General features: G+C 47.4%; 3 protein-coding genes across 4 annotated transcripts in view; all 3 read left to right on the top strand.

Moving 5' to 3' along the window:
- TIMM17A (translocase of inner mitochondrial membrane 17A) overlaps nucleotides 1-3,871 on the top strand; it is a 19,531-nt gene extending 15,660 nt beyond the window's left edge. The window contains exons 5-6 of the mRNA XM_040462092.1: nucleotides 103-213; nucleotides 2,979-3,871. Of these exons, the coding sequence (XP_040318026.1) occupies nucleotides 103-213; nucleotides 2,979-3,064 (197 nt within the window). The 3' untranslated portion in view covers nucleotides 3,065-3,871. The remainder of the gene's footprint in view (nucleotides 1-102; nucleotides 214-2,978) is intronic.
- Nucleotides 3,872-17,871: 14,000 nt separating this feature from the next.
- On the top strand, nucleotides 17,872-36,510 carry RNPEP (arginyl aminopeptidase). 2 transcript variants are annotated; one of them, XM_040462306.1, is made up of 11 exons: nucleotides 17,872-18,378; nucleotides 22,517-22,657; nucleotides 22,974-23,122; nucleotides 27,616-27,732; nucleotides 28,354-28,589; nucleotides 31,197-31,310; nucleotides 32,183-32,295; nucleotides 32,474-32,582; nucleotides 33,732-33,956; nucleotides 34,765-34,907; nucleotides 35,903-36,510. In XM_040462306.1, the coding sequence occupies exons 1-11, from the start codon at nucleotides 17,932-17,934 to the stop codon at nucleotides 36,059-36,061; spliced, it is 1,953 nt and encodes a 650-aa protein (XP_040318240.1). In that variant the 5' UTR covers nucleotides 17,872-17,931; the 3' UTR covers nucleotides 36,062-36,510. The 2 variants fall into 2 exon arrangements, with proteins under 2 accessions (XP_040318240.1, XP_040318241.1); XM_040462307.1 differs by lacking the exon at nucleotides 35,903-36,510 and adding an exon at nucleotides 35,415-35,878 and having other exon boundaries at nucleotides 17,875-18,378.
- Nucleotides 36,511-39,877: 3,367 nt separating this feature from the next.
- Nucleotides 39,878-45,024, top strand: ELF3 (E74 like ETS transcription factor 3). The gene is made up of 9 exons (XM_040462308.1): nucleotides 39,878-40,071; nucleotides 40,500-40,670; nucleotides 41,019-41,240; nucleotides 41,446-41,532; nucleotides 41,731-41,850; nucleotides 42,048-42,137; nucleotides 42,307-42,423; nucleotides 43,329-43,524; nucleotides 44,212-45,024. Exons 2-9 carry the CDS (start codon nucleotides 40,508-40,510, stop codon nucleotides 44,324-44,326), a joined length of 1,110 nt encoding a protein of 369 aa, XP_040318242.1. The 5' UTR covers nucleotides 39,878-40,071; nucleotides 40,500-40,507; the 3' UTR covers nucleotides 44,327-45,024.
- The last annotated feature ends 17,839 nt before the right edge of the window (nucleotides 45,025-62,863 follow it).

A 62,863-nucleotide genomic window follows, 5' to 3' on the forward strand; every position in this document is an offset into this window, starting at 1 on the left:
GTTATTAATCTCTATTAATAATCTTTGTTATTAATCTCTATTAATAACAATCTCTTTGTTATTAATTTCTATTAAAGCAATCTCTTTGTTATTAATATTCAGATGGACCAGTGGCCATGGTTGGGTCAGCCGCGATGGGCGGCATTCTCCTAGCTTTAATTGAAGGAGCTGGTATCTTATTGACAAGATTTGCCTCTGCACAATTTCCCAATGGTGAGTCTTCTTTCTGCTTACTACCATAGCTCAAACACTGGAATGGTCTCCTGATGTTGAGAGAGAACCTATCTTGTCTGCTAAAATGTGTTAGTTTGTGATTTCTACATTTGCCATGGTTCACGAAGATTACGATACTAGGCCCTGGTTCCATTTGAAAAGGTAGATGTGGATATAGTTATTGTGTTTAACCACAGTCACCAAAATGCTTTACTGAGATGGTTTGCTGTTGATTTTTCTTACAGTTCTCAGTTTTTGTCAGTGTTCGTGTGCTTATTCTAAGAAATTGCCAAGTCGTTTTATGCTTGAAGAAATGTCCTTGCAGATGTATTAACAATAATGATAGTCGACAACCTCTTACTGTATGTGTATGTGCCATGCCCTGTTCTAGATGCTGGGATATAGTGATGAACAAGGACTTATATTCTGGAGGGAGAAGACACACACATTAACAGATAAATGAGATTTGATTGTGTTGCTTGCTGTGAAGAGAATGAAATATAGTGGTAGAAAGTGGCTGTGTTTGGGAGGGCCACTTGAGGGTTGGCAGGGAAATTTTTTTTGAAAAGTTGGTAAAATAATTTGTTGCTAATTGTTCTTACATGGTGTATGGGGAAAAGTTAAATTATGGGTTAAGTGATCATTACACGGTCACGGAATATCTGCTTAGCTGTTAAATTGTGCACTTTCTTACAACTGCAGAAAACTTCATTTGTCTGTAAAGGGGCAATATTCCTTGACATTGGAAGGAAGCAGAGAGATAATTGTGAGGATTTTAGTCGGAAAAATTTGACCTGGCATTTGGGGAAGGAAATATGCTGAAGAGCAACACATGTTGAAAATTATTTTTGGAGCTTGGAAAAGATTCAGCATAGAGTTAGGAATAGATCATAGCTCCCAGTTTGATTTGATTTCCCTCAGGCGCCTAGCAAGAGATTCAGTGTCTTTTTGGCACAAGTGTCAAGCACACTGCTCCGTAGATGCCAAGGATGATCTGGGGACCTCCTGGATCCTGTCACCTTCTGTTTCTGGTTTTTCATCATTACTTCTGAGTTAGTACTCTGTTAGGATAAGCACTTTCTAATTTTGCTTCGTAGTTTGTTTTTACCTACGTTAGTGTGAAAGGCTTCACATAAAACATCAGAAAATTTTCATTTTTTCAGAAATTCAGAGACTGATATAACAAAAACATTAGTTACACTGCCTTTTTTTTTTTTAAAAGTAGGTTCTTCACCCAACACGGGGCTTGAATTCATGACCCCGAGATCACGAGTCACATACTCTACCGACTGAACCAGCCAAGTGCCCCATGTTACATTGTCTTATAGGAATTAATCTTGGTTACTTTGCTTCAGGCTTTTTTCCTCAGAAGAGATCTTCAAAAGAAGTGCATTTTACTTGAGACAGGAGATGTGTTTCTGAAAAGCTGTGTTGGGGAGAGGAATCTCTGAAGGAAGAGTTAAGCATATTTTTCCAATTAACTTACATGAACAAGTTTTTAAAACAGTGACCAAAATTAGATAAAACTCTAATAATGGTTACCTTTGGTTTACCTGTTTCACCCAATATCTTCTCTAGTTCTCTGAAATGAACAGAGAATGCCTTTACAGTGAAAAATAAATATATATCATTGGATTGAAGCATTGAAAAGCTTCAGGGAATTTTACCACTGCCCTCTTTCTCTCTTCTTTGTAGTTACTTTTTGGTCTCAGTTTCCCTGAAAAAAATAATTGTAATTATTCCCATAAAAGTCTTTTTTTTTATTTTTTTATTTTTAAGAACCACATTTTTTTCTTAGTTCATAGGTCCCCTCCCATCCTTTGAAAACTAAAATATTACAAGACCTGGAGCACTTGGGTGGCTCGGTCGACTAATTGTATGACTTCGGCTCAGGTCATGATATCTTGGTTTGCAGATTCAAGCTCTGCATTGGGCTCTGTGCTGACAGAGCCTGGAGCCTGCTTCGGATTCTGTATCTCCCTCTGTCTCTGCCTCTCCCTTGCTCTCTCTCTTTCTCTCTCTCTCTCTCAGAAATAAAATATTACAAAACTTTGATCTACAACAAGCTAGGGAATGTCTTCCCATTCCAGAACTCATTCTCTATTTCATTGGGTATATAAATTGGATCACTGAGTTCTCTTAAAACATGACGAAGATACTTAAATTAGTGAAAATAATTTTAAATAGCTACTGAAAAGTATGTCAAGAGGTGTGAAATTCTTCCAATCTTTATAGCAGCTTGTTACAGCAATTGCTGTAAAAACTTGAATTTACCTTTTGGGGCGCCTGGGTAGCTCAGTTGGTTGAGCGTCCAACTTAGGCTCAGGTCATGATCTCGCAGTCCGTGGATTTGAGCCCCACATCGGGCTCTGTGCTGGCAATTCAGAGCCTGGAGCCTGCTTCGGATTCTGTGTCTCCCTCTCTCTCTGCCCCTCCCCCACTCACGCTCTGTCTCTCTCAAAAATAAATAAACACTAAAAAAAAAAAAAACTTGAATTCACTTCTTGCTATAATTAATCCATGTGACTTTCCTGGCATAGCAGTTGGGAGCTGTTCATTCTGGAACATAAGGGAAGCCAGTCTGTCATGTTATACCAAATTTGGAGGCACTCTCATGAGAATTAGGCAGCAGAAATTCAGATGACCGCTCTAAGGTAGCACCTTATTTTTATTGAGTTGAGCGATTTACTGTCTACAAACACTTGTTCTTTTTAATTGTGTAATATTCAGGTGGTTTTTAAGATTCTTTTCTTTCTTAATCGCAGGTCCTCAGTTTGCTGAAGACCCCTCTCAGTTGCCTTCAGCCCAGTTATCATCCTCACCTTTTGGAGACTATCGACAATATCAATAGGACTTCTTTCCCAGGATTTCTTTACCAGAATGAGCTGTAGTTCAAGAAGGAATTTCAGAAGATAAGTTACAGTCTGCTTTTAAAACCATAAGTGGGACAGCTATGGCCAAATAGGCTTTGAAGAGACACTTAGCTCTTTTTTCTATTTAAAGGAACATGGGGGGGGTGGGGGCAGATGTGAAAAGATAATACATTTATTTATTCACACTTGGATTGCATTTGTGATAAAATAAATGTCTAATATCTTTAAAAGAAAATATAACAAATGCTTAGAAGATGAAGGACCAAAGGGCAAACAACAATGAAGCATGACCATCATTTCCTTGGGGACCTCTCTGCCTGGTTTTGTGTGTTTTGTCAGTCAAACAATAAAAAAACTGCTGGAACTTGCTCGCTCTTTTAAGACGTAGAGTTCTACTTTCCATCCTCGAATACTTCAAATATTGAAAAGTACATTGAAAATTGCATGTTTTATAGTGAGGCTCTCATGTCACTTGAAGCAAATGATGTATGAGAAGAATTACACAGAGTTAACATGGATCATCTCACAGTAAATACTTTCTGCTTTGAAGGCTGAGGTAAAATATCCTCTACTTTGAAAGTGAAAATGTTATTTCTTGGTTTTGAGGATGTCGGATGTAAAACTCTTTTTACCTTTGAGGCTCCTGTGTCTTGATTTTTGATCATCAGCAACCTCACCAGAAACAACTTCCTTCCAATTCTGTATGAAAAGAATCCATGGGGGCTATAGTAGCACTGGAAAAATGTTTATTATGTGCTTGAAAATAAAATATATGCTGATTTTAATGTGTCTCAAGTCCCCTGAAGCCAGTCTTCATAAAGGGTATATTTTGGGGTCTGATTGGGTCTGGAAAATGGGTTAGCATTTCAGAATAGGCCATTTTACTGCTTGTATTGGAAATGACATGTGGCCTTACAGAAGGCATGAGGCTGTTCATCTGTGTGAAATGGGGAACAAATCCGTGTGGATGGAGTGAACACACATTTATCTTTTAGCCCAGTGCCATACGCATAGTAAGCATTTAATTGCTAATTGTAGTTTGATCTTTTTTATGTTTAGTAAGATATACATAAAATATTGTGTATCAGTTTAACCATTTGTAAGTGTAGAGTTCACGGGCTCACGGGCATTTAAATACAGTGCAGTATTGGTGTAATCATCACAATTATGTATATCCAAAGCTTTTTCATGATTACCAACACAAACTTTGTATCCATTGAACAATAACTTCCCATTTCCCCTCCCCAAACCCACCCCTAGGCCCTGATAACCACAATTCTACTTCCTGTCTCTGAATTTGCCTACCAGGTAGCTCTTATAAGTGGAATCCTACAGCATTTATCCTTTATCTTATTTCATTTAGCATAGTGTTTAAAGGTCTGTGTTGTAGCATGTACCGAAATTTCATTTCTTTTGATGGCTGATTAATATTCCATTGTAGGTATATGCCACATTTTATTTATTCCGCCATTGATGGACACTTGAGTGGCTTCTACCTTTTGACTCCTGTGAATAATGCTGCTATGAACAAGGGTTAGTCCCTGCTTAAAGTTCTTTAGGATATATACCTAGGAGTGGATTACTGGGGCATGTGGTAGTTCTAGGTTTAATTTTGTGAGGAACCACCAAACTTTTTCACAGCAGCTACACCATTTTGTGTTCCCACCAACAATGCACAAGGGTTCCAATTTCTCCACATCCTTGCCAACATTTATTTTTCTTTATTTTTTAATTTTTAAAAAGTTTATCCATTTACTTTTTGAGAGACAGCATGTGCACTTGAGCAGGGGAGGGGCAGAGAGGGGCAGAGAGAGGGAGAGAGAGAGAGAGAGAATCCCTAACAGGCTTTGCACTGTCAGCGCAGAGCCTGATTCAGGGCTTGAACCCCAGAAATGGTGAAATCATGACCTAATCCAAAATCAAGAGTCGGCTGCTTAACCAACTGATCCACCCAGGTGTCACTTATTTTCCTTTTTAAAAAATTATATCCTGTTTTGATTTACATACTCTTAATGACAAGTGGTAACGTGCTTGTTGGCCTTTTGTGTATCTTTTTGGAGATTTGTTTTTAAGTCTGTAGCTCTTAAGCTTAAAGTCATAAGTACAAGGAGATATCTATCAGAAGAGCAATTCAAAGCTGAGAACATGTTGAATTGTGTACAATTCTCAAGGTCTCCTAAATTCCTTAAATGGTCTATCAGTTTGGAAAGTAAGTTCCTTTCTTGAGAGTTCTTTTTCTTTGAAGATTGTGTATATGGGATGTTAGTATGTTTTTGCCATTTTATTGGTTAACACGGGTGTCTTCCGACTCAGCATATCTGAAGCAATCCTTGGTTACAAATGAATTTTCTGGAATTAGGAGTGGGGTAAAAGAAAAAATTTGAAAAAGATGGAAATCTGATTCCTTTTGAAGAACTTTAAATTTGATTCCACCATATGCAGGATCCTAGATAGAATAAAACCTTGCCAGTATGTTTCCCAGGCTTCCTGCCTCTCTCCTAGTTAGTTGATACCCTTCTTACTCTTTGTATCTTGCAGTTAGGAGAGGCTTTGCTCTTGTGCAAAGGCTTTCTACCCTTAATGGTTGAGCTTAGCTTTAGGGCAGTGGTTCAAACTTCTGTAGAGATGAGGCCTAGAGGAAGAAAGTGTAAAAGGGGGAAAACAAACTTTATTCCTTTTTTTTCTGCTTGAAACCCTACAGAGCATCTGTGGTGTTCCTGGCACAGGTTGTTTTATCACAACCCAAGAGCTTCTGTGCTGTTTCCTCTGCCTGCCTGCCTCTTATTTTGCTGGCTCATTCCTGGTAGTTTTTAAAGACTCAGCTCAGGTGCGTTCTCTGCAGCCTACTTGGAAAGTGCTTGGACTGAGCCAGGTCTCCTTTCCTTATCTGTTGTCACACCCAGTATAGCAGGAAGAGATTGTCAGGGGAGCTTTACCGGGAACACTCATATACCTACCACCTGGGTTCTATTAAGTTTTTTCAAGTTTAGCAAATAAAAAATTAAGTGGCTTAGATTTTAATAAATATCTTCTTAAAATACGGACTTGAAGTTTGTAATAAATATTCTAAAACTAATTTTGGTATACTAAAGTAGAGCACAGAATAAAAGTTAACCAAATCGTTTTAATTATCAGAATCAATAATTGGAGAAACAAACAGAGGGCGTTTTCCCTAGTCTTTTCCTAGAATAATGAGGTGAGTTCCTCAGTTTCAAGGTTAAAATGCCCATCCGAAAGATCCCGTCTGCTTCTCCCTTTTTCACTTAGTATCTGACACTTGGTGTGAAATTGGCATGTAATACTTTCTGAGTCAGAAACTATTGGATGGCGTGGGGGTACAGCTGCATCTACTATTGAAAGTACATCTGTTTTCATATATGAAATGTCTGCAAAGTATAAAAGCATGGTAATAGCTCCACCCTGTGGTATGTTAGTTTTAGTTAAAACTGTCCAAATTCTCTTCTAATCATAGATCAGCAAGCAACACACACAGCCTGTGTTTGTAAATAACTCACTGGAACGCAGCCACCTCCTTTCATACGTGTACTGTCTGTGGCTGCTTTCTTGCTACAATGGCAGAATAGAGTAATTATAAGAAAGACTGGTCTACAACACAGCACAGGAGAAGCCAGATTGAGTCCCTGTAGATGCTGATACTGAATTTCTTGAGGTCAAGAATATATTTTATAATAGGTATTCGATTAATAGAGTGAACGAATAAGTTATAAGTAGATACATCTATACCTAATTTAAAAGTCGTCTGAAACTTTTTTTTTTTAAAGTTTATTTTGAGAGAGAGAGAGAGAGAGAGAGAGAGGGAGTGCATGCAGGGGAGGGGCAGAGAGGGAGACCGAGAATCCCAAGCAGGCTCCGCACTGCCCCCCCTCAGTGTGGGGCCTGAGCTCATGCTATATGAGGCTCCAGCTCACGAATGTGAGATCATGACCTGAGCTGTACTTCTAACAGCAAGAAACCTGACTCTTGTTATCTACAATAATTTCTTATTAAATGCTAGTTACACATAAGGTAATTTCAGCATTGCTAAACCATCCCTCTGCGAGAAACAAATTGGACAACTAGAGTACGGTGTTCATACACCATTCGTTTCAGTGTCCAATATTTACTGAAGACATTTTCCAGAGCTATTTATGTACACTTCTTTCTTACCCACCCTCTTCACTGTGGTTATGTGATTCATTGGTAATACAGTGACACTCGTTAGCTGCATTATGCATTCCATCTTTCATATCCTGGTGGATTCTTTTAATTTACATTCATGGTATTCACCCTTTGTCATGAGCAGTTCTTTGGATTTTGACAAAGGTAGACAGACAGGTATCTACTGCCACAGTTTGACATACAACAGTTACATCAGCCCCCAAATTTTCTCATGCTGCTGTCGACCATTCCCTCCAACTTGTGGTAACTGCTGATATGTTTTCTGTCTCTGATTTATCTTCAAGAGTTTCAGAGAAATGGAACCATACAATATGTAGTCTTGAGTCTGGTTTCTTTCATTTACCAAGGTGCATTTAAGATCGATTCATCCTGGGGCTCCTGGGTGGCTCGGTCGGTTGAGTGTCCGACTTCGGCTCGGGTCATGATCTCGCAGTTCGTGGGTTCGAGCCTCTGTGCTGACGGCTAGGAGCCTGGAGCCTACTTCGGACTCTGTGTCTCCCTCTCTCTCTGCCCCTTCCCCGCTCATGCTCTGTCTCTGTCTCTCAAAAATGAATAAACATTAAAAAAAAAAATTTAAGATCGATTCATCTGTAATGTGTGAATCAATAGTCTGTTCCTTTTTATCACTGAGTAGTATTCCATTGTACCGATGTACCATTGTTCGTTCATTCACTAGCTGAAGGACTTTTTTTTTTCCCCATTATGGGGGGAATATTCACTTACTGATTTTTGTGTGAATATGTTTTCATTTCCATTTCTCTTGGGAAATATGTAGGATTACTGGGTCATAAGGTAGGTATATATTTAATATTGGAAGAAACTGCCAAAATGTTTTCGAAACTGGCTACCATTTTGCACTTCCACCAGGAACGTATGAGAGTTCTGAATGTTCTGCATCGTCTCCAGCACTTGGTGATGCCAATTTTTGTTCTTTTTTTTTTTTTAACTTTTTTTTTTTTCAACGTTTATTTATTTTTGGGACAGAGAGAGACAGAGCATGAACGGGCGAGGGGCAGAGAGAGAGGGAGACACAGATTCGGAAACAGGCTCCAGGCTCTGAGCCATCTGCCCAGAGCCCGACGCGGGGCTCGAACTCACGGAGCGCGAGATCGTGACCTGGCTGAAGTCGGACGCTTAACCGACTGCGCCACCCAGGCGCCCCCTTATTTTTTAAATTTAACAATTCAAAGTACATAGTGGTATCTTGTGGTTTTAATTTACAGTTTTCTCATGACTAATGATGTTGGGCATCTTTTCATATGCTTATTTGCAATCTATATCTTTTTGGAAAGTGACTCAAATCTTCACCTATTATTTTTCTTGTTTTTGAGAATTCTTTATATATTATGGATACAAGTCCTTTGTCAGACATTGTATGAAAACATTTTTTTAAATGTTTATTTATTTTTGAGACAAGGAGAGACAGAGTGTGAGCAGGGGAGGGGCAGAGAGAAAGGGAGTCACAGAATCTGAAGCAGACTCCAGGCTCTGAGCTGTCAGCACAAAGCCCGATACGGGGCTCGAACCCATGATCCGTGAGATCGTGACCTGATCCAAAGTCAGACACTTAACTGCTTAACCAACTGAGCCACCCAGGTACCCTGATATGTATGTATGTGTGTGTGTGTGTGTGTGTGTGTATACATATATATATATGTATATATGTATAAGTATATAATTTAATATAATATATATAATTTAATATATATTATACTTGTATATTTTTAATTTACATTCATAGTATTCACCCTATATATATTATATATATTTTTGATATATATATATATTTTTTTTTTTTTTTTGAGAGAGAGAGAGCGCACAAGTGAGTAAGGGGAAGAGAGAGAAGTGTGGGACTCACCCAGGGCTCGTGTTCACCTGAAGTGGGGCTCATGCTCACCCAAAACAGGGCTCAAGCTCATCCAGTGTGGGACCTGAACTCACAAACTGTGAGATCATGACCTGAGCTGAAGTCAAATGTTTAATGACTAAGCCACCCAGTCACCCTGTATTTGTAGTTTTTGCACATTTGCCAAAATTAGTTGTATGGATCTGTTTCTGGGCTCTCTATTCTGTTCCATTGCTCTATGTGTCTACCTTTCACTGGTATCACACTAAAGCTTTATGTTAGGTTTTGAAATTGGGTAGTGTAAGTCCAACTTTCTTCATCTTTCTCAAAATTGCTTTGGCTATTCTAGTTTTGCATATCCCTGTAAATTTTACAATGAACTTGTTGATATCTACCAAAAAGCCTGCTGGAAGGGATTGAGTTTCATCAGTGTTCTATAGTTTTTAGCGTATAGATCTTGCATGTATTTTGTTAGATTTAAACCTAATTCATTTTCCTAATTCATTTTGGGAATGAAAAAAATGGTATTTTAAAATTTCAAACTTCATTGTTCATTACTAGGAGATAGAAATACATTGGTTTTCATGTATTGATCTTGTATCCTATAAGCGTGATGAACTGTTCCTAGTTCTAGGAGGTTTTTGGAGATACTTTGGGATTTTCTCTGTAAACAATTATGTTGTCTGGAGTAGAAACAGTTCTGTATTTCCAATCTGTGTGGCTTTTTTCTCTTTTTCTTGCCTTACTGCACTGGAAATCCAATAGGAGTAAGAGAGGGCATCCTTTCCTTGTTCCCTATCCTGAAAGGGAAGTTTTCAGTCTTCACCATAACGTATGTTATCTGTACAATTTTTGTAGATTCTCCCTATAAGGTTAAGGAAGTTCCCTTCCATTCCTAGTTTGCTGAGAGCTTTTGTTTGCTTGCTTGTTTTGGTTATGAGTGGGTTTTGTCAAATGCTTTTTCTGCATTTACTGAGATCATCACATGGCTTTTCTTTAGTCTGTCATTATAGTGACTTACATTGATTAATTCTCAAATGTGAACCAGGCTTACACTACCAAGATATACCCCACTAAGCTGTGATGTATTATGCTTTTTATATATTTCTGGATTTGATTTGTTAATGTTTTGGTGATGATTTTTGCATCTATGTTCATGAAGAATGTTGGTCTGCTATTTTCTTTTGATGCTTTTGTCTGGTTTTGGCATTAGAGTAATGCTGATTTGAAAATGAGTTCAGAATTGTTTTTACCTTTTTTGTTTTTTGAAAGCGATTGTGTAGGATTAGTATTATTTCTTCCTTAAATGTTTGATAAAATTCCGACATTTGATAGAAACCATCTGGGCCTGGAGTTTTCTTTGTTGGAAGGTTTTTAAACTACAGATTAAATTTCTTTAATAGATACAGGACGTTTTAGATTATAAATTACTACAGTTTACTTTTCTACATCCTGTAGACAAACAACACATTGCTGCTGCTTTTGCTCTGTACAGTAGGCTGTTGGTCGGAGCAGAGGTCAGCAAAGCAAGGCCCATGGGCCAAACGTACCCTGCCACCTCTTTTGTATGGCCTGCAAATTAGGAATGGTTTTTAAATTTCTTAATGGTAGGAAAATATCAAAAGAAAAAAATTTCCTGATACATGAGAATTAAATGAAACTAAAATTTCCATGCCCATAAGTAAAGTTTTATTGGCATGTAGCTACCATCATTTCTTTATGTTTTGCCAATGGCTGCTTTCATACTATAAGGCAAAATTACATCGTTGCAACGAAGACCGTAAGGCCCACAAAGCCTAAAATATTTGCCTTGTAGAGAAAAAAAAAATTGCCAACCTCTTTTTTAGACCAATTAGACATAAGAAAAAGACTAACTTTATCTTATCTACATTTATTCTATTTCTAGCACTCTTTGTGTGAACCCAAGTTTCCGTCTGATTCCATATTCCTTCTGTCTGAAGAACTTCCCTTAGGGGTGCCTGGTGGCTCAGTTGGTTAAGCGTCTGACTCAGTTTCCGCTCAGGTCATGATCTCACGTTTTGTGACATCTCACAAACCAGCCTCGAGTGGAGCTCTGGGCTGACAGCGCAGAGCCTGCTTGGGACTTTTCCTCTCTGTGTCCCTCCCCTAGTCACAGGCACGTGTCCTCCCTCTCTCTCTCAAAATATGTAAAAACATTAAAAAAGAACTTTAGCTTTTTTTGTAGATTGGGTCTGCTAGTACTTAATTCTCTGGTTTTTGTCTAAGAAAGTCTTTATTTCCTCTTCATTTTTTTAACATTTATTTATTTTTTTAATGTTTTTTTTTTTTTTTAATTTTTTTTTTAGGGAGAGAGAGAGGGAGAGAGAGAGCGCGAGTGCACAAGCAGGGGAGAGGGGCAGAGAGAGAGGGAAACACAGAATCTGAAGCAGGCTCCAGGCTCTGAGCTGTCAGCACAGAGCCGGATGCGGGGCTCCAACGCATAAGTCGTGAGATCATGACATGAGCTGAAGTCAGATGCTCAACCGACTGAGCCACCCAGGCACCCCACCCCTGTATGTCTTTTATTCTCTGGCTGTCTTCAAGATTTTTTCTTTGTGTTTTTAAAAATATGATATGCTAAAGTGTTCTTTATTTGTCTGGCATGTATCCTTCTTGGTGGTTTCTCAGCTTCTTTGTGGTTTCATGTCTGTTGTTACTTTTGGAAAATTCTTGGGGTTTTTTCTTCATATTCCACTCTCTTTCTGGGATTCCAATTATGGATGGGTTAGACTGATATTGTCCAGCAGCTCTTGGATGTCATAATGTTTTTCCTTTGTATTTAAGTTGGGTAATTTCTACTGACTTACCCAAATTTCTTCTTTGGCTGTGTTGAGTCTATTGATGAGCTTGGTAAAGGCATTTCTCATCTCTGGTATTGTGTTTTGCATTTCTAACATTTTCACTTGATTTAAAAAAAAATTTTTTTTTAATGTTTATATATTTTAGAGAGAGAGAGACAGAGTGAGAGCGGGGGAGGGTCAGAGAGAGAAGGAGACACAGAATCTGAAGCAGGCTCCAGGCTCTAAGCTGTCAGCACAGAGCCCTACGAGGGGCTTAAACTCAAACTGCGAGATCACAACCTGAGCCAAAGTCACACACCTAACCAACTGAGCCACCCAGGTGCCCCTCACTTGATTTTTTTTTTTTAATAGTTTCCATCTCTTTGCAGAGATTACCCATCTTGCATATTATTCCTCTTTTCCATCAGATTCTTTAACATATTTTTTTTTATTTTTTTTTTTAACGTTTATTTATTTTTGAGACAGAGAGAGACAGAGCATGAACGGGGGAGGGTCAGAGAGAGGGAGACACAGAATCTGAAACAGGCTCCAGGCTCTGAGCTGTCAGCACAGAGCCCGACGCGGGGCTCGAACTCACAGACCGCGAGATCATGACCTGAGCCGAAGTCGGCCGCTTAACCGACTGAGCCACCCAGGCTCCCCTAACATATTAATTATTTTAAGTTCTCTGTCCCAACATCTGGGTCACATTTATATCTAGTTCTGATGTTTTCATGTACTTCAATTTTTTTTTTTTTTTAAACCAGACCTAGTGTAGGATTCAGCACTGAGGTATATAAAACTTATATCTGGAAATGGAAATACCTTTCCTCGGCCTTTAATGAGGGTAAGTGATGAGTTAGTCTAGTTGGGGTTTGGTCTGGGTTTGAGGTTTGTTGCTAAGGTCACCTTCAGAGCACCACAGGCACCAAATTCCTATAGGGACGCCTGGGTGGTTCAGTCGGCTAAGCATCCAACTTCAGCTCAGGTCCTGATCTCATGTTTCGTGAGTTCGAGCCCCACGTTGGGCTCTGTGCTGACGGCTCAGAGCCTGGAGCCTGCTTTGGATTCTGTGTCCTTCTCTGCTTCTCTCTCTCTCTCTCTCTCTCAAAAATAAACATTAAATTTTTTTTTTTTTAATTCCTATAGTGATATCTGGGTTTTAGGGTAGTTAGTTGCCAGAGCAGTGTCTGCCCTCAGTTTTAGGACTTCTCTTTGCACTGCACACAAGAGGACATCTCTTTGCATGCTTTTGTTCTCCTGTTCCTCTCCCACCAATATTCCACTTTTACTTGCTTCTGGAAGTTTGTTAGCTTGGCAAGGGGGTAGTGGAGTGTTCCTTGTTCTGGTTAGGCCCCAGGTCTAGGTAGGTATCATGTCCCTACCTAAGGAGGGTAGGGTTATTTTCTTGTTCCTCCTCCCTTGTCATTCTGGACCTAGCAAAGATTTCTGTCCACCCCCCTGTGATAGATTTTTTTCCTGTTCCCTTCCCCCAACTGCTGTGAGTTTTTACCAGAACCCTAAGGATAACCAGTTTTATTGCCCTTCCCCTACAGATTAAAAGTTTATGCTCTTCGGGGGGAAAAGCATCCCAGTGGATTCATGCCTTTCCAGCTCTGGCTGTTGTACCCTCTCCCAGGTCTGCACCATAACAAACACTTTCTTGGGGCTCTTTTTTCTTTTCTTTTTTTTTAAGTTTATTTATTTATCTTGAGAGAGAGTGAAAGAACACACGTGGGGGAGGAACAGAGAGAGGGGGAGAGAGAGAATCTCAAGCAGGCCCCAAGCTGTCAGTGCAGAGCCCAATGTGGGGCTCAAACTCACAAACCATGAGATAATGACCCAAGCGGAAATCAAGGAGTGGGGCACTTAACTGACTGAGCCTCTCAGGTGCACCTCTTAGGGCTCTTTCTGACCTCTTCTATGAGCCTGTAGAGAAAAACCTATAAGAGGGCACAAACTCCAATTTCTTTGGTCCTCTAGTAGCTCACTAGCCCACTTCTGGCCTTCACCAATTCATTAACTACTTAATTAATTACTGGTGTCTGGTTGCATTTACCCCAGATAGGAGACCCTACTCTGCTTATCCTTCTGGTGTCTGTCTCCCCTTAGATTCTTGGCCAGTAGGCTGTCCTGTTGCTAACCCAGTTCTCTGACTGGGTTAGAAATATTGTGGATTGTAGTTTATCTAGTCTTCTCTTTGAAAGGGTGCTTGTATTATTTTTTATACTTCCCTCCATCCCCTAGTGGAAGTCAGATGTCTTTGTATTTTTACTATATTTGCAGCTATTATTAAACCACATGCATTCTCATGCAGTTTTGCTTTCCACTCATTATATTTGTGGGGCTCAAAAACAAAGGATAGATTATTACAGTAATAGCAATATCCAGAGGATCAGTATTTGTACTGTTTCCCTCTGCCCCCGAGTCCCATGGGTGGATCCAGATGGATGCCTGCATGTAGAATGAGTTGCATTATAGAAGAGGGACCCTGAGTTCAGGAAACCTGGAACTGTTATAGTGGGCAATAGCATCCCTGCTCTTTGCTTTTAGCGAGGAGGAGTTACCTTTATTCCCTTTGTTCCAGAGGGAGACACTATAACTTCCAAGGTTATAAGCCAGAGTTGATGAGCCTTGCCACTGTGGATATTTGGGGTTGAACAGTTCTCAGTTGTGGGGACCGGCCTTGTGCATGTAGAGTGTTTGGTACCATCCCTGGCTTCTGCCTACTGGATGCCAGTAGTACCTCCTCTCCCAGTTGTGACCGCTAAATATATCTCTAAACATTGTGAAATATCTTCTAGTGGGCAAAACTGCCCCTAGTTGAGAACCACCACGGTGAGCAAACTTACCCTTGGCTCTAGAGGGAGTCACTGTCTTGCAAAGTTTGCTATACAACATTTGTGAAAAGATGGTCTTAGAACAAAAGGTAGTCAGTGCCTCCTGCAAGATGTACAGAAATGCATGTGATCTATGGAGCATTGACTCCCAATGTTGGTTTTAATTTAATTGCATTGTGGTTAGAGGAATGTTCTGTATGCCATTGATTTTTTGATTTGTTGAGACTTGTTTATGGCCCACCTACGGTGGTTAGTTTTTGTAATTGTCTCAGTGTGCTTGAAAACAGTGTTGTCTCTAATTACTAGGTGCAAAGTTTGCTATGTGTTGATCAGGTCAAGATCATGACATTTTTGTACAGATCTTTTATGTCTAATAACTTTTGTCTGTTTGAGCTGCTAATTACTGAGAGAGATGTGAAAGGCCTCTCATTCTGTTGGTGAATTTGCCCATTTTCCCTTGTCATTCGGTTGTTGTTTTTTTCAAATATATTTTGAGCCTGGGGCACCTGGTGGCTCAGTTGGTTGGGCGTCCGACTTCGGCTCAGGTCATGATCTCACAGTCCGTGAGTTCCAGCCGCAGGTCGGGCTCTGTGCTGACAGCTCAGAGCCTGGAGCCTGTTTCCGATTCTGTGTCTCTGTCTCTCTCTGCCCCTCCCCCACTCAAGCTCTGTCTCTATCTCAAAATAAATAAACTTTTAAAAAAGGCAAACACTCTCAATTTTTGTTATCTAAAAATTTGTTTGCCTTCACTCCTGAATAATATTTTAGTAGTGTATACAATTCTCAGTTGACAGTCTTTTTCTTCCCCTCAGTATTTTGAAGATAATATCTCTGGCTTTCATTATTAATGAGAGCTCTGTGACTAATGTCATTTACAATTGTCATTCTTTTAGAAGTAATCTTTCTTTGGCCGTTCTTAAGATCTTATTTATGTCTTGGACTTGCTCAACTTTACTAAAACATGCCTATATGTAGATTTATTTTTCTTCTGTTGTTTGGAATTTGTTGTGACTTTTAAACCTATTGAATCATGTTGGGGCGCCTGGGTGGCGCAGTCGGTTGGGCGTCCGACTTCAGCCAGGTCACGATCTCGCGGTCCTTGAGTTCGAGCCCCGCGTCGGGCTCTGGGCTGATGGCTCAGAGCCTGGAGCCTGTTTCCGATTCTGTGTCTCCCTCTCTCTCTGCCCCTCCCCCGTTCATGCTCTGTCTCTCTCTGTCCCCAAAATAAATAAACGTTGGAAAAAAAAAATAAAAAAAAAAACCTATTGAATCATGATTTTCATCGATTCTAGAAGATTTCATTTTGAAATATGCAAGCTGTGTTGCATTCTAAACACTGAAAAGTAAATAGATAAATAACGAAAGCAATTTGGGGAAGAGGTGGGTTGTGTCTGTAGTGTCTTTCTTTTTTTTTTTTAAGTTTATTTATTTATTTTGAGAGAGAGAGAGAGGGAGTAGGGGAGGGGCAGAGAGACAGGAAGAGAGGGAATCCCAAGCAGGCTCTACCGATGCAGGGCTTGATGCCACCAACCGTGAGATCATGACCTGAGCTGAAATCAAGAGTCCGAGGCTTAACCAACAGAGCCACTCCATATTTTTGTAAAGTATCTTTAGTATCTCTCTATAGAGAAGAAGGCCTTCCTGAATCTGCTGTGAGTTGTTACAGGTACCATCTAGAGGTAAATCAGACTCTGGGAGCCATGCAGGGAAGCAGAAATGGGAACGATGGGAATATTTACAGAAAATTTTTAACGCTAAGAGGAGAAGCATAAGTCCATAAATGTTTTCTCCCACAGCCACAGATAATAGATCCTCTTGCTCCAGCAATATTTAACTGTAAAGATCAGGCTGTGTGTCTCTCCCTTGTGTTCCCATAGCATACTTTTCTTCCCAGAGAATAGCCCAGCACATGGAATTGCATGACTTTTTTTTTTGGTCAGTTAAAATGTGAGGTAGACTGTGAGCACCACAAGGACAAGGTCTGTGACACCCAGCCTAATGGCTCGTGTATAGTAAACGCTCAACAAAAACGCACTGCATCAGAGAATGAATAATTTGGAGGCAGATGTATTGAACGTCTAATAGTTACCAAGTACTGTGCTTAAAAAGCCACAGAAAAGTGCTTTTCCAAAGTTTCTGGATTTCACTGACAAGTAACTTAAAAAAACATTGACCTAATATGGGATTTTAAAGACTACCATAAACATTTCATAAAATAAAAGTTTAACACTGTAAAAGTAGGAAACCATATTTTTTATGAATAAAAATTATGAGTTTTATGAAAAACTCCCTACATTGTCTTTAAAAATCTCATTCCCTACCTGATCTGTGAAAATATCATCACTGATCGGCTATTTACAGAAGGGCTATTGCAACCCCATTCATACAGAAGAGAAACAAAGTATAAAGTAGAAGTAACCCTGGCTCAACACAATCAGGGAAATAAAACTACGCACTATGCACAGCCAAGCCATTAAATTGTACGGTGCTAAAAAAAAAAAAAAATTGTACGGTGCTGATTCACTATTCCTTGGCGGAAGGATGGAAAGATAGATGTGCTTGGCATCTCCTGGGATGAACCTTGATCTGGTGTGGAATTCTGTGTTTACCAAGTGTGTTTAGGCAAATTACCCCACTGAGTTCTCACAATTAACTTGTGAGATAGATATTACTCCTATCTTACAGGTGCAGAAAGGGGCTTACAGAGATTCACCTTTGTTGGCAGTGATTTGCCCAAGGTGACACACAATCCTAATAATTGGTCGAGCTCAGAGCTTGAGATCTTGGATCCAGGGCTCAATCTACATCCTGCTACCTTCCTGGGAGATTAGGAGAGTGAAACGTCAGCAGAGAAAGGTGTCGCCACTCGGACTACTGTAACATCGCAGTACGATGAATTTGGGCAAATGTGGACCAAATTATCCCACTGTACCTTTTCTCCAAAGTCCAGAAGTACCTCGTATAAAGCTGGAAGAGTGGAGCCTTGGTGAACAGGGGAGAGGTGGTGTGGTCAGGTCTCAGGTCTTCGGAGAGGGGCGTGACCCAGCCCTGGTCTCCCTGGGGGCGTGCCCCGAGGGGGCGTGGCCCGCAGCGGGGCAGGGCGCTCGAGGCGGGGCTTCCCGCCGCAGTAGACGGAGCCGGCGGATTTCCCCGCGTTTGCTACACGGCACGGTGGGGCCATGGCGAGCGACGGGCCTCCGAGCGGCTCCAGCGCGGCCCCGCGACCGCTGCACTCGGCGCAGGCCGTGGACGTGGCCTCGGCCTCCAATTTCCGGGCTTTCGAGATGCTGCACTTGCACCTGGACCTGCGGGCCGAGTTCGGGCCTCCGGGGCCGGGGCCGGGCAGCAGGAATTTGAGCGGCACCGCGGTCCTGGAGCTGCGCTGCCTGGTGCCCGAGGGCGCCACCGAGCTGCGGCTCGACTCGCACCCGTGCCTCGAGGTGACGGCGGCGTCGCTGCGGCGGCAGCGGCCCGACTCGAAGGAGCAGCCCGCGGAGCCCGTGCACTTCCGCACGCAGCCGTTCTCGCACTACGGCCAGGCCCTGTGCGTGGCCCTTCCGCAGCCCTTCGCGGCCGGCGAGCGCTTCCAGGTTCTCCTCACCTACCGCGTCGGGGAGGGACCCGGGGTGAGTTCGCCCCCTCACCCGGCCACTTCCTGCCCGCCCTTCCAGCCCTCCGAGCTGGCCGCCGGCCGGCACTCACCCCACCCCACCCCTAGGAGAAAGGAGAAGATGCTTCCGCCCTGGCGGAGAGGGGCCTCGGGGCACCCCTGGGCACGCCTCCCGCCCTGAGCTCCCCGCCTTCTTCCCAGGCTGCCCGCTTTCCCTCTTCTGGCTTCAGGCCAGCCTCCGTGCTGTGCACCCTTCGTCCTTTCCACCCTTCCTGCCTCCCCACCCTTCCTGCCTCCCCTCCCTAGCGACTGTGGTGGCCTGTCTGCGTTGTTTCCCCCTCATCACGCTGGCGGGCTGCCATTTCTGCCTGCAGAGGAAACCTTAGCCGAGGCGGCTTTCTGGATAACGAGCTATTTATAAACCGAATTTAATGTTTCACGGGGCCTTGGGACCTAGGTCCCTGATAACGAGCTACCTAGTTTTTCCTTTATGGCAGCCCTGGACAATGCCGGCCCATGAGCCCTGGATGCTGACTCAGCCCTTTGCCCTACGCGTTCTTGTAGTGCCCCAGGCTGAACTAATCCTGAACCCCCGTAGTTATTTAAGTTTTCTTTTGCCAAGTTCTAGATTTGATGAACGGAAGAATTTGAGTACGAGCGAGAAATGGAATGAGGGTGTAGTAGGCCCTCTCGCTGTTGATGGGAGGACAAATATTGGTATGAAAGGATGGATGGTTCTGTGGCTTACATTTGTGAAAGTCAGAAGCTCCTTCACAGGGAGTTCTGAGGCTGTGGTTGCTAGTCATTCGTCAGGTGGGGTGGCTTGCAAGTTTCAGGGTAGGCTGCTGGCCTACAGACAGTTTACTTATCTATCTAGCAGTTCCCTTTCACTTTTAGAGGCAACTCAAAGGGCAGTTCTGTTTCCAGCTTCTGCTATTCAGGGAGTAAATGAACCTGGGGTAGAACTGGCTTAAAAAAGGAAAAGTCCAAAGCAATGCAAATTGACTTCCAAGGCAAAGGGAAAACCCTCCAAGGGTTCCGGAATATCTGTAAATGTGTTTGGTTGCTGTGTTTGGTTGTTATATTCTAGTTTCTGGTTTGGGGCAGGAACTTGGAATCCAACAGGATAACTGGAAAAATTAAGCCCTCTCTGAAATTGCCTACTGAAAGTGGCACCTCGAAATGAACAAAAGGAGGGGTTCCCGGGTGACTCGGTTGAGCAGCCGACTCTTGATTTCTGCTCAGGTCATGTTCTCATGGGTTGGTGAAATGGAGCCCTGCTTCCTGCTCCGTGAGAAGAGAGCAGAGCCTGCTTGGGATTCTCTCCCTCTCTCTGTCCCTCCCCAATCTGGGTGCTTGCACTTGCGCTCTCTCCCCCGCCCCCCAAAAATAAATAAGTGAACTTAAAAAAAGTCAAAACGAAATAGCTTTCATAGAGACAGAACAACAGAGACCCACACTTTACAAAGAACTGCCCTTTGCCCTGTAAAGGTCTGCATTAAAGGCACTTGTATGTATTCCTTCTCATTGCCACCATCCCAAGTGAGGACTCTCAACTCACCTTAATCATTGCAGGTAGCAGCCTCTCCCTGACTTTAGACTCTTGAGACAAGTACAAGAGTACTTGTACTGCAGGCTTCTTCATTCTGTCTTCTGTGTCTTTCTAAACAAACAACAAAAAACCTCAACCAAGATGATGAATAAGAAGTGACGGAGGGGATGACCAGTACTTATTAAGATGTGCCAGGGACTAGTCTATGAGTTTGACAGAAGTTAAATGCATTGTCTTTATATAAGTGCCTAATACAGTGCCTGGCTACACTGTATGTTAGCTCTTCCTGTCATCTCATTAAATTTCTTTCATTAATAGGATTAAAAAAGTTTAGATTAGCAAGACCAGTGAGCCGGTAGTAGAGTTTCCATATAGCCCTCCACACAGTTTCCCCTCTTAGCATTTTGCAAGTATGATGCCTTTGTTACAATTAACGAACTGATACTGATAACTAAAGTTCGGAGTCTTTTTCAGATTTTCTTAGTTTTTACTTAATATCTTTTTCTGTCCCAGGATCCCATCCAGAATACCACAGTATATTAGCTTTCATGTATCCTTGGGCTCCCTTTGGCTATGACAGTTTCTCAGACTTTCCTTGTTTTTGATGACCTTGACTGTTTTGAGGAGTATTGGTAAGATATGTTGTAGGATGCTTCTCTATTGGAATTTGTCTGTTTTTCCTTTGATCAGACTGTGGTTATTAAAAATTTTTAAAAGTAAAAGTTTATTTTTTACAGCAGTTTTAGGTTCAGAGCAACATTTAGTGGAATGTCACAAGAGTGAAGTGCTGTTTTCATCACATGATAATGAGAATCCATAATATCAACATGATCTCTGACTGTCTGGGGTGATCTCACTCACCTGGCTAAGGTAGTGCCACTTTCTCCAGTCCACAGAAATACCATGTGGTATTTCTTTCTCCTTCTTTCCATCTGTACTATACTCTTTGGAAAGAGACTCATTAAAATCTTCACACGCATAACACACAAATCTCAAAGAATAAGTCAGCATCTCCATGTGGCGTCCTTATGCCTCTTAAAAGTAGGTCTCAAATACCTGTGTTCAAAGCCTTTCAAAGTGCACCTGCCGAGGCATGCCGCCCACCCCTGTATCTGAAACCTACCACCAGCTCCCAGAGACCGTCCATCCGTGCCTTTCTTCATGTTCTATCCACCTGCTTGAGAATGTCTTCTCCTCTCCTTTCCAACCATCTCAGTCTGACTCACCTTTAAACCAGAAAGTTTTGCTTCCTGGATTTACCTAATCCTTTTCTAAATTCTAAATGGCACTTAGTGCTGACATATCCTCCCCCACCCCCCAGCCCCACAGTTAGATCTGTGTGGTAAGTAAACTTTTTGCTGGAGGCAAAAATTGCGTTTGTAATAACCATTCAGATTTGCCCTTGGTTAAAGGCTAACAGAAAACAAATTAAGAATTGTATATAGCCAGGGTGCCTCACTGGCTCAGTCAGTGGAATGTGCGACTCTTGATCTCGGGATTGTAAGTTCGAGCCCCACATTGGGTGTAGAGATTACTTAAACATCTTTAAAAAAATTTCTTTAAAGAATTGTATATAGCCAATGTCTATAATGTAAAATACATTTATTCTGAAAGGGTAAGTTTTAGTTTCAGGAATAGAGAATTTCGTTTCAGGAATTTTTTTTTTTTTTAGAAAATTTTTTTGTTTATTTCGAGAGAGAAAATGTGAGTGGGAAGGGTCAGAGAGAAGGAGACAGAGAATCTCATGAAGGCTTGGTGCTGTCGGCACAGAACCCAACGCAGGGTTCGAACTCACAGACCATGAGATCATGACCTGAACCGAAACCAAGAGTCGGCCGCTTAATGGACTGAACCACCCAGGCACCCCTGGAGAACACATGTTAATCACAGACTCCTCCCGCTTCACTTCTCCTTTTTTGTGTGTTCTATCACAAGTTCAAATACAGCTGCTTCCTTATTTTTTTGTAATGTTTATTTAATTTCAAGAGGGAGAGAGAGAGAGAGAGAGGGAGAGGGAGAGAGCATGAGCGGGGGAGGGGCAGAGAGAGAGAGAGACAGACAGACAGACAGACAGACAGAAGCCAAAGCAGGCTCCAGGTTCCAGGCTGTCAGCATAGAACCCGATGCGGGGCTCAAACCTACAAACCGTGAGACCATGACCTGAGCCGAAGTCGGACCCTTAACCGATTGAGCCACCAGGTGCCCCTGTTTTGTTTTTTTGATGAGAAACAACTACAGTGTGAAGGACTCAGAGGAGGAAGACAGTATGCCAGGGTCAGAGGTCATGTCTGGAATTCTTAACCATCTGAGCCACCCAGGTGCCCGAGGCCATTTCTAGAATTCTTGAGATGCCTGATGGGATACAGTGAGGAATAGACCCTTTGTGGTGTTTCTTCCATGTGAAGCGGATGTCATACCTTGGCATGGATTCCAAGTAGATTAAATTCACAGTAGGAGAGAACTTCACAGTTAGGGCCAAATTGCTGGCAGAAGGATTGTAAGGATTCCCTAAAAGTCTCCCATGCCAGCCAACTCCTTTTCCCTGGCTGGACTGAGCTCATGTAGAGGGTGTCAGTTTTGAAATGTTCTTTTATTCTCTTAGGTTTGCTGGCTGGCTCCTGAGCAGACAGCAGGAAAGAAGAAGCCTTTTGTCTATACCCAGGGCCAGGCTGTCCTAAACAGGGCCTTCTTCCCTTGCTTCGACACTCCTGCAGTGAAATGCAGATATTCAGCTCTTATCGAGGTAAGAGGGCTAAGGTTAAGTGTACTTGCCCTTGGGGTTGAAAATATAATTCCAGATCTGTCTGGCCACATTTCAGCTGGTAAATTGTTACGTCTGTCCAGTGGCCCCTCTGCAGAATTCCTTCATGTACAGAAGTTTTATTTGTGCTAAATCTCATCAGCTTAGCACAAGTTTAGTGTCTTGAAACCTTTGTGTTCCCCAAGATGGGCTCCAGGTCATTGCTGTCACCATGCAGGTTGCCGGCCGTGCTGTCCTTTAAGCTAATCAAAAGGAGACTCTGTCCAGGTAAAATCTCCTAAGCTTTCTCTGTTGTCAGGTCCCAGATGGCTTCACAGCTGTGATGAGTGCTAACACCTGGGAGAAGAGAGGTCCAAATAAGTTCTTCTTCCAGATGTGTCAGCCCATCCCCTCCTATCTGATAGCTTTGGCCATCGGAGATCTGGTTTCGGCGGAAGTTGGACCCAGGTAGGAGACAAAGACCCCCACAGGCAAGGTTGGACTGACCTCGAGCCGAGGAGGCCTCTGACCAGTGGCCCCAGTGTGATGGTCTTTGGGACAGTCTCACATCCTCTCCGAATCCACAGCCTCTCTGCAGCCGAGAAGTGTGTGGTATGAATACAGCGGGAGGAAGTGCTCTTTTTGTCCCGTCCCTTCCTCCTTCCCTCCCTCCCTGCAGTTCTATAATCCTGCTGTCTAGAATGAGCTCATCAGTCCTACTAGCGGTAGCTGCTGTCCTGGGCCACCTCGTGGAGTACGGTTGGCACTGAGACAGCAGTGTCAGATTGATCTTTATTAGTGTCTTTAAGTTCTGAGTTCCCTGCTAGCAATTGTATTTGCTTTGTAATCTTTGTACCAAATCTCCCCGTTTTCTCTAGCAGTCAATTCCTGGAAATATACAACGTTGATGTCATTGTTTCCCTCTGGAGAAGAAAGCGGAAGCTCCTTTTTTTGTCTGCTCCAGCTGCATAAACCTGAACCCATGGTGACAGAGAGACCTCCACGAAGTTAGAAGGGTCTCATGGAGATAAATAAGGATTTTGTAAGGTTTCCTGCGAAAAGAAACTTGCCCAGGAGTATAGGTTTTTCCCGGCCCTCATACGATCTGCCAGCACAGCGTAATCCTGATGTAAAATGTTAAAGGTTGGACGGTAAAGCTGTGGTGCGTTTCCTGCCTCTGTCGCTGTGGCTCCTTGCTCAGTTCTTGGAGGTGCTGGTGTCCTTGCCGGGATTGGTTACAGCCTCAGACTTTGTAGCTGGGCTCAGTCGTGAATCTTAGTTCCTGGGTTTCAGAGAGAATGATAAATGGGATGCCATTGGCCTCTGCTTCAAGGACACACACTCAAAACAACACCGGTCTTGAAAGGCTAGGTGCTCTTTTTTCATGAAGGGCTGTGTTTCTGACAGATAGGGTAGTAGGTAACCAAAGGAATGTCAGCTTTGCATTGACAGGGAAATAGTTAAGTAAAGTAATGTCATTTTATTTTTATTTTTATTATTTTTAATATGTTTATTTTTTTAATGCTTATTTATTTACTTATGTTGAGAGAGAGAGAGAGAGAAAGCAGGGGAGGGACAGAGGGAGAGGGAGAGAGAATCCCAAGCAGAGTCTGCACTGTCAGCACAGAGCCCGACTCAAGGCTCCATCTCACGAACCGCAAGATCACGTCCTGAGCCAAAATCAAGAGTCAGTTGATGTCAATTGACTGAACCTCTCAGGCGCCCCGTAAGGGAATGTCATTTTAGAGAATTTTCTCTTACTAGGGTTCCGTTAGTACGACTATGAGCTGCTAATGAGAAATGAGGGAATGTATTCCAAACACAATGGAGAATGATGATTTTTTTTTTTTTTTTTTTTTTTTTTTGAGCCCTCTGTAATAAAATGACGATCGAGTACATCAATCCAGGGGATAGAATCTGTGTGACCGGTCACGATGACTGATTCCTTCCCCTGTCAGGCAGTCGGGTAGCCAGTCAGGTAGTCGGTCTTTGCCCCACATCTGAGGCTCTTGTGTAGGTATGCAGGGTGGCAGGCTCTTCTGGCAAACTTTGTGACCCGTCCCCGTTAGCAGAGGAGGGAGATCCTGGTCAGAAGAGACAGTGGACATGTCCCAGTCGTCGCTTTTATGTATAATCTCTTCTGATCCTTCTGTAACCTCACTGAGGGAGATATTATTGTCTCCATCTTCCCGATATGCAAACCGAGGCTTCAGGTAGAATTGCTTGTGCAGAGTCACATGCGTTTCCATTGCACATCCGGTGCTCGTTGTGCCAGACCACTGGTGATGAAATTCCAGCTTGACTGAGAACACTCCAGTGTCTTCTGACAGAAATCAGTGGACTGGTGGAAGTATCTTGGATGTCCCCTACCTACCCTGACCTTCACCTTCTAGGTGCAGCACACCGGAGTAGCCTGGGTTTAAGGACTTTGCCAGTTGTGATATCCAAGCTGGTCACAAAGCAATTCCTTGCAGATTTCTGACTCTCATGTCACCGTCTTTTCTCAACCTCGTGCCCTGTCACATCATTTTTGGCGACTTTTTTCTCCGTCTGGATTACCTGTCCAACACCCAGGGTTGAGGGTGGCTTCAGGGTTTCTCGAGCTCCTCTCTCCAGGGAGCCTTCTCCACCTGATTCAGGCCCCCGCACTCAAGGGCACACTACGGTGTAAGTCCTGGCCGTGGGCATTATCATGAGCTGTGCTGTGGCAGAAATTTTAAATACCTTCACCTCATTCGTTCTCTGACCCCACGCTCCTAACCTTCCAGCCCTGTGGTGGCCTCACTCCCACTGTATCTGCTTCTCAAGCTCCCAGAGGCCTTTCTTCCTGCAAGCTATACATTTCCTCCCAGGCACCAGCCTCTTGTGACCTGGCCCATCTTCTCTCCGTGGCCCAGGTGTGGGGTTGATCATCTCCTACCAACATCCCAGGCTGCCTTGCGTGCTGTCCTGCTGCTGTAACTTCTAGCCCCGGCTCCGACCGTCCCCTTTTCTCTTTCTTCTGTACCTGGGTGTCTGAGAGCAGTACACAGCTGTGCATACTGATTCTGCTACCCATTTCTGGTTTTTTGGTGAAAAGTTGGAATTAAAAGTTGAAATAGACGGGGCACCTGGGTGACTCAGTTGGTTAAGCGTCTGACTTCGGCTCAGGTCATGATCTCATGGTTCGTGGGTTCGAGCCCCGTGTCAGGCTCTGAGCAGGCTCTGAGTCTGTTTCGGATTCTCTGTCTCCCTCTCTCTGCCCTTCCCCCGTTCATGCTCTGTCTCTCTCTCTCTCTCTCTTTCTCTCTCTTTCAAAAATAAGTAAACATTAACAATTTTTTTAAGTTGAAATAGACATTTATGTGGTTTTCAAGGAAAATATAACAGATGTAGTCTTCAACTATAGATAGGCTTTCAATATTGTTCAGCAGACCTTTGATTTACCTTTCTGGCTCACTCTCCTAGAAGGAAGGAAGGAAGGAAGGGAGGGAGGGAGGGAGGGAGGAAGGGAGGAAGGGAGGAAGGGGGAGGGAAGGAGGATGGAAGGATTTAAAGGAAGACTTGTCTCTTCAGTTTTCCTATTCAGACACCCTACCCTCACTCCAAGCAATGATCTTGTCTCCTCCTTTATTGAGTATATTTAATTTGTCAGATACGGTTATGTCCACTTCCTGTTTTCCATGTAAAAAATCATCTTCATCTGCCTTCATTTGTCCCCTTTTTCCCCCTGGACTCTGAAGAGGGGTCCCTCCTTCTGTTTAAAGCCAAATCTCTTCATCTGAGCCATCACTGACTCAGCCCCTCCCCCAAATCCCATGGGGCCTTGCTTTATTGCTCACCCCTCGCTCTTCAAATGGGTAGCCTCCCCGCCCCCCGCTGGCTCTTTCCTTCTGACCCCTAACCATGTTCCTGTTTCCCCTAGTTCAAAAACAAAGCAAAAAACAAACTCATGGACTCCACACTCCCTTCTGACACACTGTTTCTGCTTCCTTTCTTAGCCAAGTTTCTTAGAACAGTGGTGTATACACTCCCTCACCCCCCATTTACTGCCTGGACCCATTGGAATCCAGCACCTCTCCGGGTTACACTGCAGAAACTCCTGTAGTAAGAGAGGCCACTGGCCTCAACATGTACCGCACATTGGCTGCTCTTCAGTGCTTGTCTTGATGTTCTCCTCTATTTCTTTTGCCTCTGTTGACCCTCCTCTGGCCTCCATGACACAATTCTGTCCTGGTTCCGGGACCTCCTGGTTCGCCCCTTCTGGTCTCCTTTGTGGGCTCTTCTCTGCCCAACCCCACGTGTGCTGGTGTCACCCAAGATTCTGGTTTTGACCCATTATCCTACATACGTCACTTAGGGATACTCACTGTTGTAATTTAAGGTATTTTCTGGGTACTGCAGCTAGAGCGATCCGTCAAGACTCAATCCGATAATACCACTTACTGGTGTAAAATGCTCTCATGGGGGCGCCTCATGGGTGGCTCGGTCAGTTAAGGGTCCAACTTGGGCTCAGGTCACAATCTCATGGTTCATGAGTTCAAGCCCCGCTCTGGGTCTCCGGAAAGTGGGGGAAAGGAAACCAACATTTAGTACACGAGGCATTGTATAAGGGGTTTTTATATGCTGTCTTTATTTCATTTTTACCACTCGTTTTCCAGATGAGGAAACAGGCTCAGAGAAGTCAGTGACTTTTGCAAGGTCACATTCAGTGTTGGACACGTAAAATTGTAGCAGTGTGAGTTTGAGCCTGTTGCACACGGGAGGCTGCTGCCTCCACAGTGCTCTGTCGCGATCTCATTTATCCGTCCCTTGGACCCATGCAGGTGATTTGACCTTGCATCTCCTGTCTCTGCGGCCACATTGTGACATTCCTTTGGCTCCAGTAGAAGACTGCCAGTTTTCTACAGGTGCTTTCGGGATCGGGTCTCCACAATAGGTCTCCAAACACCATTCTTCTTTTTCTGTGCTTTTGTCTTTAGGAGCCGGGTGTGGGCTGAGCCCTGCCTGATCAAGGCTGCCAAGGAGGAGTACAACGGGGTGGTAGAAGATTTTCTGGCAACAGGAGAGAAACTTTTTGGACCCTACGTTTGGGGAAGGTGCGGTATCACATTGACTCTGATGTCTTTTGTTAAACTTGAGTCCCGGAGCAGAGTTCCCCAATCCAGAAGGAAAGGAAAGGAGGGAAAGAATGAGGAAGGGATAAGCCAGGCCTTGTTCATTATTGCTGAGGAGGGGACCCTGACAGAAAGGGTTATTGAAGGGACCAAAATGTGCCTTCCAGCCGCTAAGCGTGGAGATCAGGAAACACTGTCAGGGGACCTTTGTCGACTTACTTTCCTGGCTGCTAAAAGCAGCCACATACTCTCATTTTTCCCTTTGACATCTCCAGACTTCAGCCTCCTCAGATAAAAGGCTCTGTTAGGTCTTTGTGACCCCAAGTGGGCCACCGGTGAGCTAACTGTTGACAGAGCTGACCATATGCCCATCCCCTGGTGCGAAGGAGAATGGAGAGCAAGTCTCAGAGAGGCGCCTCCACGAGAGCAAAACCTGGGGAAAGGGAAGTCCCAGCGAGCTGGCCGGGGGACTGAGGAGCCTGGGCGTCATCTCAGCACGGCGCCCGGTGTTGAACACCGCCTGTTCAGTGGCTGCATCTCTCAGGACTGAGGGTCGGGCCTGGGGAGCCGAGGCCTGTCTGTGACCTCCCGTTTTCTCGGCAGGTATGACCTGCTCTTCATGCCCCCATCCTTTCCATTTGGAGGAATGGAGAACCCTTGTCTGACCTTTGTCACCCCCTGCCTGCTAGCAGGGGACCGCTCCTTGGCTGATGTCATCATCCATGAGATCTCCCACAGTTGGTTTGGGAACCTGGTCACCAATGCCAACTGGGGTGAATTCTGGCTCAATGAAGGTTTCACCATGTATGCCCAGAGGAGGATCTCTACTGTCCTCTTTGGTAAGCCAGCCCTCAGGTCCCCTCCTTCTCCTAGGGGCCCTGTCCCCAGTTCCTTAGCCAGTGAGGCCAATGTGGTCTCCTTTGAAGTTTCGGGACACAAGCGGGTGTGAGGGGAGGAGCAGTAGTGCAGAAAGTTCTGATGAGAGGCCACGGAGGGCCAACTCTAGACAAACGTTCCTTCTAAGCGCGTGATCTCTACTTCATTCCATGTCGTTAAGTCAGCAGGCTTAGGGGAAGGGAATCTCACAAATTGCGTGTTGACTGATAGGGGACCTAACAGCGAAAGGACCCCCTCATCAAAGCTGAGGACACACTTGATGCTCTGTTCTCCCAACAGCCGGGCAGCCGCTGGGTAGAGTTGCCCAGGGCTGTTCACCCAGATAGCTAGTTAATTTTATGAATGAATCAGGGGTGTCTGGCTGCCTCAATCGGTAGAGCATGCAACTGTTGATCTTGGGGTTGTGTGTTTGAGCCCCACATTTGGTGTAGAGATTACTTTAAAATATTAAAAATAAATAAAAAATAAGACCATTATAATGATACCTTCTATTGAACACTTACATACCAGCTTTGTCCTAGGCATCTTATTAAAAATACATCATTTAAGGGGTACCTGGGGGGCTCAGTTGGCTAAGCGTCTGACTTTGGCTCAGGTCATGATCTCGCAGTTTGTGGGTTTGAGCCCTATGTTGGGCTCTGTGCTGACAGCTCGGAGCCTGGAGCCTGTTTCAGATTCTGTGTCTCCCTCTCTCTCTGTCCCTCCCCTGCTCACTCTCTGTCTGTCTCTCTCAAAAATAAATAAACATTAAAAAAATTTAAAACAAATACATCACTTAACAATTTTACCGTAGCCTGATAAAAGAGATATTATTTTCATTTTATATATGAGTCCACTGTGACTCAAAAAGTATAAGAAATGTGCCCAAGCCACTTAGCAGCTGAGGACAGAACCCCAAATTGAGCCCAGGTGGGCTTTTAAAATCTTTTCTCAACGTTGTCTCATTATTGAAAACCTGCTATAGATCAGATACTATAAAAAAAAATAATGTTTATTATTTCTGTCATCAAAATCTCTTTTGATGTACATGGGAAAACACATACAATGCATTTATCCATAATCTCACTGTTCAGAGAGAATGTAATATATCCTTTCAAACATTTTTCTATGTGTGTGTGTGAATCATCAGACCTTAAAACTGCCTTTTTTTTTTTTAACTTAATAAAGTTAAACATTTTCCCAAGTCATTAAATTTTCTATAGCTGCGTGGTATGGCCATTTCTTAATTTATTCAATCAGTCTCCAATATTTTCTGTTTTCTTAATGAAAGAATATTTTGACAAATATTTTTATATCGAAATGTTCACACATGTTTCATATGGTCTCAACAAAGATAGATTCCTAGAGACATAATTTCTGGATCTGAACATTTTAAAGGCTTTTTAGCACACATTGTCCATTGCCTCCCAGAAAGTTTGTGCAGATCTACCCTTCCATCCAGAGTATGTAGAGCAAAAGCCTATGTGTGAATATCTTAATCAGCTGCTAAGAATCCTGCTACCAAATATTATCATCCAGCCACACAGATGAAGAAATTGAGGCTCAGAGAGATTAAATACCTTGCCCAGAGTCAGAACACCTTGTGAGTGGCAGAGGTGGTTGGTTCAAAACCTGGTCCCCTTCCCCTCAACCATTCCCTCAGTCCTTTTTAGAACCAGAGGAGATGTAGAGACCCTTAGAAAAATTATGGGTGACCGTTTGTCTTGTCTGACAGGAACGGTCATATGAATATATAATCTTTCTATTTTTATTTTTTTTAGTGGCTCACATTTTTTTTTTTAAGTTTATTTCAGAGAGAGGGAGAGAGAGAGAGAATGAGCGGGGGGGGGGGGGGCAGAGAGGGAGAGAGAGAGAGAAAGAGAGAGAATCCCAAGCAAGTTCCACGCTTAGTGCAGAGCCCAACACAGGGCTCGATCTCACAACCATGAGATCCTGACCTGAGTCAGTATCAAGAGTTAGACACTTAACCGACTGAGCCACTCAGACCCCCCTATAATCTGCTCTTTTTAAAAAATTTTATTTATTTTTGAGTATGAGCGGGGGAGGGGCAGAAAGAGAGGGGGACAGAGGATTGAAAGTGGGCTCCATGTGGACGGCAGAGAGCCTGATGCGGGACTCGAACCCACGAACCGTGAGATCATGACCTGAGGAAGTCAGACGCTTAACCGACTGAGCCATCCAAGCGTCCCCTCTATAATCTGTTTTTATAGAAAATCAAATTAATATCTCTAAAAATAAAAATCTATTGATAAGGAAAGGTAACAGGAAAAGGCATGAGATTCCCTCATCGTTGTGTGCGGGTGACACTGACAGCCTGAGCTTAACCAAGTGCTTTCTTAGGCCAGAGCGACAGGGAGCTAGGAGCTGAGTCAGGTTCTCTGTCATTGACCCTTCTTGCCCTGGGATCCCCAGGAGGGTCAAGATAGGAAGCCTCAGTTATCTGTCATTGTTCTGTGGCCACAAGGGGGCAGCAACCGTCTTCTGTCCAGAAAGTATACTTGGACGTGATGTTACACTTTGTAGAGACCTAGGGTTTCTTTTTGTCCTAGGCTCTGCTTACACCTGCTTAGAAGCTGCAACCGGGCGGGCTCTGCTTCGACAGCACATGGACATCACTGGCGAGGAAAACCCACTCAACAAGCTCCGAGTGAAGATTGAACCAGGTCCAGGAGGCTCCTCTGTCTGACTCTCCCCTCCCCTAAATTGTGCTTGGAGCCCCAAATTATTTTGAACCTCATATTGATCAGTGCACACCTTGAATACGCTCCTTGGGAAAGAAGAGCCCTCCAGAGCTCTTTGTAGCTGTTCCCTGGCCTCTAGACAGACTCAACCCAAGCCATTCCAGCCAGATGGGAGTTCTTTCCAGTTTTGTGCAGTTTTTAATGACTATACCATTGCCGTCCATTTGTGCAGGCCCATACCCTTCTTTTTCTATCAAGTCAGACCTGTGGTTTTGTAGATTAAGTGTTAGCCTTATTTTATGGAGGATATGAGTGAGCACCCAACAAGTCAAATGACTTGTCCAAGGTCATGTGTTCTTTTCTAACGTTTTTCCTTAGTCCCCTGTGTGACTAATCTAAAACTTTTTCGTGCAATTTAAGCTCACGTTCCTTGATGCCAATGACCATGAAAATGAACTTCTTGTAGACTGGTAATTAGTTTATTTTGGTCTAGAACATTCCTGGAAGGGGAGGTTGTGCATGTAGGTGGTGACCAATAGAAAAGGCACTGAGCCCTGTGCTCAGTCCTAAGACGCAATGGAACCCAATGGAGCAAAGCAATCCCAGGAAAAAGGAAATTTGTCAATTCCCCTGCAAGGTTGCTTCTTTGTCCTCTTATTATGTCCATAATTCGTGACCCTTTAAGATCAACTTTGAAGTGGTTTGAGAGAGGCCAAGATGGATCTGGAAACATTCCTGGCCTTGCTGAACCTGGGGAAGCTGAATTCTGATCTCTTCCATAACCACTCTCTGACTCTGGAGCTGGAGAAGAACAGCGAAGGCGACAGGTTACAAGTGTCTGCTTTCTCTGCTAGGTGTGGACCCAGATGATACCTACAACGAGACCCCCTATGAGAAAGGCTTCTGCTTTGTCTCATACCTGGCCCACTTGGTGGGTGATCAGGATGAGTTTGACAATTTTCTCAAGGTATAGTCAACTCAGAGAGGAGGGGTGAAAGGAGAACGTGTAGAGAAACCAGCTGGGCCAGAGGATGGGGTAGAGGCAGGGGCTGAAGGGACAAGGGGTTGGAGGAGATTCCAAGGAACAGAGGGACTCTGCTCCCCAGGGGATCCAGAAGGACTGAAAAGTACCTCCCTCCCTGCAGGCCTATGTTAATGAATTCAAATTCCAAAGTATCTTAGCTGATGACTTTCTAGAATTCTACTTGGAATACTTCCCTGAGCTGAAGAAGAAGAGAGTGGATTCCATTCCAGGTGAGCAGAGGAGCCGGCCTACAGGCTTCTAGAAGACAGTAGAGAATTATGGCTAATTCACATCTGGGAAGACTAAGCTGGGGCAGGAAAACGAACGGGAGTCACTTAGCAAGTGGCGAACAGCCTTGTCCCACGAGAATGACTCTTTCTGCTCCTCTTGGCCTCATTTTCTCCACTTTGTCTCTTCAGTCTCTCTTCTCTGTCCTCATTTTCCTCACATCTGCACACACTCAACCAAACCCCCAACTCTGCCCCAGAGAGCTGCCACAGCCCAGGCTGTGACCTAGGGCATTGGTCCCGGCAGCAGCCCCGCCTTGTGAGTGTGGAGTCACCTCGTTCAGCCTTCCGAGTGAAGGAAAATCCCAGCAGCAGCCCTGATTTCAGCTGGGGAGGCACTGCTTCCTAAGAGAGAGTAGATGGTGGCCTGTCACAGATGAGGCAACCCACTTCATGCTGTGCCGACCCTGAGTCTGTCCATCATCGGGCTGGCAAAGTCAGCTCCCTGCTGACAGCCGGGACTGGTCAGGCCTGGAGCACCTACTCTCTGCTTGGAGGCCCACACTTCAAGGTCATGAGACTCTGTGGCTAACGAAAGTTAATAATTACTGAGTGCTTACTACGCACCAGGCAGGATGCTAAACTCGTAATGCATATTTGCTTATTTAATCCTCACCACTGCCAACTAAGGGCCTCCTACCCTGCCTTTTATCGTTTTACAGGTAAAAGGCACAGAGAGGTGAAGTTACATGCCCATGGCCTCCCAGCTAGTTAATGGCAGAGCAGAGCAGAGATAGGAGCCCAGGCAGCCCGGGAGGTTCTGCACCAAGCCGTTCAGGTCATCTGAAGGAGAACGTGAAACTTGATTGACACTAGGAAAGCATTCATCCACTTGGTTCTGACAGCACAGTGTTTATTTGGAGCAAAAACCACTGTCACAGTAGAAAAGGAGGCAGTCTAGTCTGACTGTAACAGTCTAGGTCTCAGTATAAGTGGACCTGACTGAAGCAGGTGGTTGCGTGGGGTAGTGATATTAAGCGTTAGGGATGGATGGAGGCAGACAGGAGCTTGAGGTCTCGGTGTTGCTGGAGCAAATTGACCTCGATGCTACCAGAGCATTCCGACAGTACCTTCTCTCCTTCTACCAAACAGGTTTTGAGTTTGATCGGTGGTTGAACACCCCTGGCTGGCCCCCCTACCTCCCTGACCTCTCCCCTGGGGACTTGCTTATGAAGCCTGCTGAAGAGCTGGCCCAGCTGTGGGAGACCAAGGAGCTGGACATGAAGGCCATTGAAGCTGTGGCCATTTCTACCTGGAAGACCTACCAGCTGGTTTACTTCCTAGATAAGATCCTCCAGAAATCCCCTCTCCCTCCCGGTAAGAAAGCGGGTAAATCCAGGTTCCTTGTGTACAGAGCTTTATATCAGGAGCTAGAGGGAGACTGGGAGGGAAGCCCTTGCAATGCCTACCCCTAGGCCATTGCCAGGTGTTAGCAGGTGGATGCAAGCACTTCACAAGAAACACGTCAACAGATGATGTAAGTCATACATGCAAATGCCCTGGGGAACAGAATAATAAAGCCTAGCATTCGTTGAGCCCTCTGGGTCAGCAGGTAATTCTTTTAAACTCTACGTCTGAGGTTATTGAGTCCTCCTAACTACTCTGTGCCTAGCTGCTATGATTGTAACCCCCAGGTGATGGAGAATGAACTTGAGCACAATTAGATCACATGGCCCATAAACGCTGGGGCTGGGATTTGGAAGCTGTCAACCACTAATGCTAAGTTGCTGCTCAGCCAGAAATAGCAGTCACCCAGGGGTGTTGTAAAGAGAAAAAGTGAACACCGGACTAACTTTTAGCTGGTGGTGGTGGTGGGAGGAAAAATGGGACACAGGGTATTTGAGGAGGATACCTGTGCTTTATTCCTGGAGGGCAAACGGAAGACGGCAGAAAGTGTGTAATTTGATGGAAGAGCCTTAGAAATTAAGGTAAATTCGGAAATAGGACATTACCCTTTCAGAGCAGAAGATGACCAGAATGAGCATAAAATGGATGGGTGGGAACCTCCTTGACGTCATTCCCGGAGCCCCCGGAGTGCCTATGGACAGACTGCTGAGACTGGAGTTTGGCCTCTGGCTCGTGGCTCTGATGAAACAGCCGTTAAAAACCCATTTCCTCTTTTCAGGGAATGTGAAGAAACTGGGAGAGACTTACCCAAAGATCTCCAACTCCCAGAATGCGGAGCTCCGGCTCCGATGGGGCCAGATCGTCATTAAGAATGACCACCAGGAGGATTTCTGGAAAGTGAAGGAATTCCTGCAGAGCCAGGTGGGTGAGCCCCACCTCCTTGTCCCCCTCAAGGCACGCGGTGGGCCCCTCAGCCTTATTGGCAGTAGTCCTGCAGGTAGAGCCTCACTCTCTGCCCTTCTCTGGAGCAGAGGAGGGAGGGAGGGCGGGAGGGGAAGGACCTCGGGAGGACCCTGATCAGCAGTCTCCTTCCTGAGTGTGGCTGGTGGAGGTGTTGCCTGGGGAAGAGGCCTCCAGGGTTGGGGAGCCTTTTCCAGATCCCCCGGTAAAAGCCAGTCAGAGCTACCCCCCACCTGGGAACAAAGGTAAAGCGGGACTGGAGGGCCGGTCTTGCGGGGAGGGGCCCAAGGACCAGAGAGACAGCAAAGGGTGAGATCATAGGTTCCTGCTTCCTGGGGGGAAGCTCGTGACCTGGGAGGGCTCAGGCGGCAGCAGGAGCCTGCCCTGCCGGGCGAGGTGGGGCTGGGTAGGAAGTGGCGCCCTGATGCCTACATCTGTTTGCGACCGGAGCTCCGTACCTGTCTGCAGGTGTTCTGAGCCCTCGGAGGGCTTCTCCGAGCCTCTGGAGTTGAGGAACTTTGTGATGTGGCAATCTCACGTTGATGTGGATTTGACTTGTGGGTTTTCTTGCACTTGACCGCAGTTGGGCCTCACGTGGCCCTCAGTTTTACGTGCTGCAGCCTTTGCTACCGGCTCTTAGCTTGGCGTCTGAGCACTTACAGCCTCCTAGGTTCGGAGCCCCATTGTGCCTGCCCTCCTCATTTGCTCTGTTGAGTGTAGACGCCCCTGTGCTGTCAGGGACTGTGAAGACTTAAGATCTACCCACGTGGATCTTTGGCCCCCGGGAAGATGCCAGAATAAGAGCACACCTGCCAGGACACTCCTCATTCCAACACTGATACCCACATCCCTTTTGGCACCTGACGAGGCGTGCCACGAGAGCGGGGCCGGGGGCCGTGCAGACGCACGCACGGAGCAGCCCGCTTAGGCCACGCGTGTGCGTGTGTTTCTTGCAGGGGAAACAGAAGTACACTCTTCCGCTGTACCACGCGATGATGGGTGGCAGCGAGGTGGCCCAGACCCTTGCCAAGGAGACCTTCAAGGCCACCGCCCCCCAACTCCACAGCAACGTTGTCAACTACGTCCAGCAGATCGTGGCGCCCAAGGGCCATTAGAAGCTCGTGGGCATGGCCTCTGCCTCCTCAGACTTCGCAGGCTTTCAGAATACTGTTCCCAAATTCCAGTTCTCCGGTCAAATTCCTGAAGTTTACACACCCTCGGAAAAATCTTTTCTCTGGCTTGGGGGCTGCGACTCTTGGGCCTCTGCGTCGGTGGGAACTTCTCTGGACCGGGAAGTCCTGAGACCAGAGAACCTTCCACAGCTCTCTACTGCAGGGTGCCGGCTGTGGTGACGGCAGGCAATTTTCTCCCCCTCCCCACTCTCTGGGAAGAGCAGAGAGGATTTTCTGGTCCTTTCTCTTCCCTTCTCTTCCCTCTCCTTTTCTTTCCTTTCCTTTTCTGAGTCTTGAAGTACTGTGCAAAGGGCTGCATTCTGGGAATTCTTTTTTTTTTTTTTTTTCCAGGTTTAATCTTTATTTTAATAAATATTTTTAAGTGAAAAGTATTTGAGTCAGAGTTACAACCTGAGTGATTGAAATTTCTGCTTCCATGCACGCCCTCTGTGGGCAAGTAGTCTGAGCAGGTCACTGGGGACCCCCCCCCCCAGAAGCTGACAGCACTTTCCTGCCCGTAGAGAACCCCCAGGGTCAGGAGGTAGGGGTCCCACACACACAGAGATGAAAACATACACAGCGGTATGGCTGAAGCACACCTGTAGCAAATGAACTTCATTCCAGTTCTCTCTAAGGCAGCTAAATTCTCTACCCGTGGTGCCATTCCTGTTCATCCATTCCATTGCTTAAAAAATGTGCATTTTAGTGATTTTTCTCCGGCCTTCTCACAGTCCCTGGGGCTTCACCGGGACTCCCCTGCTTTTGATCCTGGATAAAGTATTTTAATGATGTGGTAATAAATAGAGTCTGCCCAGAACTTTGGCACTAAGTTCTGCTTTCCTGGTTTCAACATGGGGATCTAAGCAGTTAGCAGCTTGGATTTGGGGTGTGGGATGAGGGGAGAGTTGTGAAAAAATATTTAAATATGTTGAAGCTGCCTTTCAGGCACAGGAATACAAGGCACTCCTGACCATTGTGGCTGTGTCCTTGGCTTTGAGGTTGTCCATTCGGGCCTCCCTTCTCTGCACAGGGGTTGGGAAAGAAAACACAGCATAGCCACTGAAATAGATTTGTTCTTGCTCTTAACCAGAGGAAGGGGATGGTGGTGACCAGGTGGCGGGCCAGTGAGGCCTCTGTCCCCTGGCACAGCCAGAGCTTCACCAGCAGAGAGAGAACTTTGGGTCTGAGGAGAGGGATTTGGAGGCCCAGGACTGTCAGAGCTCTGGTAGGCCCTGACACTTTGATGGCAGACTGTCTCCATGGTTCTTTCGAGGCTGTTCCTGGTGCTGTGCTATCGGCAAGGATGATTTTAGGGCCATCCAGATGCCCCACTCAGCTCGGAGTCTGCTTTACCAGCTCTGAGACCAGTGGCTGTCTTTCCTTGTTTGCACAAGAACGTATGACATGATAGTTCTAGTAATAGTAATGGCGAAGAGTCTCCGTGGAAGCAGAAGGCTGGAAAGGTCTTCCTCTGATGGCTGCTCTTTGACCCCACTAACTTTGTGAGCCCTCACATTGCACAGTATGGGGATCCTGACTTGTGTCGCCTGCCCTGCTCACCACTTTTGCCACTCGGCGGTCCTGCCGGATGTGCCTGTCCTTTTATAGGGCTGTGAGGCAGTGCTTTGGCCATCCGTGTCCGAGAGATGAGGCAGTGCCATTGTCCCTGCAAGCTCACGGGGAGGGGTCTTCTTGCCATTGGCAGGGAAGGCCTCTGCCTCCTACTCCAGGGCTCCTCTGACCACTATCCTAGAACCTTCTCCCACTCCACCTCCAAGGCACTGACCTCAAACTGCAGTCTTTTCCCCCTACCATCCGCAATAACATCACCTGCTATTGGGCTATTGAAGGCATTCATACTTGGAGATAAGGCTCTAGCCTATAGAGATTCCTTATCTCAGCCCCATTTCTTTTGTGAAGCCCTGGGAAGGCAAAAGAGCTGATATCCTTTCTTATTCTCTCCACATCCTTCTCATCCCACCCTCTGGAGCCTTAGCCAGGTGTCCTCCAGGGCAGGGGAGCATGTGAGCAGTCCTCGGGCTAGAAGCCGGTTCTCCCACATTCCAGGGTGAGTGACTGGGTGGAGGGTGTGCCCGCCTCCGGCTCCTTGGGGGAGGCCCCCTGAAGGGCTGGGGAAAAATCCTACCACCAGAGCCCCAGGCTTTCCTGCCACCCCTGGCCTACTGGAGGGGGCCCTAGACCCTGAGCCCCTCTCCTAGGTGCCCAGCAGTTTCGGACAAAGAGGAGAAGATTCCTGGAGATGGACTTCTGAGTCCTCTGGCTGTAGAGTCAAAGAAGGGGCAGCTCTGGAGGTGGAGCCACCATTTGTTTGAGTAACCATTTCACCCACTGAGGCCGAGCTTGGTCACCAACCACCCAGGGTTGTGGCGTTAACAAAGGAAGTGAGGAAAGAGATACTTCTATCCCTACACTTTAGATGCATAAAAAACTAGAGCTGGAAGAAATCTTAGGGATTATTAAGTCCAAAAAGCCTTGTCTTTACACGTGGGGAGACCAGCAGAGTCGCACAGCTGGGGAGTCACCTGAACACAAGTCTCCTGCTTCCTGCCCATCCTATACTGCCCGTGCTCAGGCTCTCCAGTGGGGTTTGCATTCACAGACGGGACCACAGACATGAAGGACTCACTGTGCCCGTAGGGAGGGCAAGGGTCTGGCCGAGAAGCCGAGCGGGAGGACCCTGAAGCCAGGATACACACGGTATCTGGAAAGAGCCCCAGCCGGTGGGTGACTGACTCAGCCCCACCACTTAACCAGCTCTATGTGGGCTGGGCAAGTCATGAAACCCCTCTGAGCTACGATTTGCTCATCCACAAAATGGGAACAATCTTACATTCCTTACAGCGTTTCTGTGAGGAATAAGTGGAGACTATGTTACAAGTGCCTCGCAAATGGTAAATACCGAGCGGTCCCTTCATGGAATGCCGTGACACAGGGAGCCAGACTTCTGGCCACTAGAGGGTAGCAGACAGGTACTAGTCAACTGGACTGAGGGTGTGGAGCCCAGGAGACTGGACGGAGGAATAAACAGGGCCACGAGGATTCCAGCACCTGCAGCAGCCCCGAGGCTCCAGGGACTCCGGCAGGGGCTTAGGGACAGCCAGGCCTCTCCAGAAGGGGCTGCAGCGACCCTGATGATTGCATAGGGCCCAGGTAGGCAAAGCAAGCCAAGACTTTACCACCAAAGGAGATGCCCGTAGGGTGGGTCCTATGGGAACTTTGGGGACAATGGGGCCTTGAGGCTAGGCTGGCAGTCACGGCCCCCACCCGGTATGAGCCCATGAATATTGCCTAGGCCTGGAGAGGCTTCCTGCCCTAATCCTGTGTGTTGTAGGAAAATTCCCTAGACCACACGATTTGCTCTCCCTGCTAGGCACCCTTGTCCACAGTTCTCCACCCATTTGGGGGACCAGCAGCCTTCCGACCCAGTTCTACCAGGTTCCCCTCCCCCTTCCCCTCATAGCCCATCCCTGGCCTGGCCCCCCTGAGGAATTTCCTGCGCCAGAGGATGGCCGAAAGTACAGATGCCCACCCCAGCAACTCTCCTGCCACCCGCCCAGGCCAGTGCCCTGTGCCCAACCCCAGAGGGTGCGACATGACAGACTCTGACAATCATTAAACCAGCCGGGCCTGATTTCCCAGCACCGCCTGCTAGGATCCGGGCCAAGTGGCACAAAATATGCAAATCACCTGGGGCCAGAAGCCCAGTCTAAAGGCCAGGAAATCCCCTCCGTCCAATGAGCCACCAGCTCAGGTTACCGCCAGGCGCACTATAAGGGCCCGGCTCGGGGAGGAGCTCCCACTCGCCTCTATTTAGGGCGGATGGGGGAGTGCGGGCCAGACCTACCTGGTGCAGCTTTTAGCCTCCTGGATTTCTCGCCGGCCCGCTGTCCCTTAATCCTGCCTGCCTGCCACACCCACACCCCGCCACTCAGGTAGGACCCCCCCACCTGTCGTCTTCCCCAGCCTGTGTCCTGAGAGGTCAAGTGGATGGTTAGTTCTAAACCCACCCACTGCAGCTCCGCATTATAGAGCCCCCCTGAGCATGAGTGTAGGGCAGTGGGGGTGTCCTGAAGGTCGCCGAGGCACCGTCTCTGGGAGGGACAGAGTGGCCCTGACTCTGCCAGTCCCACTCAGGGACCCAGGTGGGCCGGGGGTGGGGGGGTGCCCAGCAGGCAGCCCAGTGCCCACACCGTGCTCTGAAATCTTGAAGCCCTCTTGAAGAGATGGTGTCCAAAGAGATACTGACCTTCAGTCCCCTGCGCCCCTAGGGGCTCCTTCTGCCCCAGGCTTGGCTAGAACAGAAGAGCTAGAGGGGAAAGGGAGGACCCTGGTCCTCACCAGCCTCAGCCTCTCTCCCCAGGTAGCCTCATGGCTGCAACCTGTGAGATTAGCAACGTCTTCAGCAACTACTTCAGTACTATGTACAGCCCGGAGGAACCCGCCCTGGCTTCTGTTCCCACTGCGGCCACCTTTGGGGCTGAGGACCTGGTGCTGACCCTGAGCAACCCCCAGATGCCACTGGAGGGCCCAGGTGGGTCTCAGCAGGTGGGATGGGGAGAGACAGAGACATCCCTCTAAGAACCTGTTAGATAGATGGAGACTTCGGGTGGGGAGGAGGGTCCCCCCAGCAAATTCCAGCGCTAGGGGCATGGGGTGGCTTGTAAGAGGCCGAGGTGTTGGGGTTGAGGGGCAGTGCCCGGCTAAGTGAGGTGCTGGGCGAGGGTGCTGTGAACCCCATCTCCCGCCCCTCCTCCTGGGAGGCTCCTCTGAGAGGTGGGGTGGGGGGGGATTCACACAGAAATCCAGATGGGCACCAGAAATGGGCTGTGAGGGGCCGGGTGGCTCGAGCTGACCTGACGCTGTGCCCGGCCTCTTGTAGAGAAGGCCAGCTGGTCGGGGAAGCAGCCCCAGTTCTGGTCAAAGGCCCAGGTTCTGGACTGGATCAGCTACCAAGTGGAGAAGAACAAATACGACGCCAGTTCCATTGACTTCTCACGGTGCGACATGGACGGGGCCACGCTCTGCAACTGTGCCCCCGAGGAGCTGCGTCTGGTCTTTGGGCCTCTGGGGGACCAACTCTACTCCCAGCTGTGGGACCTCAGTGAGTCCAGGCCTCCTCCTGCCCTTGTCTCCCTCTCGGTTGGGAGGCTGCTCTAGGGACCGGCCCACACCCTAGGCTGAGGTCAGCATGGCTGTGGGAAGGACCCGGAGTCCCAGGCCAGTGGGCACAGATAAAGAACCGCTGAGGGGCGAGGGGACCGTGCGATGCCAGCCTGGCCTCTGACCCCTCCTCCCTTCCTCATCAGCTTCCAGCTTTCCCGATGAACTCAGCTGGATCATTGAGTTGCTGGAGAAGGACAGCATGGCCTTCCAGGAGACGCTGGGCCCCTTCGGTGAGAAGCCATTTTCTCACTCCTTCCCCTAGCTTGTCCCATCCCGTCTCTGCCTCTCCCCAGAGCACTGGAGCTGACCCTCTGTCACCAGACCTCTGTCTCCCCTGGCTAGAAAAGCAGCAGGTCATTAGACCCCTGGGGAGCTCAGTGTCCCTGCCTGTTCCTCCGAGCTCTGTCTGAACCCTGACCTCTTCCCAGACCAGGGAAGCCCCTTCAGCCAAGAGGTGCTTGAGGAGGGCCGGCAGGCCAGCCCCTACTTCCCCGGCAGCTACGGCACCGGGGCCCCTTCCCCCGGCAGCTCCGATGTCTCCACTGCAGGTAAGCACCCTCGTCTGGGCCACAGGCTCCCTTTCCCCCAAACACTCCTGCCTGAGCCCTTGGTTCCCGCCACTAGAGCCCAGGCTTTCTGGGGCAAATAGGAGCTGGCTGGGTAGCGTGTCCTGAGACCCTCAGTGGCCCATCCCCCGGCAGGCGTGGGCTGGCAAGGGGACTCACTGTGACCCCACCGCCCCTAGGGACTGGTACTTCCCAGAGCCCCCACTCCTCAGACTCCGGTGGAAGTGATGTGGATCTGGATCTCACCGACAGCAAACTCTTCTCCAGGGGTGAGTGGAGGGAGCCTCCTGGTCCCCGGGAGGGTGTCCCAATGGGCAGTGCCCACGGGGCCGGTCCTTGCCCTCTTCCCTGCTCTCCTGTAGGGTTTTCCTCCGCAGAAGAGCTGCCCCTGAGAGCCCCAGTTCCCTCCCCTCTGACCTTCCACCTCCCCTCTCTTAGACGGCTTTCCTGACTATAAGAAGGGGGATCCTAAGCACGGGAAGCGGAAACGGGGTCGGCCCCGAAAGCTGAGCAAAGAGTCTCGGGAGTGTCTGGAGGGCAAGAGGAGCAAGCACGGTGAGCTTCTGGGGTCACCCCCTTTGTGCTGAAGCCTGGGGGGCGGGGTGGGGGGGCGCTGCTGGTGCTTTTTTCTCCCGTGATCGCTGGCCGTCCACGCTGCTCCTCCCTCCCGCCGTCATGGCTGTGCGCAGGCCCAGGGCTGTGTGGCACCTAATGGCAGGGCCTAGGTTGGTGGTCCTGGATAGGAGGGGCAAACTGAGGCTCCTGGAGGAAAGCCCATAGGACCAGAGCCCAGGTTACCTGCCCACCCACTCCAGTTCTCTCTGCACTTGGCTCTGTCCTGCCCGCTGGGACACCCTTGGTGGTGTGAGGAGGCAGCTGGTGGGTGTTGGGAGGGCCCAAAGGGCCCCAGGGGGCTCAAGCAGAGGACTGTGCCCCGTCTGCAGGCTGGACGCGTGGGCCTCAGGCACCACTGGGTGATGGCCCCGAGCTCCTTCTTGCCTCTGCTTTCGCGCATGCAGTCTCCCTCCCCCTACGCGCTAGGCCTGGCTTGCTTCTTGTCTTCAGGGAGCTATTTTTTCCCGGGAAGCTGTCCCCTTGGCCCCCGGGCTGGGGCCGCCGGCTCCCCGGTCCTGTCCTCGCCAAGTTCTCACCACCTGTTGGCGTGTTTGCATTTTAACGGCGGCCCCCACTGAACCGTGGGCTCCTCGAGGGCAGTAGTGCATCTCAGTCACTCTCCCGTCCCAGCCAGATGTTTGATCAATATTTGAGCGAGTAAGACGTCTGTGCCGTGTGAGACGTGGTCCCCGACTGGTGGTGGGGGGAGGCGGGAGGGAACCAGCCCTTACACTACACAGGCATCAGGAGGCTGTGTGCCGGGACAGATAGGGCCCCCCGGCCTCGGAGGAGAGGGGTCCCCCCCCCCCCGGACTGCTGACTGACGGATGCGTCTGGCCTTGTAGCCCCCAGAGGCACCCACCTGTGGGAGTTTATCCGGGACATCCTCCTCCACCCGGAACTCAATGAAGGTCTCATGAAGTGGGAGAACCGGCAAGAGGGTGTCTTCAAGTTCCTGCGATCAGAGGCCGTGGCCCAGCTTTGGGGCCAGAAGAAGAGGAACAACAGCATGACTTACGAGAAGCTGAGCAGAGCCATGAGGTGAGCAGGTGGCCGGGGTCCTCGTGACCCAGCCAGACCCTGGGGGACCTGCCGAGGCTGCCGGGGACAGCTAACCTGTGCTCCCACGGCCCGCTCTCCGACCACTGCCATAGTCTGGCAGGTTTGCGTCCTGTAGAGTGAGGATAAGAGCAGTGTCCGCCGCTGTCACGGACTCAAGGAGGGCATGGAGAGAGTAGGCTGGTGCAGCAAACACCAGAAACTCTCTGTGACAACATTTCTTTGCGCTCCCTGTAAGCTCGTCCTGGGAAAAGCTCTCCGTGGCGAAAAGAGCGTGAGCTGAGGCCCACACCAAGACCTGGCTCTCCTTAAGTTGCCTGTCTAGACCTCGGTTTCCCCCTGAATTGTCACTAAGGGCGCTTCCAGCCCTAAAATCATGTGGTTTCGTGATCAGCCCTGGGACCCAGCCATAAGATCTAAACGAGCAAGGGTAAGACCAGGGGCTTCGGACACCATTCTAGGCCAGAGTGCCACGATGGAGCAGAACAGCTCCTTCTTGCAGGAGGGAAGAAAAGAAACGCTACAGGAAGTGGATCAGACTCCTGTTGCTGGGGCTGCAGCCCAGGGGGACAGGTCACCTGAGGATAGCTGGGCCAGGTGGAGGAAGGTATCCGCAGTCCAAGACGGCTCCCCACCCGGGTACCTCTGACCACCCTTCCTCCCGCCCAGGTACTACTACAAACGGGAAATCCTAGAGCGGGTGGATGGCCGGCGGCTGGTCTACAAGTTTGGCAAAAACTCTAGTGGCTGGAAGGAGGAAGAAGTTGCCGGGAGTCGGAACTGAGGGTCGGAACGAGACCCAGGACCAAACGCAAGGACTTGAGGCCTGCGGCCCCTCCTGGGAAGACCAGCAGGTCCCAGCATCTGGGCAATGCTCCGGCTGTGCTGCGGAGAGAAGCTGTGAGGCTCTGGTATCCTGTCAGCCACCGTCCTCGGATCCGGAGCCTGTGGCCTCTCCTCTCTGCCCTCTTCTTGGAATTACAAGCCCTGGGGTTTGAGGTGACTCGTCTTGCTGACTTGTCCGCAAGTGTAGCTTCTTTTACCTGGTGCCTCCTCAGACCCAACCCAGACACCGGCTACGGACAGCACCTTCCTCCTCCAGATGCCCGGACTGCGCCGAGGAGGCCAAGGGAAGCACCAGGAGTGCTGTGAGAGGGGACAGGACGGGGTCCTCCTGAACCTGCTTTCTGGACTGCCTTCCACCTCCGTGCTTGGACTCTGCAGGCAGGGGTCAGAGCACTCCCTAATTTATGTGCTATAAATACGTCAGATGTACATAGAGATCTATTTTTTCTAAGACATTCCCCTCCCCGCTCCTCTCCCACCACGTGTTAGTGGCCAGACCGACTGACTGTTTCGGCCCTTGGCCGGGCCGATGAGGGGCAGGGAGATGCCAGGCCCCTGAGGATGGGGCTCCTGGCTCCTTTTTCCTGTGAATGGAGGTAGAGACCTCCAATAAAGTGTCTTCTGGGCTTTTTCTAACCTTTGTTTTAGCTACCTGTGTACTGAAATTTGGGCCTCTGGATTGGATAAGGTCGTGGGGTTGAAGGAGAGGAGCCAGGACAGGAGGTCTACAGGGCTAGAGGTGAAGGCAGAAGCAGACTTGCAAGGCAGGGATGGATTTCCTAGATCTGGAGGGTCGGGTTTACAGACCGGCTGCCTGGGGGCTGGGAGGAAAGCAAGGGAAGCAGGCCAGGCTGTTGAGGGCTGAGAAAGCTTCGCAGGATTTCTGCAAGCTAGGGCGTGAGCTCAGCCTGCTGAACACTGGGCCAGTCGTGCTGCAGCGACTCGTTCCCCCAGTGACCTTGGCCATGTCAGCCCCCTGGGCTCACTTGCTTGCTATAAATCTGGGGTTTGGTCCCCGGTGCTCTCTAAGAAGTCTGAAATTGCATATCCAGCCTCGTGGGATAGATGCTTCAGCATTCTGGGCAGGTTGGCCACAAACTGGGAAAACAAAATGAATCCCTTGATGAGGAAGAATGGGGGAAGGAGTAGACATTTGCCAGCCTCGTGTATGCCAGGCACTGAGCCAGACAGCACTTTATCGCACATAATCTTGCCCCCCTCCCCGCCCCAGATGAGATTTGTCATTCCCATTTTACAGATGCGGAAGGTGAGGTCCAATAGGGCCAGTGTCTCGGCCAAGGTCACTAGGACAGTACTTTGGTGCCATAGTAGTAGCCTGTCCTTGGGAGCATTGTCAGGGTTCGGGCTCTGCTGACGTAATCCTCAGTAGATTCCAGAACTGTGTTACTCTGTCTCCACAGTGATATTGCAGCAGGTTTTAGAGAGGACGTTTTACTGATAGGCGTATGTATGGTTCCTTATAAAGATGATCTTCCAGTGGAAATTTCCTGAAGTCTGAGGCTTCAAATTCCACAGAGCACAACAAAAAGGCATTTCGTAAGTTTGAAATGCTGTTTAGTTGCCTTCGAAATAACCGATTAGTAGCTGAAGGATGCGGGTAAGGAAGGGAACTTAGAAAACCGGACGTGTGTGTGCGTGTGTATGTGTGTGTGTGAGTGGGGCTTGCTCTGGAGGAACAAGGAATAGTAGAAAGGAAAGCGGAGTAGTTGGCTGGAGAAAGTAGTGGGGTCCTTAAAGAAGCTGGACTCTTTTGGAGCCATTTTGGACAAAAATTTTCCTTTTGCTGCTGGTACCAGCAAGTTAGTCGAAGAGAGTAAGGGGAAGGATTAGCCTCAAACCGACCTGGCTTCCGTGCTGGCCAGACCACTTCTCAGCCGGGGAGCCTTTGGCAACACCGCCTAATGATGATCTCATTTCTTGGAGAGGACGATGCTCATCGTGCTAACTTCTCCACCTGTGTTATCTTGGGGGTCCTCACGCCCTAAAGAGAGGTGACTCTGGTTGCCTAAAGCCACCTAGCCCAGAGTGGAAGATGAGCTTTAGGAACCTAGAGCACACCGCCCCAATCCTCAGTTTCTTCAGCTCTAAAAAAGGAAACACTGATGGTGGGTGCTCACCCGTGGGTGGGTCTGAGTTGGGGAGGGGAGCTTGGGGGGGGTCTGTTTGGGGGAGGGGAGCTGGGATGGAGCTGGGACTATGAGAACAAGCCCCTTCATCCTCTGCCAAATGGCTGGGAGGCGGCTATGGGCCCAGCACTACACTCCGACCTTTGTCCTGCTGTTTTCGGTTTATGAGGTGCTTTCCTCACCCCATTATCTCATTTGATCCGCAGCCACAGCCCTTTGAGGAGACTGGGCGTCCCCATGTGCCTGATGAGGCTAGAAGCTGGTCCAAGGTCACCCCGCCTGGTGAGCAGAGACCAGAACCCAGGGCCCCTGCCTCCAGGCAGTACTCCCGGGGAACCCAAGAGAGGCAGGGAGAGTTCCTCTGCTCCACACAAGGGACATGTTTCTTTGTTTCTTTCTTCTTCTTTTTCTTTTTTTAACGTGTATGTATTTTCTCGAGCGGGGGAGTGGCAAAGAGAGGGGGGAGTGGCAAAGAGAGGGAGACGCCGAATCCGAAGCAGGTCCCAGGCTCTGAGCTGTCAGCACATGGGATTCGATCCCACGAACTGCGAGATCATGACCTGAGTGGAAGCCAGGCACTTAACTGACCAAGCCACCCAGGCGCCCCAAGGGACATGTTTCTTATCCAAGAGGTCTTGGCCCCAAAATTGCTCTCCACCTTCTTTCCCCTCAGGACATGCAGAGCCCAGGCATAGGCCCCAAGCCTGGCCTCTCTCGTTCCCCCCTCCTTGGTGTCCTCTCTGTCAGGGGTCAACCACCCTCGCTCCCAACTCTCACCAGCTCCGGACTACGGACTACCCCCTCCCCCAGAGACGGGCCCTGTCTCTGCCCAGGGCTTTGGGTCTCCTGGGGTGGGGCCAGGCTGTTTAGGTCCTGCCCCGGGCTGCTGGTCACCTCTTATCTGCGTCTGTGGGATCGGGTGTGCTGCCGGGCAGGTCGGAGGGAGGTCACCCCTCCCATGTTTGGGTGTGTCTGCTGGGGGCGGGGGTGGAGGTGCTGGGCCTTGGCCCTGAGCCTCCCTGGGAGAGTTCCCGGATTCTCCCTACGGCCACCCCCTCCCCCAGTTCAGGGGAAGTCTGACTTGACCTGCCCTCCTGGGTGAAGCCGATAAAGTGGTTGTATTTGCGTGAAGGGTTTATTTTCAGTCTACTCTTTCCTTCCAGTTACCGGTTTCTAAGTCTTTCTCCCCTACGGGGTTGTGAGGGCCTGTGGGCAGGGACTGGGCTTACTCATCTCAGCACCGTGCACAGCGCCTGGCACACAGAAGGTGCTCGATAAATATTTGTTAAACTGCCCGGTGACTCTCCCTGCCTCTCCCTGCCCTGGCCACCACCTCCCCCTATGCACACACTGTCACATACACGGAACACGGGCGCGCACACACATACACACTCGCCCAAGCTGGCATACGCTGAACACTCACACCCCACGCCCCACACACGTTCTCCAAACCCCCAGGCTCGCCCTGCCGAGGCCTGTGTTTACACTGCTCATCTCTTCCCTCACGGACAACTGAACCCCTTTGGGGAGCATTTCCTGACCTCCTTTCTGCCCTCTCTCCCCACCAGGTGGGCTCCGATCTTCCCACCAGTCAGGACCAGTTGCAAAATTTGCAGGGCCCAGCGCAAAATGAAAACTTGGACCCTTGTTAAAAATTAGTACCAATCCCGAAACAGCCAGAGCAGGGCGTGGAAGCAGGCGTGGGGCCTTTCCCAGCGAGGCCCTCTGAACCACCACACAGGTCCCCCTCCCGTGCCTCTGTGCCCCACTGGTCTTTCAGTGCTCCACTGAATTACCAGCCGTGCAGCAATCAGAAACACATGAATAAGTGGCCAAGTTTTTGCCATTGGGAAAATTCTCACAGAATAACTCGGATTTCTGGCTTCTCTTAAGAGACCAGAGCATCTGGGGGCGCCTGGGTGGCTCAGTTGGTTAAGCAGCCGACTTCGGCTCAGGTCATGATCTTGCGGTCCGTGAGTTCGAGCCCCGTGTCGGGCTCTGTGCTGACCGCTCAGAGCCTGGAGCCTGTTTCAGATTCTGTGTCTCCCTCTCTCTGACCCTCCCCCGTTCATGCTCTGTCTCTGTCTCAAAAATAAATAAACGTTAAAAAAAAAAAAAAAAAGAGATCAGAGCATCTGGCAGAGCTAAGACAGCTCCCACACTGGACCACAGTCTGCAGAAGCAAATCATGCCTTCCCCTATATGTTCTCAAGTTCACCACTATTGCCACCACAAAGTACCCATGTGGACCCAGAGGCAAGGAGTTTATAACCCCTGGTTGAAAATATCTAGGGTGCCTGGGTGGCTCAGTCGGTTAAGCATCTAACTTTGGCTCAGGTCTTGATCTCATGGTTCAGGAGTTCAAGCCCCGCTTTGGTTAGCTTGAGCCCTGCTTCAGGTAAGCCCCGCTTCTCTCTCTCTCTCTCTCTCTCTCTGCCTCTAGCTCACTCAAGCCCTCTCTCTCTCAAAAGAAAAAAAAAAGGAAGAAAGAAAATATCTATGCCTGCTCCCCCCCTTATTGGTCCCAGACTAGGAGCTCATTCTAGGAGCTCATTCTGTACCCCCTCTACCTGGCAAAATGATGGCTTCTTGCAGATGTCGGTAAGTAAATGGATGATGGCAGTGGGTGTGGACGGGGAGAGTAGTCATCCTCACAAGTTTGGAAAGCCAACCAGCTCCTACTATGAGAGCCTGGGGTGGGGACAAGAGCCCTCCGAGACTTGCTAGGAGGTATCCCATTTTCTCACCTCCAAGAACATGTTCAGTCCAGTCCAGTGCATGGCATATAATGGGCACTTGTGCATGCTGGAATATCAGCGCCTGACCCTCTGGGCTGGGCATGGCTGCTTCATCCAGAGTGCCCCCAAATGCCAGGACTGCCCAGCAGCCTTGACCCATCCAGGTATCCTTCTCCCTGTTGAGAGAGAAGGAGACCTGGCAAAGCTTCCTTTTCTTTTCCTTCCATCTCTTTTCAGGAAGAACATGCCCTATATCAGTCCTCACATCATAACCATGTACCAGTGATTTGTAGAATAGAGCATAAGATCCAGATGGACAAAGCCCCATCTTATAGATGAGGAGACTGAGGCTCAAAGAAGGAAGGTGGCTTGCTCAAAGCCACACAGCCTGCTGGTGCAGAACCTGAGATCAAGGTCGACAGCTGACCCCTTATGAGTTACCTACCAGGCGCCAAGCAGTGGGTCACGTTTGTGCTTAGCATACCACATTCATTCTCCCGGTGAGTGCTCACTGAGTGCTGTGTGCCTGGCTGCATGCTGAGACACCCAGCTGGGAAGAGGTCACCCAGGGAATGGAAAGCCTGGGCTGCAGCCTCAGAAATCCCAAAGTCGTGTACATAAGCCTCCCAACAGGTCTGCAAGGCAGGACGAGCCCCTCGTTTCACAGATGAGAAACTGAGGCTCTAGAGAAAGAAGTCAAGTTTTCAGAGCCAGTAAGTTTAGGGTATCAGGATTTGAACCCGGACTTCCTGACCCTCTTCTCTCAATCCCGCAAGTGACTCTGCTTTGAGAGGTGCTGAGCGATGCAAATGTCTCACTGCTCACCCGAGCCTGAAATCCTACCATCAGACGCACACTTCCAGAAGTGCTCTACTGACACACAAACACGGCGTGGGGGTGGGGTGGGGTGTGGATTCAGTTAGGGTTGCTTTTCAGGAACTTCTTGATCCCGTGGGAAGGATGGAGAGGGAGTTTTCAGGTTTTCCAAAACATTTTTTTTTTAACGTTTATTTTATTTATTTAGAGAGAGAGAGTGTGTGTGTGTGAGCAGGGGAGGAGCAGAGATAGAGGGAGAGAAAATCCAAAGCAGGCTCCACGCCCCCAGCGCAGAGCCTGACCGGGGCTCAAACCCGCGAACCATGGGATTACCACCTGAGCTGAAATCAAGAATCAGACGCTTTGGGGCGCCTGGGTGGCGCAGTCGGTTAAGCGTCCGACTTCAGCCAGGTCACGATCTCGCGGTCCGTGAGTTCGAGCCCCGCGTCGGGCTCTGGGCTGATGGCTCGGAGCCTGGAGCCTGTTTCCGATTCTGTGTCTCCCTCTCTCTCTGCCCCTCCCCTGTTCATGCTCTGTCTCTCTCTGTCCCAAAAATAAGTAAACGTTGAAAAAAAAAAATTAAAAAAAAAAAAAAAAGAATCAGACGCTTAACCGACTGAGCCAGCCAGGCACCCCAAGTTTTCAGTTTTTGAGATCCTCATGGGGCCCCCTCTTGGGAGTGTTGCAATCCTCATTCTTGGGCCCTCCTCCTCCTGCTCCTCCTCACCCTCCTCCAGGTCCGTGCAGGGCCGGGCTCAGGCAACAGCAATTAGCCCAGCTCGGCTGCCCGTTACTGGAAGCTTTGTGTCAACTCTGGAGCCCATCCAGGAAACCATGCCCAGTGTCCTGCATGACTCAGCCTCACCTGTCCACCTCCACACCTGCGCCAGCCTCAGTGACCCAGGCTACGACACTGGGGGGAAAGTCCCGACATCCTTCGGTCCATCCCTCCCTTACGCTAGGTGTTTGCAAGGCATACTGGGATTTAGTCTTTGTAACACAAGCGTGGTTCCCTGGCTGATTTCTAGCCAAGATGAAATGCTCCAGGCAAGGCCAATAGTGGGGTTCGGGAAACTGGAATCTATGGAGACAGAAGCATTTATACTCTTCTCTATCATTGTTTGATATGAGAGCAGCTTAAGAACATGGAAGATACTCCCTTTCATATGTCAAACTGGCAAAGAATAATAAGAACGTTCCTGATGTCTAGAGCTGGTGAGGATGTAAGGAAACTCAAGCTTGCCATAAACCGTTGGTCTAGGTGTGAATTAGGAGACACTTTCTTTTTTTTTTTTTTAAGCTTATTTATTTATTTTGAGAGAGAGAGAGAGAGAGTATGAGCGAGGGAGGGGCAGAGAGAGGGAGAGAGAGAATCCCAAGCTCAGTCTCACAAACTGTGAGATCATGACCTGCACTGAAATAGTCTGACGCCCAACCGACTGAGCCACCCAGGCGCCGCGCTGTGTCCATTTCTTAATTTCTACCATTCCTCTTTGACTCTTACAACTTTCCTCTCTCTGATGAAATTCCCTATCCCTTCCTGCATGTCGCCCACCTTCTCTACTAGAGCCTTTAATTTAACATTTGGGTTATCTGTGAATCTGGTTCTATCGGTTACATTGTTTCTTGAGAGTGGGATTTTTTTTCTTTGATACTTTTGTATGTTTCGTAATTTTTTCTTAAATGCTGGGCATCTGTGTAGAACAGGAGAGACTGAGATAAATAGTCTCTCCATATCGCTGGGAGTGGGTATGCCTCCTCTGCTAGGCGATTGGCGTGTGTGTGTCTGTCTACGTGGAGGCATTGAGTCAATCTGGTCAGGGGCTTAGTTTAGCTTGAGCTCTGCTGTTGCTCTGGTTGGTTTTCTTCCATGTACCACTGGCTTCACGTTCCTCCAGCATTACCTTGTTCTGGGTGCTGGGTTTTCTCAATATTTCTGCCCAACCCTCAACTTTCAGCCTTCCCTATGCACCTGTGCCCAGGAGGGCTCTCTCTCCGTACTCTCCAGCATCCCCAATAGTAGACTGCTATTGTTTGTTACTGCAGACCTGTTAGCCTGGTGGCATGGAGACGGGAGGGGGCAGGAGGATTTTGTTGTCCTAGCCTAGTTTCCATGTTAGGCAGGCCGTGTGTGTCTGGGTCTCATAGGTGGGAATTTTTCAACCATCCTGTCTCTCCTTCCTGTGGCAGCCAAACTCTGCCTTGTGTCTGTGGCAGATCTTGTATGGGGAGGAATTTTCTGCCTCTCCTTCCGCAGTGGGAGACTGTAATACTATCTTAACCTTGACACTATCTACATTGTGAGCTAGATAACTCTTTGTTTTGGGGGGCTGTCCTGGGCATTGTAGGAAGTTCAGCAGTGTCTCTGACCTCTTCCTACCAAATACCCATCCCTTCTCCCCAAGTTGTGACAACCCAAACTGTCTCTAGATAGCCAAATGTCCCCTTGGGGCAGGGGGCAAAATTCCCTCCCCCAGAATGGCTGCTTTAACAGGATTCTGGTCCCTGACAATTTCCCGCCTTTTCACAAGATGAATAGTTGTTTCTTTTACCCTTCCCTTCCTGTGCCCTGGGGGCAACAGAATTGCTGCCGCTTCCTCAAGGGCCGAAGATTCTTTTCCACTTCCTCTTCTTATTTCCCTTCCTCCCTCCCCCATCTCCTCTTCTCCTTTTTCTGCTTCTTGTTGGGGAAGGGTCTGGGTGGGGCTTCCTGCCTTCCCTTAGTGGCAGGCCTCCTTCCCACCACTGAGGGAGGCTCTCTCCAGTCTCTTGCCTGCCCCCACTCTCTCCCCTGAGCCCCTGGGGAGGTCTGTGAAGAGCCCACAGAGAGAGCTAACACTTGTGGATGTGCAGCTCCCAGGGACTCTATCATGTCCCTCACTCAGCCCTCAGCCTTCAACAATTTGTTAAAAATATCAGCAATGTTCTTCCCCACCAGTGTGGACTGGTGTGTGTTCCCACTTGCTGTGCCTCAAACTAGTTTGTTCTCACATCCCGTCTCTCCTCGGACGGGCCCGTCCCTCCTTGGGTTCTATTTACTTGGTTGCCCTGTGCCCCTAGCTCTCTGGTACGTTCAAGAAAAGTTCTGATTTTGTAGTTGATCTGTTTGTCTTTAGGGTGGCAGCAATGCCCTTTTCAGCTCTCTAAATCCTGGATGGGAACACAACCTCCACTCATTCTTTATCCATATCGAGGTGGCCCTGTATCATATGCTGTGCGTATTGGTTCTTTGAGGGGGGTTTTAGACTTCTTTGATAGTGTTAAGAAGAAAAATCCTTTTCCCGACCCCACCCCAAAATGCACACGTGCATGTAGTTTTGCCTACCAGTGAATCCTCCCCAACGGACTCGCGAGCATCTTTGTCGTTATTGTTGTTTTTTAAATGTTTACTTATTTATGTTAGAGAGAGAGAGAGTGCAAGTGGGAAAGGGGCAGAGAGAGAGGGAGAGAGAAAATCTCAAGCAGGCTCCGCACTATCAGCATGGAGCCCGATGTGGGGCTCGAACTCACGAACTGTGAGATCGGTACCTGAGCCGAAATTAAGGGTCGGACGCTTAACCAACTGAGCTACCCAGGCACCCCCCATGAACATCTTTATTTCATTTCTAGTGACTCATCCTCCAGGTAAACTCCCATGTTGATACAAGGATAATCGCTGCAGAATTGGGGGGAAAATAATAAAATACTGGAAACAAAAAAATAAGTCATTTTATTGAGTGGCTATCACATGTCAGATGTTCTCAGCGTTTTACATGTGCAAACTCTCTAAATCTTCACAACCACCTTTTGGGGTGGGTCTATATCATCCCCACTTTATTGATGAGAAAACTAAGGTGCAGAGAACTAAGGCCAATTACTCAAGGTTTCTCGCCATTTTGAAAGCAGTACTCAAACTCAACAATTTGATTCCAGAGCTTAAGCTCTTAAGCATATCTACATGTTTGGTAGGAGTGTACCGGTTAGATAGATCAAACTGAATTAAAAAGAATACAGACATTTATGTGGACCAATTTCCAAAACAGATAAAGTGGAAAAAACAGATAAAAGCAGATAATAATGTGTATAATTTGTTTTCATGTGTTTGGGTGTGTGTGTGCTTGTGTGTGCACGCACGCGTGTGTGGAAGAAAGAGAATGAGGGAAAGAATCTCTGGAAGGACACAAAATGAGCTGGTAACTTGCGTTACTTTTGGAATAGGGATGGGGGTCAGTGTGGATGAGAAGGAGACTTTATTTTATTTTTTAAAAAAATTTATTTATTTTGAGAGAGAGAGCGAGAGCGTGCGAGGGAGGGATAGAGAGAGAGGCAGAGAGAGAATCCAATCCTCTGGGCTGGAACTCATGAACTATGATATCATTACCTGGACTGAAACCAAGAGTCAAACACTTAACCGACTGAGCCACCCAAGTGCCCTAAGGAGACTTTTTATATTACTTATTGCACTATTTGCATATTTAACTGTATATAAGTATCCCTTTTAAAATGCTTTTAACACTGTTTTTGTTTGTTTATTTTGTTTTAGTAATCTCTACACCCAACATGGAGCTCGAACTCATGACCCCAAGATCAAGAGTCACATCCTCTTCTGACTTGAGCCAGCCAGGTGCTGCCCTTTGTTTAAAGCACAATATCTCATTAACCTCACAATAGTCATATGACTTAGGAATTATGATTTCCAATTCACAATTGAGTAAACCAAGATTTAATAAAGCTAAGTGACTAGTCTCTGATTGTACAAACATTAGGTAATGGAACCAAGATTTGAACCCAGTGTGTCAGACCCAAGTCCACAGTTTATCCTGTATGGGGTTATCTCCATGCGTCTATCTTCACTCACCTATTCCTTTTTAATTTTTTTTTTAATGTTTATTTTTTTTGAGAGAGAGACAGAGACAGAATGCAAGTGGGTTAGGGGCAGAGAGAGAGGGAGACACAGAATCCGAAGCAGGTTCCAGGCTCTGAGCCATCAGCACAGAGCCCAACGCGGGGCTCAAACTCACAAGCTGTGAGATCATGACCTGAGCCGAAGTCGGCCGCTCAACCAACTGAGCCACCCAGGTGCCCCATTCACTCACCTATTCTTTTATTCCTAAAATACTTATCAAGCACCTACAATGCGATTATCTGGGGGAGTTCCTGGCTTCAGCCTGATTAATATTGTCTCAAAGAGAAAAAAACATTGCTCCCTCCATCCCAAGTTAGCAAAGAGGAAACTTACCGTAATGCACAATATTGGCCAGGATATGGGGAGATTGGCAGTATCATACATTGCTGTTGAAGTACAACATTGTCCAATCCTCCCAAAGAACAATTGGGCCAAAGCATTAAAAATATACAAGACTCACCTCAACTATTCAACTTCAAGGAATATATTTTATTATTATTTTTTTAATGTTTATTTTTGAGAGAGAGAGAGAGTGCACACACAGGAGGGGCAAAGAGAGAGGCGGGCAGAGGAGAGGCGGTGGACAGAAGATGCATAGTGGGCTCTGTGCTGACAGTAGAAAGCACGATGCAGGGCTTGAACTCACGAACTGTAAGATCATGACTGGAGCCAAAATCGGATGCTAAACCAACTGAGCCACCCAGGCATCCCAAAGAATATATTTTAAACAAATAATCAGATAAGTATACAAAGATGTATCTGTAAGGAGGTTCATGGTATCTTGATAACAACCAAAATGCCCATAGACAGGGAATTTGTTAAATAAATGGTCATATGTGGGGGCACCTGGGTGGCTCAGTCGGTTAAGTGTCCGAATCCAGCTCAGGTCATGATCTCACAGTTCGTGAGTTCGAGCCCCGCATTGCGCTCTGTGCTGACAGCTCAGAGACTGAGCCTGCTTTGGATTCTGTGTCCCCCCCCCTCTCTACCCCTCCCCCACTTGTACTCTGTCTCTGTCTCTGTCTCTCAAAGATAAATAAACATTAAAATTTTTTAAAAAAATAAATTGTCATATACATACAATGAAGCATTATGCAGTCACGAAAGCCTGATATATGAATATTTAATAATATGGAATTTTGTTCATCTTGTTCATGTTTTACTCTTAAGTTATTTGTCATAAAATAATATGGACAATGTATCTCAATTTTGTTTTTTAAATGTAGAGATAAGTCTAGGGTATGCCTGCATAGAAAACAGCTTGGAAGTACGTACATCTGCTTGATAACAAAGGCTACCTTTGGATGGTTAGATTAGGCATGACTTTTCCTTTTGTTTTTACACCTTCCTGTACTGGTTGAGTTTTCTTTTCCAATAAGCCTGCATTGCTCCAAAAATAAAATAGGAGACAAATGCCTTTTCCATTTTGAAAAATAAACATTGGTAATTAAAAAAAAAAAAGTAAAACAACACATCTAATATACGGGATAAGTTCACTGAAGTATGACTCATCTATTTACAATCTAAAATACTATGCCTCCATTAAAAATGATGATTCATTGAAGAATCTGCTGTGTGCCAGACATTGATGATATAAAGGAAGCAAGGACGAGGTCAGCACTCTCCTCCCGTCACGAAGTCATATGAGTAAGCAGGTGTTTACCACACATTGGGATTCCTAGTGTGATGAAAGTACTCACCAAGTGATATTGAAACCACAGAGCAGAGCACAGAATCTGGAACTAGGTGTGAGTGGGAAGAAGAGCGGGAATTTGCCAGGGCACAGACATGGGGCTCATCCAGGCTAAAAGAACATCGTGTGCAAAGGTAAAGGTGCATGAAATGGTCCCATTTATACAGAGACTGGTAAGAAATTAGGTAGGATTGGAGCAGAGTATTCCAGGCAGGCTTGGCCAAAAAATGAGGCACAGAGGTTTGTAGATGATGAAATCCTTTGTTAGATCCTAAGGGTAATGGTAGTTACTGAGGGGGTTGAGGGATTTGTAAAGGGTGACGGAGTCATAATTGCTTTATGAAAACATCCCAGCAAGAGTGGTGTAAGGGGTAGATTGATGGGGTAGTATTGAAGACAAGGACACCAGGTGCATGGGATCAGGAGATCCATGGACGTCTACTGTGCTGGACCATGAGTGATGAATATAGGAGAGCAGAGTTGAGATAACACAAAGGATGTGACTTAAAGGATGGGTGGATGGGGCTGCCATTCTTCAGCACAAAGAGCCGATGGGCTGGGGAAGACACTGATCTGACCCCTGCACTTGTTAGTTTGAGCGACTTGAGATGTTCAACGGGCAGATGGGCAGGCGAAACGTTTGAGCCAAGAATACAGGTTTTAGGGTCATCAAACATACACATGATAGTTAAAGCTAAGGGTTTGGGTATCACTCAGGGAAAATGTGTAGAAAATAGAGAAGAAAAAAGTCCAAGGATAGAGTTTCTGGATACTTAAAGGCCAGATGGAAATGGAGGAGAGGCACCTGGGTCATTCAGTTAAGAGTCTGACTTCGGCTCAGGTCATGATTTTACAGTTTGTGAGTTCAAGTACCACATTGGGCTCACTGCTGTCAGCACAGAGCCCACTTAGGATCCTGTCTCCCTCTCTCTGCCCCTCCTGCGCACGAGTGCGCACTCTCTCTCTCTTTCAAAAATAAATAAACATTAAAAAAGAAAAAAGAAAAGACCAGATGGAGGAAGAAGGGCTGCTTGACTGAAGAGGCGCGACCAGCAAGGTAGGAAGAAAAAAAACCAGGAGAGGATGGTGTCACAGGAGCCCCAGGAGTAGAAACGCCAAGGTAGAAATGGTCAACAGTATCAAATGTCAAAGGAAGCTTAAGTAACATTTTATCAGAAAAGTGCTTCTGGTTTGGAAATATGGGTGAAGAGTGGTTTCATTGGAGCTGTTGGGATTGCAATAGTTAAGAAGGAAACAACGTGAGGAAATGAAATCGGGGAGTGTTTGTTCATTCAACGAAGGTTTATTGGGCATCTTCTAGGAGTTGGACACTGTTCTGGGTACTGGGAATATGTAGGCTGTGAACAAAACAGAGAAGAAGGCTACTGTACTCATAGAGTGCACAGTCTGTTTCTTCAAGCTCTTCAAGGATGTGGACTTCTCTAGTACACTTATGGTGATGAACACTGAGTAATGTCTAGAATTGTTCAATCACTACCTTATACACCTGAAACTCATATGACACTGTACGTTAATTATACTGGAATTTTTTTAAGCATAAAAACAAGAACATGGACTGCTCTTAGAGAAGTTGGATGTCACTATGCATGAGAATATAGATAGGTTTTAATTTTTAAGATAGGGACATTGGACATGTCTATAGATTAAAAAGAAAAACTCAGAGGATAATAATATGGAGCATTTCCATATGTATGAGAGATTGGGGTTTCCCAACCAAATTCTGAGAAATAAAATTCACGTTTTACAAGAGCAAGGCAGATGGAAGGGCAAAATATCATATGTATTCCTGATAAGTCTGACATTGGAGAATATGCATTGTATCTGTAGGCAGAAATACTGAGCTCACAATTAGACAGACCCATGCATGCAATCTTGGAGGCAGCAGACACTCTCTCCTCCACACCCCAACCGTGTTGAGGCCTTGCCCCGTATAAATTAGACATATAAAAGCAAAACAAGGCTTGTACTCTCTCACTCCGGAGGGAAAGAGGGAGGAAGGGTCTGGGCTACATGTATTCTGTTCATGCTCCCCAATTTACCAAACACTCCATCCTGCCAGGAAAAGTGAGTGAGAGGCACAGAAAGGTCAGGAATGTTACCCTCCAAAAGAAACAGCAGGGATGGGGAATAGGTATTCCCCTTAAGTCCAGGTACTCTGCTCATGGATAATCTGATTTAAACCTCCACAACCCTATGAAGCTGGGATTACCATCATCCACATTTCACAAATGGGAAAATGAAGCCTAGGTAGGTTAAGTAACTGCCTGCTATCCAGAGCCAAGTAGGTGACAGGACCAGGCTCTGGACCCAAGTATCCTGAACTCCAGAAACCTGAGTCTTAGCTCCTAAGCATTAATGTCATGGCGCCTTGGTCTTTCAGGGGATAGAGAGGGTAAAGAATGCCTGATAGATCAGGACTGTATGAGAAGGAAAGAGTATGGAGTTAGAGGACTGATGGAGGTGTAGCTGTGGGGCAGGACTCAGGCACCCCCTCACTGACTGAGGCAGGAGGGGAGGGTACAGATAGAGGAATTGGAGGGCCTTCTCTTTTGATGGCTTGTTTCTCAGCTACGTGAGAGGCTGGGTGCAATTGTTTGAAAACACGTGTTGTTCCGGTAACAATCAGATCTTAGTAACTCTACTGAAGAGAATGCAGTGGAAGAGACTCTGTGTCTTCTGAAGCTGGATCATAAAAGGCAATACAGTTCCGGGCTGGTTCATTCGCTTGGACACTTGCTCCTAGGACCCAGCCACCGTGCTGTGAGAAAGCCCAAGTCGCATGGGGCGGCCACAAGTAGGTGTTCTGTCCAAAAGCCCCATCTGAGGTCCCAGACAACAACTGACATCAAAGGCCAGACATATGAGTAAGGGAAGAGTTCAAGATGGCTCCAGCCACAGCCACCATGTAATTGCAACTGTATGAGAAACCTTAAGTGAGAACCACCTAGCTGAGTTCAGTCAACCCCAAGAATGATGAAAGGCACTAATAATAAAGTGGTTGTTGTTGTTTTAAGTCACTAAGTTGGGGGGGGTGGTGGTTTTTTATCAGATAACCAGAACAGAATTGGAAGTATGGAGCTATTGTAAAAACAACAGCCTTAAACCACAAGCCATTGGCTCTAGGACCAGGTTGTGGGTAGAAGCTAAAAGAACACTGAGGAGACTTTTTTTTTTTTTTTAAAGTTTATTTTATTTTTGGGACAGACAGAGACAGAGCATGAACGGGGGAGGGGCAGAGAGAGAGGGAGACACAGAATCGGAAGCAGGCTCCAGGCTCCGAGCCATCAGCCCAGAGCCCGACGCGGGGCTCGAACTCACGGACCGCGAGATCGTGACCTGGCTGAACCCGGACGCTCAACCGACTGCGCCACCCAGGCGCCCCTGAGGAGACTTTTTTGAGAGAGAAAGAGAGAGGGCGGGGCAGTGAGAGGGAGGGAGAGAGAATTCCAAGCAGGCTCCACGCTGTCAGGGAAGAGCCCAATATGGGGCTCAACTCTATAAACAGTGATATCATGACCTGAGCCTAAATCAAGAGACAGTCACCTAACCGACTGATTCACCCAGGTGCCCCAAGAATAGTGAGGAGACTCTTAATGAGCATCTAAAAGGTGGTAAAGACACTGTTAGTAGTAGCCCAATGGTCCTCTTTGTTCTCTCTCCCCTCTTTACCCAGATGAAATTCCACGATCGGTCATTAACATCACTCTCCTTCAGAGACCCTTGACTGTCTGCCCTCCTTTTACTTATTTATTCTCCTTACTTGGCAAAAACACAATCTTGATTTAATTCAACTCTCAGCCACTCCAAGTCAGCATTTATGCTGATTAACACCCTCACTGTTCTCAGTCTCTGTGGTTCTTCATCGGAGCCAATTTTACTTCCCCCACCCCCACTCCCACCCTGGGGTCATTTGGCAACGTCTGGAGACATACTGATTGTCACAACTGGAGAGAGATGTGCTGGCATCCAATGGGTAGAAGCCAAGTATGCTAAGTATCCAATAATATCCAACACTGCTTCCCACAGCCAACTTAGCAAGCCTAAAATGTCAATAATGCTGACGTAGAAACTCTAGCCTCAATTCCTGATCATGCATCTCAAGTGGGCCTTGGGGTTACCGGACAATCATACTGTCTTTCCTGAGTTGGCTCATCCTCCTGTTCTCTTAGAGGTTCAGCTCACACCTTCAGTCACGTCAAACCTCCACCTCCTTTCCCACTCCTCACTCTCATCTGAGGACCTTGTCTCCTGTGTCAGCGAGAGAAGGAAAACAATCAGAAGAGAACCCCCTGCCCTCCCACCTCTCACCACATCCACCACGAACCACCATCCACGCCTACACCCTCTGCCTTCTCTCCTGTTATGTCAGATGAACTGTCTGGGCTCCTGGTTGAGGACAATCCCTCCACTCGTGCACTCAATCCCCTCTCATCTCACCTACTCAAAGACATGCTCCAGCAAATCCCTCTACCCTCCTCAAAATTTCCTTGTTACTTGATTATCCCCACTGGCATATAAATGTGCTTGGATTTCTTCCATCTTAAAACAACAACAACAACGACACAACATTCTCTCTTGACCCACATTCTCATCCAGCTACTGCCTATTTCCTTGCTCCCCTTCACGGCAAAGAGCTATCTACATTTGTGGTCTCAACTCAGTCAGGCTTTGGGAACACCCACTGACAATGCTCTTACCAATGTTAGCAGTGACCTTCGTCATATTAAATCCAAGTCTCAATCCTGATTCCTTCGATCTAGTAGTGGACGTGATGTCCCTGATCATGTCCTCCTCGAGACACTGTCTTCACTTGGACACCACCTCAGGGACCACCCTTCTCAGACTCCTTTCCCAGTGCTTCCTTATCTCCCTGACCTCAGTGCTGGAGTGCCCAGAGCTCAGTGCTTGCTCTTTTCTATCTTCACTTCCTGTCAAATGATCTTACTTAGCTCCATAGCATCACATTGCCGTCCATGCACTGATGGCTCCCCTGGCCTCCAGACTCGTAGTTCCAACTGCCTCCTTGATGTCTCTAATTGCAACTCCAACAAGATATGCTCCAACCCAACTCCCAACCTCCCTCTACACCCTTCTCCCATAATAAATGGAAACTTGTTTCTTCTAGTTGTTCAAGCCAAATACCTTGCAGTCATCTTTGACTCCTCTCTTTCTTTTTTTTTTTTTTGTAGTTGAAATTATCAGACTTTATTTTTTTTTATTTTTTTTTATTTATATATGAAATTTATTGTCAAATTGGTTTCCATACAACACCCAGTGCTCATCCCAAAAGGTGCCCTCCTCAATACCCATCACCCACCCTCTCCTCCCTCCCACCCCCCATCAACCCTCAGTTTGCTCTCAGTTCTCAACAGTCTCTTATGCTTTGGCTCTCTCCCACTCTAACCTCTTTTTTTTTTTTTTCCTTCCCCTCCCCCATGGGTTCCTGTTAAGTTTCTCAGGATCCACATAGGAGTGAAACCATATGGTATCTGTCTTTCTCTGTATGGCTTATTTCACTTAGCATCACACTCTCCAGTTCCATCCACGTTGCTACAAAAGGCCATATTTCATTTTTTCTCATTGCCACGTAGTATTCCATAGTGTATATAAACCACAATTTCTTTATCCATTCATCAGTTGATGGACATTTAGGCTCTTTCCATAATTTGGCTATTGTTGAGAGTGCTGCTATGAACATTGGGGTACAAGTGCCCCTATGCATCAGTACTCCTGTGTCCCTTGGATAAATTCCTAGCAGTGCTATTGCTGGGTCATAGGGTAGGTCTATTTTTAATTTTCTGAGGAACCTCCACACTGCTTTCCAGAGCGGCTGCACCAATTTGCATTCCCACCAACAGTGCAAGAGGGTTCCCGTTTCTCCACATCCTCTCCAGCATCTAGAGTCTCCTGATTTGTTCATTTTGGCCACTCTGACTGGCGTGAGGTGATACCTGAGTGTGGTTTTGATTTGTATTTCCCTGATAAGGAGCGACGCTGAACATCTTTTCATGTGCCTGTTGGCCATCCGGATGTCTTCTTTAGAGAAGTGTCTATTCATGTTTTCTGCCCATTTCTTCACTGGGTTATTTGCTTTTCGGGTGTGGAGTTTGGTGAGCTCTTTATAGATTTTGGATACTAGCCCTTTGTCCGATATGTCATTTGCAAATATCTTTTC

Source organism: Herpailurus yagouaroundi, unplaced genomic scaffold, assembly GCF_014898765.1.
Source record: "Herpailurus yagouaroundi ecotype Mexico unplaced genomic scaffold, PumYag 308, whole genome shotgun sequence".
NCBI lineage: Eukaryota > Metazoa > Chordata > Mammalia > Carnivora > Felidae > Herpailurus > Herpailurus yagouaroundi.

Bases quoted from the DNA above. Each gene is read 5' to 3' on its own strand.
- RNPEP (XM_040462306.1), top strand. From the start codon at position 17,932: ATGGCGAGCGACGGGCCTCCGAGCGGCTCCAGCGCGGCCCCGCGACCG. The intron at 18,379-22,516 runs GTGAGTTCGCCC...TTATTCTCTTAG, and splicing joins GCGTCGGGGAGGGACCCGGG to GTTTGCTGGCTGGCTCCTGA. The intron at 22,658-22,973 runs GTAAGAGGGCTA...CTCTGTTGTCAG, and splicing joins GATATTCAGCTCTTATCGAG to GTCCCAGATGGCTTCACAGC.
- ELF3 (XM_040462308.1), top strand. From the start codon at position 40,508: ATGGCTGCAACCTGTGAGATTAGCAACGTCTTCAGCAACTACTTCAGT. The intron at 41,851-42,047 runs GTAAGCACCCTC...CACCGCCCCTAG, and splicing joins CTCCGATGTCTCCACTGCAG to GGACTGGTACTTCCCAGAGC. The intron at 43,525-44,211 runs GTGAGCAGGTGG...CCTCCCGCCCAG, and splicing joins AAGCTGAGCAGAGCCATGAG to GTACTACTACAAACGGGAAA.